The following is a 72,089-nucleotide window of genomic DNA, read 5'->3' as shown; positions in this document are numbered from 1 at the left end:
CCACTGATTATTTTACTAAGTGGATTGAAGCAATCCCTACCAGAAAGGCTGATCATAATGTGGTCATGAAGTTTTTGACAGAGCATATTGTTAAAATTGGCAACTAGGGCAGAACTTCATGTGAGTCATCTTATTCATGGCTGATAATATTTTTATTAGATTCCTCTCGTTGAGAGGTGTAGGATTGATATAAATATCATCCGATTTTGATAATTATTCATGGAGATATGAATTTATTTTGATTATGGAATTATTATCAAGCCGACCTACAACTCATGTAGGCTCAGAAGCCCAACAGTCGCATCTATTCACCCACCAACGTTGTGTATAAATATAAGAGGAATTTTCCTCATTTGGACTCGCTCATCTCATCACATCTCTCTCTGCGCAGAAATGAGTCTCTTCTCTACTGCGCTGAAATGGGTCTCTCTCTCACACATGTGAAACCGGAAGCTGTTGAATTTGAAACTGTAACTGCAGAAGTAAAGATTGACTTGCGTGGCCTAGAAGATCTCCTCATCTGAACTGCGCTGTAGGTTCATCTGAACCTCCTCTAAAAACCGCAACTTTTGGTGGTGGAATGAAGTCAATCCGACGAACGGTTTGCAAGATATCGACTGCCCTAGTTTGAAGCCGGAAACTGCTGAAATTGAAGCTGCAACTGCAGAAGTAAAGATTGACTTGCGTGGCCTAGAAGATCTCCTCATTTGAACTGCACTGTAGGTTCATCTAAACCTCATCTAGAAGCCGAAACTTTTGGTGGTGGAATGAAGTCAATCCGACGGTCGGTTTGTGAGATATGGTCTGCCCTAGTTTGATAATGAAGCCGCTAATGCTGATGCTGCTGATCTAGGGTTTGCTACTGCTGATATGAATCAGATTTATTGTACTATTTCTCTCTGCTGAATTATTGAAGATAAAAGAAGATTTGATCAAAGGGTTTCCCCACACATTGTGGGGTTTGTCCCTGGCTAGCCGCCACATCTTGTGCCTCTTGTCTTGGCTTGTTTTCTGTCAATCGTTTAATGTTCTATCTGCACTTTACTTTATGTACATGTGATTGCTAATCGGTGAAATATAATAAGAAAAAGAAGTAAACTGTTATAAGCATAGAACATACCATAACTTAAACATGGAATCAGAGCTGAGGTGAAGACAAAGCCCGAGCAAGAGCAAGAGCAATCATCGAAGAGAATATTGGCAAGGCTATCCTAAAAGAACTATGGGGTCCTCAACACTCTTTCCTGCTGAAGACAAGCTCCATGATAAAGCTGACTATCATGGATGGAAGATGTCTATCGATCTAACCCTTGAGAATCAAGGAGTGTTGGATCATGTGAGAGGCAATATTGTTGAGCCTCCATCAAATGTATCCTGCTGCTTGGAACAAATGAAAAAATGGAGAAGTCAAAACAATAGAAGATCATCCGGGACTCTGTCGATAAGCACTTGGTGGCTTACATCTCTGAACTAGACACCTCCAAGGAAATCTACGATAGTCTGGTGAGTTTATTTAAAGTTAATGATGCAAATCAAGTTTTGTTTCTAAGAAATAAGCTGAGGGAAATCAAGAAGGGTAAAGATGAAAGTATGCAAGCATACTTCTTAAGAATCACCGAGATCAAGAACGATCTCCTATCTATTGGGGAAACTATTACTGACAGAGAAATGGCATTCACAACTCTTGGAGGATTTCCATTTGAATGGTATGTGTTCAGGACTACTCTTTTGAACTATAATGTAATTCCTGGTTTTGAGGAATTAATGGTTAGATGCATTCAAGAAGAAACAAGGGAAGAAGTGCAAGAAATGCCCATGCCTAAAGGTCCTCCTGCTGCCTTTTCTTCTCATGCAAAGAAAAGAAATAATTCCGGGACTAAATCAAAAGGAAAGGCTAGACCTAAGGCTAGAAGAAAATGACGATGTTACATTTGCGATAAAGCAAGTCACTATGTATGAGATCATGAGCATCATGATGAATGAGATCATGGACATAAAGGGCAACATGAGATCATGGACATATAGGATAGCATGATGATGATGCACACTAGTTTGAGCAGCATTATGATGGATAAAATCATGGACATGGGCAGCATGATGATAATCATGATTAGAGAAGCATGGTACAGTATGCAGTGGTGCAACTCGAAATCCCTCTGATGGCAATCAAAGGAATGACAAATTCAACAGCAAAGGTAAGAGGAGATTTGGGAATCAAGGAAGAGGACAAGCATTCAAGAGGGATAGAAATTCTAGGATGTATTAAATGCACCTGACCTCAAAAGGAACCTAGTGTCCATCTTGGCAATGGAAGACAGAGGCTACAAGGTAACCTTCAGCAATGGCAAGGTATGTATATGGAAAAATAATGTTAAAGATGCCTTTACTCTTGGGTTTAGTGTTGATTCATTATATCAGGTCGATGGAAGTCCGTTAGGTGTCATGTCTTGTGACACAACTCTTTAGTCCGAACTTTGGCATCGGAGGTTTGCCCACCTTCATTACAAAGCTCTACCCGATGTAAGACAAATGGTAACAGGGATGCCCAAATTCCAAGTAGAGAAAGAAGGTGTATGTCTGGGATGTGCCAAAGGAAAGCTCAAAAGGGGACCATTCCCCTCAAGCCAAAGCAAGACCTCTGATATATTACAATTGGTTTACTCAGGCATACCTGAGGTTGGCATTAAGAGGGAGACTTCTACACCACATACTCCTGAGCAGGATGGTGTGGTGGGAAGGAAGAACCACACGATGATGGAAGCTGTCCGGGCCATGCTACATGATCAAAGACTTCCAAATTTTCTATGGGCTAAAACTACAATCACCACTGTATATGTACAAAATCGATGCCCTCATCAAGCATTGGGTTCCTAAACTCCTGAAGAAATGTTCACCACTGGTCAAAGGGAAGTCGTGATTAGTCATGATGTCACCTTTGACAAAGATATGGCTCTCAGCAAGGTGGACAATCTGCTAACTTTGAGTAGCTCTCAAGAAGCCGACACCAGGGAACCGAAAGAAAAGGATGATGAATCAATGCCTAATGTAGAAGAACCCATGGATCCGATTGATCCTCATCCACATGAGCCTTCCTCTTCTAGGAAGAGGCCTTCATGGATTAGGGGGATACTTGATGATGTTGAAGGACATATTGCACCCTGAGGAACCTAACAAGTATCAGGGATACCTGACCATCATGAGCACGATCATACAAAATGAACCTTCATCATTCTCAGATGTCATCAAGCATTAACTATGGAAGGATGCTATGACCATAGAATATGAGTCTATTATGGAGAATGATGTCTGGGAAGTAGTTCCCAAACCCTGGACAAGACAATTGTTACTTCAAAATGGCTTTACAAGATAAAGCATGCAGCAAATGGAAGTATGGAAAAGTATAAGGTTCATTTTTTTGCTCATGGTTTATCCCAGAAGGGAGGTATAGACTACGATATTTGCACCTATTTCCATATATAAGACCATCCGATTGATCATAGCCCTTGTGGCTTCACAAGGACGGAACCTACATCAGATGGATGTTAAGACCGCGTTCTTGCATGGTTCTATCAAAGAAGAGGTCTATGTGGAGCAACCTGAAGGATTTGAGATTTATGATTGAAAATCTCATGTATGCAGGTTGAAGAAGGCTCTCTATGGGCTGAAGCAAGCACCCCGAGCATGGTATGAGAGGATTGATAGCTACTTGATGAAGCTGGGATTCACTAGGAGTGAAGCTGATCCTAACCTTTAATTTAAGGTTGAAGATGACAAGCCTCTCATACTGGTGTTGTATGTGGATGACCTCTTTCTAACAGGTGCAAACCCTCTCATTCACAAATGTAAGAGGGAGATGGCTTCTGAATTTGAAATGAAGGACCAAGGACTTGAAGTGTGGCAGAAGCCAAGGGAAATTTTCCTATCTCAAGGAAAATATGTGGTAAATATATTGGAAAGATTAGGTATGATGGACTGCAAGCCTGTGACTACCTCGAGGATCTTAACTTTTAGAAGTTATATGGTAGTGATGTCGGACCAGACTTGGGAAATGCCTCTAAGTTTCAAAAACTCATTCGCATTGATGTTCTTGGTGAACCTCCATCCGAACATATGTTTTGTAGTTAGCATTGTGAGCTCATATTTGGTTGAGCCTCAATGGATTGATGCCAGGAATCTTCTGAGATGTCTTCAGGACACAATCTCTCATGGATTAAGATACACTGCCAGAGATGTGAGACTACTTGGATATACTGATGTTGATTGGGCAAGCAATGTGGTGGACCGTAAGAGCACTTCCGTGTACTGTTTCACCTTGGGATCTGCTTCGATATCCTGGATGAGCAGGAAGCAGAAGTCGATGGCTTTGAGCACCGCCGAAGCAAGATATATTGTTACTAGCATAACCTCGTGTGAGGCAGTCTGGTTGCGAAAGCTCTTTAGTGAGCTGTTTGGATTTAAAATGGATACCACTGTGATTCTCTGTAACAACCAGAGGTGGGATTCGATTATTGAGGAATCCCGTATTCATCAATTGCTCCAGCAGATAGACATCATCTGGGATATCATAAGTCGATGAGCAAGGAAACTCCATCACATTAAGATGATGTACAGGTTGATACACCTTGTCAAAGCCCCGAGGAAAGATCTAATCTGTGATTTTCCCAAACGACTTAGAGTCGGCAAGAAACCCTTGTACAAGGGTCCTGCATGTTGCATACATTGAGCTCTGGGAGCTCTGAGGGCTTGCGGTTCCTACTAGAGCAACATATGACCACAGGGTGACTCACCCTCCCCTGGTGGTACACACTGGAACAAGATGATTCGCTCTCTTGTGGGACAAGATGATTCGCTCTTGTCGAATAAGATGATTCGCTCTCCTGTGTAGCAGGATGATTAGTTCTCATATGAGGCCTAGATTGATGTGTTCTCCATGGTAACCTGGATTGATGTGTTCTCCACGGTGATTGTAGTAGGATTGATGTGTTCTCCTGTGAGGACAGGATTGATTAGTTCTCCTGTCGAGGCATCCTACCCATGCAGTCTAGGACTCATGGGAAGTACCTTTCATCTGATCAATGAGCAGGGAAATGAAGTTAGGGACCATAGTAGTACCGATGGACACATCGTTGTATCTACCGTACTCCCTACGCTAGGATGACCTCCATTGATCTGGGATCAATGATACTGGTCTAGGACTAGTGGTAGGAGTTGTACCATACTATGACACTGACTTTGGGTCGGTTGAGACTGGTCTGGGACCAATGGTACATACTCCGAGACTGACTTCGTGTCAGTGCAGTACTGGTCTGGGACCAGTGAGAGTGGTACATACTATGACGCTGACTTCGGGTCGGTTGAGACTAGTCTGGGACTAGTGGTACACTCTCTGAGACTGTGATACTGGTCTGGGACCAGTGGTAGGAGTTGTACCATACTATGACGTTGACTTCGGGTCGGTTGAGACTGGTCTGGGACCAGTGGTACATACTCCGAGACTGACTTCGTGTCAGTGCAGTACTAGTCTAGGACCAGTGAGAGTGGTACATACTATGACGCTGACTTCGGGTCGGTTGAGACTGGTCTGGGACCAATGGTACACTCTCTAAGACTGCGATACTAGTCTGGGACCAGTGGTAGGAGTGGTACTTACTATGAAGCTGACTTCGGGTCGGCTGAGACTGGCCTGGGACCAGTGGTACGCACTCTGAGACTGACTTTGAGTCAGTGGAGGATGATACTGGTCTAGGACCAGTGGAGTTGTACTCACTATGACGCTGACTTCGGGTTGGTTGAGACTGGTCTGGGACCAATGGTACATACTCTGAGACTGACTTTGAGTCAGTATGATACATCCTCGATCATTTCTTCTTCTTCATAATTCGGACAAAAGTAGAGCAGAATAGAACAATGCAAGAGCAGAGCAGAACATAGCAAAACAGTACAGATCAGTGCAGGGCAGAACAAGACAAAGCAGAACAGGCAGAATAGAGCAGAGCAGGGCAAGGATCAGGCTGTACAGGGCAGTGCATTTGATGGATGAATAGTAACGACCGATAGATAGATTGTAGATGAAGTTCTCCATGGTTGAGAGGGAGTGTTAAAATTGGCAACCAGGGAAAAACTTCATGTGGGTCATCTTATTCATGGCTGATAATATTTTTATTAGATTCCTCTCGTCGAGAGGTGTAGGATTGATATAAATATCATCCGATTCCGATAAGTATTCATGGAGATATGAATTTATTTTGATTATGGAATTATTATCAAGCTGACCTACAACTCATGTAGGCTCAGAAGCCCATCAGTCGCATCTATTCACCCACCAACGTTGTGTATAAATATAAGAGGACTTTTCCTCATTTGGACTCACTCATCTCATCACATCTCTCTCTCTCTCTACTGCGCAGAAATGAGTCTCTTCTCTACTGCGCTGAAATGGGTCTCTCTCTCACACATGTGAAGCCAGAAGCTGTTGAATTTGAAGTTGTAACTGCAGAAGTAAAGATTGACTTGCATGGCCTAGAATATCTCCTCATCTGAACTGCATTGTAGGTTCATCTAAACTGCACTGTAGGTTCATCTGAACCTCCTCTAAAAGCCGCAACGTTTGGTGGTGGAATGAAGTCAATCCGACGAACGGTTTGCAAGATATTGACTGCCCTAGTTTGAAGCCGGAAACTGCTGAAACTGAAGCTGCAACTGCAGAAGTAAAGATTGACTTGCGTGGCATAGAAGATCTCCTCATCTGAACTGTGCTGTAGGTTCATCTAAAACTCCTCTGGGAGCCGAAACTTTTGGTGGTGGAATGAAGTCAATCCGACGGTCGGTTTGTGAGATATGGTCTGCCCTAGTTTGATAATGAAGCCGCTAATGCTGATGCTGCTGATCTAGGGTTTGCTACTGCTGATATGAATCAGATTTATTGTACTATTTCTCTCTGCTGAATTATTGAAGATAAAAGAAGATTTGATCAAAGGGTTTCCCCACACATTGTGGGGTTTGTCCCTGGCTAGCCGCCACATCTTGTGTCTCTTGTCTTGGCTTGTTTTCTGTCGATCGTTTAATGTTCTATCTACACTTTACTTTATGTACATGTGATTGCTAATCGGTGGAATATAATAAGAAAAAGAAGTAAACTGTTATAAGCATAGAACATACCATAACTTAACACATATCTTTACCAGATTTGGTTGTCCACATAATCTAGTCATAGACAATGCAACAGCCTTCATGGCAAAAGAATTGGTGGATATGTGTGATTCAATGGGCATTAAATTAGTTCATTCCACCTCATATTATCCTGAAGGTAATGGTTTAGTAGAATCTTCAAACAAAAGCCTGATTAGGATAATTAAAAGCTATTGGAAGACAACAAAAAGAATTGGGATTCTAAGCTCAAATATGCACTATGGGCCTGTTAGCCTCCTATACCAATAGGTTTTCATTTCTCATGATTGACAGTGGAAGTGCCAAAAAATGTTCATCTTCCGTGGTACTAAGGTTCCATTTTTGTGAAAGAAACAGACAGTTAAAAAATGTAAAGAGGGTATGCCTTAAAAGAATAATCAAAAGGCAAGAAAATGAACTGGTCAAAGAAAAAATAAATGAAATGAACCCCAAATAAAGACCATGAAAGTGGCTAATCCAAAATGCCACTGCTACTTTGATGGGTGGTCCAACAGCTCAAGCTCGGCCATACCATGTTTTAAATTGCATGTTTTAGACTAGAAAGGAAGTACCTGCTCAAACAGTTCAAGCTTGACAGATGACTAGGTGGATAGAGAAAGGAAGGAACCCAACTGCTTAATCTGGGCCCTTGGAAGTCATAAGGGTAGACTTGGATAGGAGGACAACAAAAGGAAAAGAGAATTATCAGGGTTTGCAAGGCTAAGTGCACCCATCCAAAGGAAGAAAGGATGTTAGGCATATTAGGCAGGGTAGGCAGTTGAAGGTGTTAACACCCAGGTTGTTCCCTATGACTCCCAAGGGAATATGGCTGGGGTAACCACTAACCAATCTTTGGATCACAGTTTCTAGCCAAACTGTAATCAGAGAGGGCTCTCTCTTTATGATTTGTCTCTGTTATGATGGTGTCTTAGGCTAGCTATTATGCTCAGTTTTTGGTTTATATTTTGGTTGAAGGATTTCTTTCAGGTCTTTGATATAGTCTTTAGAGAGTAAAATATCATTGGGCAATGGAGTCTGGAGTTCTGAAATTAGGAATGAAGGATTGATGGTGCTCAAACTGCAGGGCCAATATTGTATTTCAAACAAACAAATTTAGCTTAAATGGTGATGTATGTCAACCAACAGAAAGCAATTAAGAATTTTCTATTAAGCTGGTGAGGTGAAAGTGAAACACGCTGCACAGGAGCAAACTTGAATTCCTGTGACAAAGGCCATTGTGAAAGATGTATTCTGAAAGTGCAGTAGTTAAGAATTACACTTATCAAGATTGCATCTGAAGAAAACATTCATTAACAACGCAGATTGAACTCAGGGTATTCATTGAATAAATCCTGAAAGCTATTCTTTTTCCTTGTTGCTAAATATTTAAAGTTAGATAACATATGGATTTTAACAAACAAAATACATAACAGAGAGGGTTACAGAGACTTATTGCATGGTGTAATACACAGGAATCCATCAGTTTCCAACAGACACCAGTACGTATTCAACACTTCAGAGATCCGAGAAATTCCATCACTTTCTTTATTAACTTCTGAAAGGATTACAGCATAAGAACTTCTTCAGGAGAAATCAACAACAACCTTTGCAATCTTATGCGAAGGGGACTTTATAGGAATGCTTATACAAAAGATCTCAGGCATTGAGTCATCTGAGAGAAATATCTTCATTACTTCGTTCAGAAAGTAGACAAGAAGTTATTACAACTTTAAATGCAGCATAAATGCTCTTTATGTCTGTCAGAGGATAATTTTGACCTTTGGAGGTCATTGAGTCGGTTGCAACGCTTAGCTTTAATGCTGATAAATGCGCCTTTATTTCTTGCTGCGCTGTATTTTCTCGGCCCTGCCAGCTGTAGTTTTCTATTTCTGCTTTGTTGGCCGATACATCTGCTGAGTTGGCTCAGCTTTAATCCACGATGCATGCTGATTTTTGCTAGACTGTGCTTTATATAACAATTTATATTTTAAGAACAAAATTTGGTGAATGCCTCACTGTTTACAAAATTTTCTGTATTGCATTTGTCCACCAGTCCTGTGTAGGGAGTTGATGCCTGAGAATTGCATCCATAGTCTCCTCTGCTTCTGTATATTTAAAAAAGTTTGGGGCCACATCGAACAAGTGCGTAATTTCATTCATTATAAAAAATAGATTTTCTATCTTACTGTAGAAAATATGTCCTGTAATAGGCCCTGTATCTTCTGAAGTGCTGGCCTTCTCATTGATCTGTGTTGAGGCAAAAACATTTACCCTTTTGGCATATTGTTCATGGGTGAATAATTTCCCTCCGCTGTTCAGTAAGCTAGGGAGTCCTCTGCTCTGCAATACCTGAAATCTTTCCATGAACCTGTTCACCTCAGTTTGCATATCCTGGGTTCTTCTTTCCAATGTCTGTACCAGATTTCTAAGAGTAAGAACCCTCTTGATCAGTTGAACAGTATCAGTCCGGTTTGTAATTCCCATGGTGGCTAACTGAGAACTTGTTTTATGATTAAGTACATTGATCATTCTAGTGGCTACTTCAGGCATATTGCTCAATGAAGCTCTTGATCTTTGGATCTCCTTTTGTGCCTTTGGGATGAGCTCTAGCTGCTCTCAATATATGGCCATTGATTGGTAATAGATTGGCCAATATTGGACCATATCATTGCTCGGATTTCAGACACAATTTTATCTAATTTGAGCTCATTTTCCAGCTCTTTGATCCTGTCCTTAAGGGCTTTGATTTCCCTGCCCTTTTCTGCCACTTCTCTCTTTGATTTATCATGTATGTCATTTACCTTGGCCAACTTATCCCTGGTCTCATTTAACTCTGTCATTTGAGCTTCCAGGATTTGGATTTCATTCTTCAGCTTTTGCATATCCAGGCTTTGGGCCTGCTCTGTAGTTGTCGGTGCAGCTGAAGTAGATGTTGCTGTCTGTTCTGTTTGTTGAGGAGGAGGAGCAGTGATAGGAGCAGTTTCCTCAAGATTGATGATCTGAGGAGGAGGCTGAGAGGTCTGACCCTCTTCTCTTTGTTTAAATGCTGCTTGCAGGGCCGCTTGTGCAGCCTCAGACTCTCCTAATTTCTCTTAGGCCTACAGAAGTTGTTTATAAATGCAGATCAACAAATATGTGGTGTCCTTTTCCTGCCTTTGTTGGGCTACCTCATCTGTCTGAGGGTGCATGGTGGCTGGGAGTTTGATTTTCTTCCTCATGGCAGCTATGTCAGCATCCCTCAACTTCAAGATTTCCTGTATCCCTGAGATATCTTTGGGATCATGCCCAATTTCAATGATTATGTCTTCCAGGGACCTTATTCTGTTGTCCTTTGCCTGGGATGATGCCTTCTCCAATTCCAGTTGAGAAGCTGTGGCATTAAGGCTGCTCTTTAGTTTGTAATTTTCTAATGTTTCATCTACCAAGGAGGCATACACCATCTCACCAGTCTGTTTATGCAGTTCAATTTTGTCCATTGGGTGTATGTCTTTGGCCATGACCTCCAGGTTGGTCCTGAGGTAATCTGAGGCAGATTGGGGATGCAGTGCTGAGGACATAAAATGACTCATGATCATTTTGCCTTCACCTACATCAAAGGTAGACATAAGTCTTTGCTGATTGGTAGGAGCCATGTTTAACATGTGATTGTACAGCTGTATCTTGATAGGATCATTCCTCCTTTTGATGTCTATAAATTGTTGTTTTATGCTTACTTGTCCTTCTTTTTGTTGGCTGGAGGAGCTGACCTCCCCTCCCATAGTCCTCTCTTGTTCCTGTTGGAAGGAACTTGCTGAAGCTTCTCTGCTGGGTGGGCCCATGCCCAATGCTTGTCTTATTGCTGCATCATCTTCAGAAAAGTCATTTAATCTTTGTCTCTTCTCTCCCTGGTTGATAGATGAAGTGAGAGGAGTTTCTCTATCCCTTTTTCTGCTTAAGTCCTCCTTCTGTGGAGTTTGGAGGACCGAGGCATCAGTGGTGACTTCTGGCCTAGGAGGCACTATGTTTTGAGCCTGTTGCTCAGTGGAAGTTGGGGTATCCACCACTCTTTCCTGCTGCAAGGGCTGCTGTCTGTCAGGTTGCCCTTCTTCATGCTGCCTTTCCTGCTGTTGTTGATGCTGTTGCTGCTCTTGCTGCTCTGCTTGCCGCTGTTCTTTATCTAGCTGCTGTGGCTCTATCTCCATTTCCTTTTCTTTTCCCTTCTCTGATATGTTTTCAACAGCTTTTGTAGTTTGCTGTTGAGCAGTTGAGGAGGATGCAGCTGCTCCAATTTGTGTGCTTGGAAGTGAGCTCACCTGTGAACAAATTTTAAGGTCAGCCATCTTCCTTAGATTCCTTACTGCCCTCAGATTTATCTCTTCTTGTGATACAGGCTCTTCTAGGGTCCCTCTCCTCCATTTGTCTTGATTAGCATATTTTTCAATGTGAGGGATACTATGATGATCATAGGCAGACAACTTATATTTGAGCCTCCTCATTGTTATAAAATGATTAGGGTCATAGGGTGTCCATGGGAAACTTGTTTGGAGGCCAAGGAACTCAAGCATTCTATCTGCTTCCCTCCATCCTTTCTCCCTCTCGTTATAGATGAGATGGCCAAGTTGGCTTTTCACTTTCAACTGTGCCTTTTTGCCTTTTCCTGAAAAGTGAAGCACATCAACTCTGCCAAATTGCCTAAAATACTCTAGGGCAAATAGCCTCATAGGCACATACTTAGGTAATCTGAATGGAGGCAAATCACACCCATATATCCTGATGACAGTGTGGTGTTGGTAGAAGTACCAATCCCCAATGCTGTAAGATTTAGACAGCTGAAGAATTCTCTGCATGTCATCAGTGAGTCTTGGAGGAGGCGAGCTCATTAGCATTGTCATAGCTGGATGGATGAACTGATCAATAAATTCACAGTAAGTGTATGGAGAATCAGGTGTAGAGTGGAAGACAGAGGACCAATAGACCACTGATCTAGGATTGCCCTGGGCATCCATTCTTTTGATTGAAAAATGAAATCTGTCATGTTGATGGTACAAAATCAAATGATAGATGTAGGAGGTATATCTGAATACCCTATCTCTCGCCAAATTTATCAATTTATCATGAATCTTGTCTGATATGTAGGTGGCATAGTCATAGCAGATTGGTGACTTGCCAGGAGCAAACATAAACATCATTGTCAGCACAGTTATGTCAATATGCTCAATTGAATTATATCCCAAGATGGGACTAATCATGTCTGCAAGGTCTCTGCCCAGCCCATTGAGATATACATGACCAATTCGAGGGTACATCACCATGTCCGAGTTAATGTATAATTGATTGAGTTTGATAATTTGAGCATCTGTCAGTTTGGCCCCTTGATTTATCAGGTTCACTAGGGACAAAGGGACCAGCTTTTTCTGAGGGTTGAAGCGAAGCATGTCTCTGATAGCTTGAGGGGTAACATAGAAAAGTACTGAACCAGATGGGTCGACAACAGCCCTCTGAGAAGCATCATAATGTTCAGCACACAGGTGGATTAGTTCAGGGAACTGGTTGACCTGAGGGAGCTTGAAAATAGGGAGGAAAGAGTCCCATATACCCAATATATCTGTCCCATTTTCATGCTTGGTTTTCAACTCATTCAACAGATGAATGTGGAATTTGCTGCCCATAATCATTTCCTCTGTAATTTGGTAATCCATATCTGCCAAGGCTTGCCATTTCAAGTTCCTTTGAGGGGCATTCAGAGGCTGAACATTTAGTACTACAGGAGGGACTGATGGGTCCATGGTTTTTCTAGGATTGTGGGTAGAGTTGCTATGCAGAGCAACACAATCAGGTTTTCTTCAATGACAGATGTGAATTGTAGAGGACAGAGAGTGAATGGGAAGGTTGCAGCAATTGAAATACTGCTTTGAACCAATAAATCAGTAGCAGGACCGAGCAGAGTGTCTTCTGTGGTGAATTTGGTTACTGAAGGTAGCTGGTTCATGACTGCGCGAACTATCTACAAATTTCAGTTCAATTTGTCCAATGTGGCCTTATAGGAGTGCAATGGATGCACTGGCTGGGTATAAGTGCTGGTTACAGTGTACTTTAATGGTGAAAGCCGAGTTTTCAGGTGTGTTCACAGATTACTCTCGGAATTACGGATAAAACAGACTTTTGGGATAATTATCGAGAATACCTGGTGAATTCGTCGGCAAGAATGGCGAATGCGCGAGTGCTGGAGGCTCTGGCGGTCTCGGAATCCCTTTAGCAAGCTGGTGCTGGTCTGGACGTGAGCCATATGTAGAAATAACAATAGAGCTTTTTACCAAAAGTAGAAAAAACGTGAAATTTTGGTAATACTGGCGCGCTTTTCTGCTGACGTCAGCATGACGTCATAGGTGGGGTCAGGGTCGGATGACGTCAGCATGACGTCATCAGGCCAGGTGGCGGGCTCTGATTGGTCCAGGGGGATGATGAAGTGGCATGACAGATCGGCCAATGGTTGAGCGCAAAGGTTGACGTGACGGCATTGGTGGCAGTGACGTGAGGTGACGGGGAGCTGACGTAATATAGGTGGGATGAGGGAAACCGGAAACCGTCAGCGGTTTCATATCGCACCGCTTACAGTACGGTGGAGGTATGTGTCAGGCGTACCTCCGATGAACGGTGGTGGAGACGCGTGGCTACCGTATGACGTACCCAAAATACGGCCATCGGAAGATAACTTTCGGATGGTAGATCCGCTCCGATGCAACGATGGCCGTCAGATCTGGGGGGTCTGATCGGACGGCTATCGGGGAACTGATGTGACTGGGGAATAAGGCGGGTAAACAGCAGACGTCAGAACAGCTCCGCTGCGAATAGAGCCGTTGGATCTTCAATCTTTTAATCGGACGGCTGTCGGGAGGACGAAATAGTCAACGGATATGGTGGGGGGCGGGGATTATTTAATGATTATTTTCGGCATATGTGCATGAGCGGAGAACATTGGAGTTATGGGTTTTCGTGAAATTTTTGTGACTATGCGCCCAATCTTTGAACTTTGGGTAAGGGGGGAACAAGTGGGTTTTGATGTATTTTTAGCAATTTTGAGCGGGTAAGGGTAAAAACAAGGTTTTATAGGTTTTATGTGTAAATGGGGGCCAAGAGTGAGAAAATGGATTTAAAAAAGGGGAAAGAGGGTTTGGCTTAGGCTTATCAAAATGACCAGATGTCATTTGATCCCTTTTTTAGAGAGCATATGGCTACAATGCCAAGGGGAGGGATATTTATACAAAATTTGGGGTTTATACACCATGGTGTTAATACTAGTAGGGGAAAGGTGATATAGGGGATTTATATAGTAAAGTTAGAGTTAATATGGATGGGGGGAGTGAATGGAGGGAGAAAACACTAAGTTTATTTGAAACTTACTTAGTTTAGGGAGTAGATCAAAATGAAAAGAGTTTTAGACAAGAAATGTGGTTTCTAAAAAAGTTTAAGAACCACCATGAAACCATAATTCTTCCATGAATCTCAAGTGATGAGGGAATGTTAGTAAATGACATGAAAAAGGGAAAAGGGAAGTTAGTCATGCTTTCTGCTGCAACTTGATGAAGAAGAACACCTTGTCAACTGATTGACTTTGCTTTGGTAAACATAGTTAACACATTTGCAATGGTAAAGATAACCTTTCTGCAACCCCAACTACTTACCCAGCTACTTGCCTAGCATTTTTTATTTCTTCTTGGAGGGTGCACTTGGACTTGCAGACCCTTACTTGCCTTTTCTTTTCTTTGGCTTTTCTTTTTTTTTTCTATCCACTTCTACCCTTATTTCTTCCAAGGTCCCAGATTAAGCTGTTGGGAGCCTTTTCTTCTCTACCTGAACTACTTGTCTGCCAAGATTAAACAATTTGGACAGACTTCTTTCTCTATTCTACAACTGCAAATTTAAACCATGGAATGATCCAGATTAGACTGTTGGACCATCCATCAAAATTTTAAGTCCATACCAAGCTATAAGCACAGATTGGATTCTCTTGGGAATATGTGATCTTTGAGTCATCAAAGCAGAGCATATTTGGTCCTTTCATAGTCAATCATGAAATATGAAACCTATTAGTATAGGTAGCTAACAGTGGCTCCACATGGGGATGGTGTTTCATTTGAAAGACCAAGAACAGCAGGTCAGATTGCCTTGCTCCTTGTTTACTCTTGTCCATCTTGTAGTTTGCTGCTTTGAAGTGCCCAAATTGTGTGCTTCTCTTCTTGGTAGACCTCTGATTCTATTTACCTTTTGCTGGTCAGTCAATAAACTTGGAAAACTGCATTTGTACAATCTAAACAGAAAATAATGTGTACATCTGCATATATACAAGGGAACCTCAGGTTGCACTCATGGGAAATAGTCAAAATAGTGCTTCAGCATCCTGCCATTGACAGGACCTTCATCCAAGTCAGCTTCAGTTAGACTTTTAAGGAAATAGGTATTATTACCTTGTACTGCTTGGACAGCAAATGGTCCTCTCCAAAGGGAGTCAAATTTTCCATGTTTTCCTTTGTCTTCTCTCCTTGCATCCCACTTGAGGACTTTGTCACCAACATTAAAATTTTCTGCTTTGGTTCTTCTGTCAAAGGCCTTCTTTAGTTTTTCTTGTAATACCTGAGCTCTGCTGAAAACTTGATCTCTGGTTTGCTGCAGACATATAATTTGATTTATCCTTCTTTGCATATCATTTGGTTCAGCTTGGCTTTCTTGAAGAAGCTTCAAAACAGGCACTCCTAGTGATGAGGGGAATTTGGCTTCTAGTCCATAAACCAACTCATATGGGCTGGTCCCAATTGATCTTTTGGTTGTTAGTCTATCTGCCCATAAGGCATTGACTAGTTTCTTATGCCAATTCTTTTTATTTTCTTCCAACACCTTCTTTATGATGTTCACCAGGCTTTTGTTTGATGATTCAGCAAGGCCATTTCCTTGGGGATAGTATGCAGTAGAATGGCCCAAAGTGATGTGAAATTTATGGCAAAAGTTCACCATTTTCTTGGATCTGAAAGCAGCAGCATTGTCTGTTACTATTTTGTCAGGACAGCCAAATCTGGCTAGTATGTTGTTCTCCAAGAACTGAATGATTATTGAATCATTTGCTTGTCTACATGGGGCAGCTTCAATCCACTTAGTGAAGTAGTCAGTGGCTGTTAGAATCCATCTATGTTGGCCTGAAGATGAGGGATGAATTTCCCCAATGAAATCCAAGCCCCATTGTTGAAAAGGTCTCTCCGTTGCAATGGGTCTTAAGGGGAGTGGCAGCAACTGTCTTTTGCCCTCAAACACTTGGCATTTGTGACATGAGGTTGTGAATTTCTTGATATCAGAGAACATGGTAGGCCAGTAATAACTAGCCCTCAGTATTTTGTCCACAATGGACTTCCAGTACAAATGTCCACCACAGTCTCCTGCATGAAACTCTCGCATGATATTGTTAGTTTCATTTTCCATTAAACAGTGCAGCAATATACCTTCATGGCTTTTCCAAAGCAAATTGCCATCCATTACACAAAATCTTGATGTTTTCATTTTTAAGAACCTACACTTAGTTTTGGACAGTCCTGGGGGAGCACACAGGTTTTGTAACACATAGCAGATATCAGAATACCAAGGGGATTTTTCAAAGGCTACATTGATCTTTGGAGTCGCCAGCTCTGCTTGACTGTCCAGCTGATTGATGTCTAGGGCTTGGAAATTTGCTTCTGTCATTAATTTGGCCAGACCTAGCCCTTTTATTAGCTTTGTAGGTTTTATTTCAATGTCAAATTCTAGTATGTTAGCAATCCATTTTCCTCTTCTGCCCTCTAAATTTTCTTGGGTGAGAATGTCTTTAACAATAGGACTTGGCACATATGCTATGACATGGGAATAAAGGATATAAATCCTAAAGTCCTTGATTGCTTTGACCAAAGCATAAGCTTGCTTTTCCATGATTTGATACTTTAAAGGTGCATCTCTAAGAGCTCTGCTAAAGAAAGCAATTGGCTTCTCATTACCTTGGTCATGTTTTTGTAATAAAACAGCAGCAATAGTATGCTGGGAGGCGAAAGAGAAAATAATAAACTCTCTGTCAAACTGAGGATTGGTCAAGACTGGGGTTTGGGTAAGGGCCAATTTTATACTTTCAAATGCTTGATTGGCTTCAACAGTCCATTTCACTTTTGAGTCCTTTTTCAGCATGTTATTTAATAATCTGATTAGTTCTGCCAAGTTTGGGATAAACCTTCTTAAGAAATTGATTTTTCCCAAGAATCCTTGCAATTCTTTGACATTTCTTGGGTGAGGCATTTGTAGGATAGCTTGTATCCTATCTGGGTCAATTCTTATGCCATCCTTTGAGATGATGTGTCCTAACAGTTTACCTTCTTCCAAACCAAATAGAGACTTTTTGGGATTCAAGGAAATTCCATATTTTCTGCACTTTAGGAAGATCTGTCTTAAATGTTTGAGATGTTCTTGGTCAGATTTTGAAAAAGGTGTGAGATCATCTAAGTAAATGACTAAGAAGTCATGAATTTCCTTAGCAAAAGCAATATCCATTGCTCTTTGAAACGTTGCCCCTGCATTTTTCAATCCAAAAGGCATCTTTACATATTTGAAAGTTCCCCATGGGGTAGTGAATGTTGTTTTGTCTTGATCATCAGGGTGCACCAGGATTTGATTGAAGCCTGAGAACCCATCCAGTAATGAGATCCTTGAGGCCCCTACCACTCTTTGAAGAATGTGATCCATCTTGGGTAAGGGGTAGTTGTCTTTTAAGGATACTTGGTTTAGATTCCTTAAGTCCACACACAGCCTAATCTCACCGGTCTTCTTTCTTGTAGGGACTAAATTGGAGATCCATTCAGAGAATCGGATTGGTGCTATGATGCCTGCTTTGAACATTTTTTGTACCTCTTGTTCCATTGCTGGGAGAAGCATAGGATTGATTCTCCTCAGTTTTTGTTTAAAGGGTTTTTGATCAGGCTTGAGAGGGATAGTATGCTGGATAACAGAGGTGTCATAGGACTTTAGGTCCTCATAACTCCATGCAAAGACATCCTGGAACTCTTTAAAAAGGTCAATGTATTTAGGCTTTTGATCAGGAGGCAAAGATGCAGACAATTTGATTATTTTGGGTTTATCAATTGTACCTATGTTGTATTCTTCAATGGCTGCATTTAAGGGCTGCATTTTTGGTTTTCTGGGAATATCATTTGAATCAAAGATGTCCTCTAGGGGAGTTAGGCCTGTTGGTAAAAAATTGTCTTTCAGTTCTATGATTTCAGTTTCAGCATTGGCCACTTCCTCATAATTGATTGATTGAATTTGCTGAATGCTGTCCTTGTTGAAAATAGTTGGATTTAACATTTGTTTTGTTGTTCTGGGTGATATTGGGTGAATAATCCTTTGAAACTGTATTTGTGATGGACTTGCTCTCTCAAGTATTTGTGATTGACTTGCTGTCTCAAGTATTTGTGATTGAATTGCTGTCTCAAGTATTTGTGATTGACTTGTTGTCTCAAGTATTTGTGATTGACTTGCTGTCTCCATGTCAATATTTAATCCTGCAAATTCTTGCTGCAGAGTTAAAAAATGATTTATTTGCTTGTCATCCTCAAATACTTGCCAATCATTAACATTGTTTGGAATGGAGGGTCTGTGTTTTACCTCAGCTGTAAAACAGTGATGGGGCTCAAAAGGCAGCTTGCAGGTACTTGCAAAGGTGGCTAAACTGTGAGCATGCAGATTGTGTGTTCTAGGAATCTTAGTGATTTGGAATTCGGAGAAAAAGTTTAGTACCTCAGCAACAGCAGCCCTATAAGTCCTTAGTCTTTTGTCATTAGTGACAAAGTTTCCTTTCACTTGTTGAATAACTAAATCTGAATCACCCATGATTGAAACCCTGGCAGCTTGTAAGAATTTTACTAACTTGAGGCCTAGTAAAAGAGCTTCATATTCTGCCATGTTGTTAGTACATCTGAAATTCAATCTATAAGCTCTGCCCTCTGCATGACCATTTTCTTCATTGTGTATCCAAATTCCAGCTCCTGCCCCTAACTTGTTGACTGAGCCATCAAATTCAAGGAACCATAGAATATCTTGTTGGGAAGGAGACTTAATGATCTGCTCATGAGCTGGCAATGTGAGTAGCAGTTGTGGTTTTCCATCTAGCTTGTCTTTTAGGAGAGTTTCATCATATGTTTGGGCATGCTTGAGATTTAGGACAGCAGTAGTATGTAGTGTTTGTTTGACTGTTGTTTCATGGGTGGTGAAACTTTCCCTTAAGTCTTTCTCTTGTATGAATATCTTGGTTTCATCCCCATCCTTTGAGTGCATTGTGGTGTCATTGAAGAGAATGTATGAGTCTATGTCTGAATGGACAGCATATATGGGAAAGTTTTGAGGCTTTTCTTCACTGCTGACCATGTATTTCATTAGTGTTTCTCTGTATAGTCTTTTTGGTTGCCCAAAGACAGAGATGGTGGCATATGACATATCTAATTGCAGGGACCCTTGGAGTTTAGCTCCCCATGATCTTGATAACAGCATCCCATACTTAGGTGGGATATCAGCAACTACCACATCCATTAGGATTGTCTTGTTTGGGTATTGAACCAGGGACACACATAAGTCTTTTATGAGACCTAGACATTTGACTTGGCTGGAGTCAAAAGAAAACAGGTCTTTGTATGGTCTTGTTATGTCCAAATTCAATCTTTCCATGACTGCTTTTGGCATGAGGTTGTGAGAAGCGCCTGAGTCAAACATTGCATTGTGTAGTATTTTGTCATGAATATGTAAGCTGACATAAAAAGGTAGTACCCCTGTGACTATTGTTTTTCCATCCACTTTTGGGCCAAACAATAATTCTGGAGTGTCATCCAACACATTGACATCATCTTTGCTGTTAGTGAGTTGAAGGGATTTCTTGATCTGTAGCTTATAGATGTCATGCTTGGCTAGTTCTAAGAGAGGAACAGCTATCTTTAATTTACTCATTTCAGTCTCCAGGTCAAAGGATTTTTCAGATTGGGTCTTGGGGTTATAAATAACTGTCCTTTCCTTGTTCATTAAATCTTCTTCTTGATTTTTGTCTTGACTTTGGGATTTATCCTTTTCACTCATCTTTTGAGGAGGAATAGTTGGATAAGGATGAGAAGGGGGAGTAACCATATGCTGTTGTTTTGAGGAGGGTGATTCAGTGATCTCCTCAACCATTACTTCTTCTGTAGGTAACTTTGTTTTGTCATCAGGTGCTGTGACTATAACTTTTTCAGGCTGCTGATTATCCTTCTTCTTTTCTGGCTGGTTAACATTCACAGTTCTGCTCCTCAGCTTGTATTGTTTATGGACTTCATAAACAACAGTGTCATAGCCTTGCTTAAAGTCAAAGGATTCACCTGATTTAGTTTGGAACAGTTTGATTTCATCATCCTCATGATCTTCTTGTGTTAAGAACACTTGACTCTCACCATCTAGACCCATCAAGTTAATCTCAGGATCCTCATTGGGTTCTGCTGATGTGGAGGTTTCCACATAATTTTCTTGGAAAGGGGGTCTTATGTCCTGATCAGCACTGGTTTTACCCATGCCTGGGTTTTGAGTTCTCCTAAAATTTGGATTCCTAGGAGGGTTGTTTTGAGGTGGTTCCCATGATGATTTTCTTTCAACTGATTCTACTCTATCACCCAATCTTTTCATGCCACTGAGTATTGCATCCAGCTTCTGATCAAAGGCAGTGGGTTCTTCTTTGAAGGCAGTTCTCTTTTCCAACCTTGCCCTGTTTCTTTTGGCAATCAGGTTGGCTTCCACTGTGACTGCAACCCTTTGGGCCTCTGCAAGAGATTGAGGATCTCTTTCTTTCAACTGATAGGCCATGTCAGGGTCAAAACCATCAGGGAATTTGTACAAAGCTAGGTCAGGAGGAGGTCTTAGATTTTGTGGAATTGCGTTATATACATTGTTAAATCTTGCACAATACTCCAAAACAGTCTCTTGGGGACCTCTTTTGATAGTGTCATATTCCCCTAGTATGTGCAGAGGATCTTTCTTCTTTTCCCATCTAGTAGTGAAGGATTGATACAATTCATCATGAGTTGTAATGGAGTTTGCATTCAGGGATCTAAACCAAGTTCTTACATCCCCAGTTAGGCTTTGAACAAACATCCTCATTCTGACACTGTCATCATCTATTTCATAGGTCTCAAAGTGGTCTTGCATTTTCTTGGCATGTTGAACAGCTGTCAGAGGGCCATTGGAGTCAAAATATGAGATTTTGGTTTGGTAGTCTTGGGGTAGAGCTGCAGCATTAGCTGGTATCTGCAGAGGCGCATACCTGTTAGCCATATTTACAGGATTTAGAGGATTAACAGGGGCAGCTGGGATAATAGGGACAGTGGGTATCACAGGGGTGAGAAGTAGGGGTGAACCTAGAGTGTTGGTCAAGGGGATATGAACAGTGGATGAGGATATGAGAGGAGGACTTTGAGATGTGGATGGTGAACTAGGGGAACTAGGGGTAGACCGGAAAAGGACCTTGCATGGAGTAGGGATGAGGCTGGGATGATCTGACTCTGAGGTCAAATCAGCAGGTTGCTCCTGCCTTTGCTGCCTCCTAATGTTTCTAGGGATGGTATTTGGATTATCAACAATGATGGGTGGATTAGGGTCAGGATTTGCCCTAGTGTGCCGTGGATTTTTCTTAGGAGCCAGCTTCTAACTGTTTTTTAGGATTTTGTAAGAGATTTTCTTTCTTTATATCTGAAAGGACTGGATGAAGATTTTGGAATGGCTATATATTCTCAGAGCTAAGATGAAGATTCCCAAAACAGCTCTTCCCTAAAACTGTCAATGTTATACAGAAACAGATTAAGGCCTCTTGACTTATTTTAGGCTTGATAGTAGCTTATGGAGGATATACAGTAATTAAAAAAACCTCAAGCACTCCCCAGTGGAGTCGCCAATTATGTTAACACCCAGGTTGTTCCATATGACTCCCAAGGGAATACGGCCGGGGTAACCACTAACCAATCTTTGGATCACAGTTTCTAGCCAAACTGTAATCAGAGAGGGCTCTCTCTTTATGATTTGTCTCTGTTATGATGGTGTCTTAGGCTAGCTATTATGCTCAGTTTTTGGTTTATATTTTGGTTGAAGGATTTCTTTCAGGTCTTTGATATAGTATTTAGAGAGTAAAATATCATTGGGCAATGGAGTCTGGAGTTCTAAAATTAGGAATGAAGGATTGATGGTGCTCAAACTGCAGGGCCAATATTGTATTTCAAACAAACAAATTTAGCTTAAATGGTGATGTATGTCAACCAACAGAAAGCAATTAAGAATTTTCTATTAAGCTGGTGAGGTGAAAGTGAAACACGCTGCACAATGCAAACTTGAATTCCTGTGACAAAGGCCACTGTGAAAGATGTATTCTGAAAGTGCAGCAGTTAAGAATTACACTTATCAAGATTGCATCTGAAGAAAACATTCATTAACAACGCAGATTGAACTCAGGGTATTCATTGAATAAATCCTGAAAGTTATTCTTTTTCCTTGTTGCTAAATATTTAAAGTTAGATAACATATGGATTTTAACAAACAAAATACATAACAGAGAGGGTTACAGAGACTTATTACATGGTGTAATACACAGGAATCCAGCAGTTTCCAACAGACACCAGTACTTATTCAACACTTCAGAGATCCGAGAAATTCCATCACTTTCTTTATTAACTTCTGAAAGGATTACAGCATAAGAACTTCTTCAGGAGAAATCAACAACAACCTTTGCAATCTTATGCGAAGGGGACTTTATAGGAATGCTTATACAAAATATCTTAGGCATTGAGTCATCTGAGAGAAATATCTTCATTACTTCGTTCAGAAAGTAGACAAGAAGTTATTACAAGTTTAAATGCAGCATAAATGCTCTTTATGTCTGTCAGAGGATAATTTTGACCTTTGGAGGTCATTGAGTCGGTTGCAACGCTTAGCTTTAATGCTGATAAATGCGCCTTTATTTCTTGTTGCGCTGTATTTTCTCGGCCCTGCCAGCTGTAGTTTTCTATTTTTGCTTTGTTGGCCGATACATCTGCTGAGTTGGCTCAGCTTTAATCCACGATGCATGCTGATTTTTGCTAGACTGTGATTTATATAACAATTTATATTTTAAGAACAAAATTTGGTGAATGCCTCACTGTTTACAAAATTTTCTGTATTGCATTTGTCCACCAGTCCTGTGTAGGGAGTTGATGCCTGAGAATTGCATCCATAGTCTCCTCTGCTTCTGTATATTTAAAAAAGTTTGGGGCCACATCGAACAAGTGCGTAATTTCATTCATTATAAAAAATAGATTTTCTATCTTACTGTAGAAAATCTGTCCTGTAATAGGCCCTGTATCTTCTGAAGTGCTGGCCTTCTCATTGATCTGTGTTGAGGCAAAAACATTTACCCTTTTGGCATATTGTTCATGGGTGAATAATTTCCCTCCGCTGTTCAGTAAGCTAGGGAGTCCTCTGCTCTGCAATACCTGAAATCTTTCCATGAACCTGTTCACCTCAGTTTGCATATCCTGGGTTCTTCTTTCCAATGTCTGTACCAGATTTCTAAGAGTAAGAACCCTCTTGATCAGTTGTGTTAACACCCAGGTTGTTCCCTATGACTCCCAAGGGAATACGGCCGGGGTAACCACTAACCAATCTTTGGATCACTGTTTCTAGCCAAACTGTGATCAGAGAGGGCTCTCTCTTTATGATTTGTAACTGTTTATGATAGGGTTTTAGGCTAGCTATTATGCACAGGTTTTGTTTATGCTTTGGTTGAAGAGTTTCTTTTAGGTCTTAGTGATGTAGTATTCAGAGAGTCAAGTATCATTGGGCAATGGAGTCTATGGCTGTAGGTGTCTAGAAACCTTGAGGTGAACTGGTGAAGTTTGCAGGGCCATTTGGATACTTCATAGAACAAATTTTGATTTATAACAAAAACAGGTGAAAAAACCAGTGAAAGCAATTAAGAATTTTCACTAAAGTATTCGAGTATTTCCACCAAACTAGGTATGAGAAACAGATAGATGCCTCAGGAGCAAAACTTGAATCCTGGGGATGTCTATCACTGTAAAAGATATAGTTTTAAAGTGCAGCAATTAAGAATTACACTTCATTCACTGTATCTGAAGAAAACATGGATAATAGCTCAGATTGAGTTCAGGGTAATCAGTGATTAAATCCTGTAACTATTCTTCTACTTTGCTATTAAGTGTAAAACATTTAAACAACAAAAGAGAACAAAAGACTCGAAAAACATGTAATACAAAGATTTAAGAAAACTTATTGTTTTATGAAACACTCTGGAATCCTGCAACATTCACCATTCATCACAACGCATCACATACACCAAGCTTTTGGAAATTCCATTCTCCCTTTGTATTATTTCTCTCAGAATCTTACAGCAAGTGAGACTTCTAAAAGGAAAATAACAACAACCCCTTCAGCTTCTGCGAGGGGTGAATATATACTTGCGATTGTTTACAAAATATCTGAGTTCTAAGTTATCTCAGACTTTAATATTCTCACCAACTTTTGAGATATTATTATCAGAAATTTATTACCGCATTGAATACAAGATAAAGGCGTCTTAATGTTCTGTCAGAAGATATTTTGGCCTTTGGGATCTGCTGAGTCGGTTGAGATACTTTGATTAAATGCTGGGGAACCTGACTTTATGGCTTGTACGCTGTATTCTGGGTTTGTCACCTGTGATTGTGACTGCTGCTGTGGTGAGTAAATAGCTCTGCCGAGTTGGCTCAGCATCTGTCTCTTTCTTGTAGATTTTATCTATCAAAATTCTGCCTGTGCATGACTGCCCATAAACTGGAGAAAAAACCAACCCTACGGGTTCGGGCCTGATAAGATTACCTGTGTCAGATTCCTCCACTCTTCCTGTGTGGGCAATTGGTGTCTTATGATTGCCCCCAAAGTTTCATCTGCCTCTGTATACTTAAAGAAATTTGGTGGGGTATCAAACAGGTGATCAATTTCATTCATAATAAAGAACAGGTTATCCACCCTATCATACAAATTCTGCCCTGTTGCTGGCCCTGTTTCAGCTGAGGTACTGGGTTGTTTTGCTATTTGTGCTGCAGCCTGCGCATCAACCCTTTTGATGTAATTTTCCAGAGTAAGTAGCCTTCCTACACTGCTTAATATGCTGGGGAGGCCTCTGTTTTGTAATGCCACAAATCTGTCCAGGAATTTGTTGATCTCGGTCTGCATATCCTGTGTTCTCCTCTCCAGCGTTCCGATTAGGCTTCTTAGTGTCAAGACTCTTTTAACTACTGAAATTGTTTCAGTCCTGTTAGTAATTCCCATGGTGGCTAGTTGAGAGCTGGTTTTGTTATTCAAAATATTGATCATTCTGCTGGCCGCATCTGGCATGTGGCCAAGGCTTGCTCTTGCTCTCTGTACCTCCCTGTTTGCCTTCGTGATGAGTGCTATTTGCTCATCCATAGTCTCAATATACTGCCACTGATTGGTGATGGATCGACCAATGTTGCCCCAGAGGACTGCTTTCATTTCTGCTGTTACTTTTTCTAGTGCAAGCTCTTTTTCTAGTTCAGCTATTCTCTTTTTTAGAGCTTTCACCTCTCTTTCCTTTGCTGCCTCATTCTGCTTGCTTTTGTCAAATTTTTCATTCACCTTGGTCAAAGATCTTTTGACTTCATCAAGCTCTTTCATTTGGGATTCAAGAACTTGGATCTCAGCTTGCAGCTTCTGCATATCCAGAGTAGGAGTTGGCTCTGTTGTTGGTGTAGTTGTTGCTGTAGATGGTGCTGTAGGCCCTGTCTGTTGAGGAGGAGGAGTAGTCGTTGGCTGGACTTCCTCAAGGTTGATTATCACAGGAGGAGGCTGGGAGGGTTGGCCCTCTTCTTTTTGTTTCATAGCTGTCTGTAATGCTGCCTTTGCAGCTTCTGATTGCCCTAGCTGGTCTTGAGTCCGAACCAGCTCCTTGTACAGGGATATCAGTAGATCTGTAGTATCCTTTTCCTGCCTTTGCTGGGCAACTTCATCGGTTTGAGGATGGATGGTAGCTGGAAGCTTGATTTTCTTTCTTAAGGCCGCCAAGTCTGCATCCCTTAGCTTCAAGAGTTCTTGGATACCCTTAACATCTTTAGGATCATGTCCTATTTCTATAATTACCTCTTCCAAGGACTTGATCCTGTTGTCCTTGGCTTGTGATGATGCTCTCTCCAATTCCAGCTGAGATGCTATGTTATCAAGGCTGCTCTTCAATTTGTAGTTCTCCAACGTTTCATCTGCCAAGGAGGCATACACCATTTCACCAGTTTGTTTATGTAATTCAATCTTATCCATAGGGTGTATGTCTTTGGCCAGAACCTCCATGTTGATTCTTAGGTAATCCGAGGTAGATTGAGGATGCAGCGTTGTGGGCATGAAGTGACTCATGATCATCTTGCCTTCACTTACATCAAAGGCAGACATGAGTCTTTGCTGATTGGTAGGAGCCAGGTTCAGCAAATGATTGTACAGCTGTACTTTAATAGGATCACTCCTCCTCTTAATGTCAATAAATTGCTGTTTGATGCTTGACTGTCCTTCTCTATGCTGGCTGGAGGAGCTGACCTCTCCTCCCACGGCTCTATCATGTTCATGCTGAAATGAACTGGCTGAAACTTCTCCACTGGGTGGGCCCATGCCCATTGCTTGCCTCACTGCTATGTCATCTTCTTGAGAGTCATTTAGTCTTTGTCTTTTCTCTCCCCGATTGATGGATGAAGTCAGGGGAGTCTCTCTATCCCTTTTCCTGGTTAAGTCCTCCTTTTGTGGGGTTTGGAGGACTGAGGTATCAACAGTAGTTTCTGCCCTAGGAGGCACTATTGTCTGAGCCTGTTGCTCAGTGGAGCTTGGAGCATTAATCACTTTTTCTTGCTGCAAGGGCTGCTGTTCACTAAATTGTTCCTCTTCCTGTTGCTGCCCGAGTTCCTGCTGCTCCATCTCTTCTTGCTGCTGTAGCAATGTATCCACTTGTTCTTCTGTCAATGGAGGTGGCTGTTCCACCTGCTTCCCTTTATCCTTGCTTGCTGTCTGTGGTGCTTTCTCGGCAGTTTGCTGCTGTGCTGTTGATGATGTAGCAGCTGCTCCAAGTTGCTTTTTGTAGGAGAGGGGCACCTGTCCACAAGTTTCCAAGTCAGCTTCCTTTTGCATATTTCTAGCCTCTCTCTCAAGTAACTCTTCATTAGTAATTTCCTCCTCTAGGGTACCCTCTTCCCAATTTGATGCATTGGCATACTGTTCAATCTCGGGTTGTCTCTTGTGTGCATAGCTACCCAATTTGTATCTAATCCTCCTGAGGGAGATAGAATGATTGGGGTCATAGGGTATCCATTCAAAGCTGGTTTGCAGTCTGAGGCCCTCCAGGATACTGTCTGCCTCCTTCCACCCTTCCTCTTTTCTGTTATATAGGAAAGGACCCAGCTGGCTCCTCACCTTTAGTTGTGACTTCTTGTTCTTGCTCTGAAAATGCAGGTAGTCTGAGTTCCCAAACTGTCTGAAATATTCCAAGGCAAAAATCCTCCTGGGGACATACCTTGGCAACCTAAAAGGGGTCAACTCGCAGCCATATATCCTGATGACTGTGTGGTTTTGGTAGAAGTACCAATTACCAATGCTGTAGGACTTATTCAAATGGAGAATTCTTCTCATGTCATCAGTTAGTCTAGGAGGAGGAGTACCATGCAATACTGTCATGACTGGATAAATGAATAAGTCAATAAACTCAGTGTATGTGTAAGGTGATACAGAGGTATGATGAAAAACAGAAGTCCAGAACACAACTGATCTTGGATTTCCCTGGGCATTGAGTTGCTTCAAAGGAAAAGAGAAGGTGGCTGGCTGATCGAACAAGAATAGATGGTATATATATGAAGTATACCTGAACAGTCTTTCCCTCTTCAAGTTCATAAACTGCTCATGGATTTTATCTGCAATGTAGGTTGCATAGTCATAATGTACAGCTGGGGGCTTACCAGGAGAGAATATAGACAGCATTGCCATTAGGCTATCATCCACATCCTCCATCCCCCTGAATCCTAGGACATAACTGATTAAATCCACTAACATCCTGCCCAAATCATTCAAGTAGTGATACCCAATAGGAGGGGTTCTGACTGATTCAGAGCCTGGTCTTACAAACAACTGATTGATTTTAATGATTTGGTCATTTGACAGCTTGGTCCCTTTGTTTATCAAATTCTGCATAAAGATGGGGGTCAATTGCTTGGCAGTTTGGAAGTGCAGCATTCCATTTATACTCTCTGGGGTAATCTGGAACAGGATTGAGCCTGTGGGGCTGATGACAGCTCTTTGGTTTGGGTCATAGCATTCCTGGCAGCTGTAGATCAGTTCTGGCATAGGATTTACTTGGGGAAGGTTGTAGATGGGCAAATTTGAGTCCCAAATTCCCAAGATGTCTGCCCCACTCAGGTGCTGGGCTTTTAACTCATTCATCATCTGGATATTATATTTGGTTCCCATAGGGAACCAGTCCAGCATTTGGTAATCCATGTCTCCCAGAGCTTTCCATGCTAATTCCTGGTGAGGAGCATTGAGGGGCTTGATATTTAGAGCAATAGGAGTCTCCATGATTCTTTGAAGTTCAACAATTGTAATAAAGTGGCTTGTAAAAGCACCAGCACAGAATAGAAGTGCTTTTTGTAAGAATAGTCTTGAAATTTAAGTATCAGAGGAGGAGTTTATACAGCAGCAATTGAAATACTGCTTATACTAGGAGTCAAGGCTACTGTGGGTGTCACTATGCCCTCTTTCAGCGGGTGTTTTGAGGTCAACAAGGAATTTGCCGGGAATACGCAGTGAACGCTGTTTTTGAGTGAAATTACAGGTATTATGGCTTGGCTGGTGTTTTTAGACTTCACAGTTACAATTGTGGACGTACAGAGGGAAATGGGCGGTGCAAATATAGTTTGTAAGGTGTCCTTAGCCTTCTGAGCAACTTAAATTTCAATAACAGTCGTATGGAGGGCAGAACAACGGTAAATACCTGTTAATTGACGAACAGAGGTTGCGCAGGCGTGCACGGTTGCTGCTGAGGAGGTCGCCCGGGTTAACTCAGCAGGTTGGCGGAAATTTGAACGTAAACGGTCATGCAGAGAGAACAGTGGCGACAGGAGTGAAAAGTGAGAAAAACACGGCTTTTTTGGGTTAATATGGACTTTTTACCATTTTGGCGCTTTTTAGTGATGACGTCAGCATGACGTCATTGGCGGGTCAAGGTGAGGTGACGTCAGCTGACGTCATCGGGTGACGTGGCGGTAGACTATTGGTCCAAGGGGGCGATGAGGTGGCAGCCATGTCAGCGGCCAGGTGGACGAATAGCAGGGGCGAGTACAAGCGAACGTGACGTGGCGATGCGTTGGCGGAAAACAGTTGGCGGTTAGGACCGTAGCGGTTACGGTTAGGGCTAGCCGCTACGGTCTCTCGGGGCGGTTTAGGTACGGTCTCAGAACTGTCAGACCCGGCTCCGAGAGTCCTTAACGTCTGACGCGTGGAGAGGCCCTGACGTGACGCAACGTCACCTTCTCGGGCGGTAAAGGACGGCTACAGGGGCAGCTCCGATATCGCTGTGGGTCGTCGGATCTCAGAGACTTGATCCGACGGTGGGCGGAGCGGCAACTTGCTTAGGTTATATGCGCGGCGGAAACTTTGGGTTTATGGGTTTTTCATTGGTTTTTTGAATGTTTTCCATTTAACAAATAATGCGCTAACCTTTGGAAATGCGCCAGAGGCGGGTTTTTGACTTTGGTAACTTTTGCAAAGGATTTAAAGGCATAAGAGGTTTTATAAGGGTTTATTCAATGCAAAGGGTAGTTTGAGGAGCGAGTTGGTTTGTAGCAAGGGGGAGTGGGGTGGGACAGGTTCACCAAGGTGACCAGAGGTCACTTTGGTTCCTTTTGAAGAACGTATGGCTATAATGCCAAGGGGAGGGAGTATTTATAAGATTTAGGGCTTTATACACCATAGTGTTAGTATTATTAGGGGAAGGGGTAAGATAAGGGAGCTATGTAGTAAAATTAGAGGTTAATATGAATGCAGGGAGCAAATGAAGGGGATTTTACTGAGTTTATCTGAAATTGATTTAGTTTTGAGAGTAGATCAACATGAAAAGATCTTAGACAAGGAATGTGGCTTCTAAAAGAACAAGAACCATCATAAAACCATGATCTCTCTTCATAAATCTCAGCTAAAGAAAGGGAGTGTTAGTAATGGAATAGAGGGGAAGAGGGAAGTTAGTTATGCTCCTTGCTGTAATTTGATGGATTTAACCACTTTGTCCATTGATAGATTTTTGCCTTGGCAAAACACCTCTTGACATATGTGTAATGGTGAAAATACCTTTTCTGCAACCACAACTGCTTACCCAGCTATTTTCCTAGCATTTTTTTTTGTTTCTCCATTGGAGGGTGCATTTAGGCTTGCAAACCCTCACTTGCCTTTTCTTTTCTTTGGCTTTTTCTTTATTCTTTTCTATCTACTTCTACCCTTATCTCTTCCAAGGTCCCAGATTAAGCTGTTGGGAACCTTTGCTTCTCTACCTAAACTACTTGTCTGCCAAGATTAAACAGTTTGGACAGACTTCTTTCTCTATTCTATAACTCAAAATTGAAACATGGCATGATCCAGCTTAAACTGTTGAATCATCCACCAAATTTAAATAAAGGTCTTCAATATTTGAAACAGATTAGACACCTCTTGTTCTCCAGGAAATATGGGATCTTTGTAATACCAAAGCAGAGCATATTTGGACTTTCCTTGGCCAATCATGAAATATGAAACCTATTAGTATAGGTATCCAACAAGTTGAACAGTATCAGTCCGGTTTGTAATTCCCATGGTGGCTAACTGAGAACTTGTTTTATGATTAAGTACATTGATCATTCTAGTGGCTACTTCAGGCATATTGCTCAATGAAGCTCTTGATCTTTGGATCTCCTTTTGTGCCTTTGGGATGAGCTCTAGCTGCTCATGGATTGTCTCAATATATGGCCATTGATTGGTAATAGATTGGCCAATATTGGACCATATCATTGCTCTGATTTCAGACACAATTTTATCTAATTTGAGCTCATTTTCCAGCTCTTTGATCTTGTCCTTAAGGGCTTTGATTTCCCTTCCCTTTTCTGCCACTTCTCTCTTTGATTTATCATGTCTGTCATTTACCTTGGCCAACTTATCCCTGGTCTCATTTAACTCTGTCATTTGAGCTTCCAGGATTTGGATTTCATTCTTCAGCTTTTGCATATCCAGGCTTTGGGCCTGCTCTGTAGTTGTCGGTGCAGCTGAAGTAGATGTTGCTGTCTGTTCTGTTTGTTGAGGAGGAGGAGCAGTGATAGGAGCAGTTTCCTCAAGATTGATGATCTGAGGAGGAGGCTGAGAGGTCTGACCCTCTTCTCTTTGTTTAAATGCTGCTTGCAGGGCCGCTTGTGCAGCCTCAGACTCTCCTAATTTCTCTTGGGCCTGCAGAAGTTGTTTATAAATGGAGATCAACAAATCTGTGGTGTCCTTTTCCTGCCTTTGTTGGGCTACCTCATCTGTCTGAGGGTGCATGGTGGCTGGGAGTTTGATTTTCTTCCTCATGGCAGCCATGTCAGCATCCCTCAACTTCAAGATTTCTTGTATCCCTGAGATATCTTTGGGATCATGCCCAATTTCAATGATTATGTCTTCCAGGGACCTTATTCTGTTGTCCTTTGCCTGGGATGATGCCTTCTCCAATTCCAGTTGAGAGGCTGTGGCATTAAGGCTGCTCTTTAGTTTGTAATTTTCTAATGTTTCATCTGCCAAGGAGGCATACACCATCTCACCAGTCTGTTTATGCAGTTCAATTTTGTCCATTGGGTGTATGTCTTTGGCCATGACCTCCAGGTTGGTCCTGAGGTAATCTGAGGCAGATTGGGGATGCAGTGCTGTGGGCATAAAATGACTCATGATCATTTTGCCTTCACCTACATCAAAGGCAGACATAAGTCTTTGCTGATTGGTAGGAGCCATGTTTAACAGGTGATTGTACAGCTGTATCTTGATAGGATCATTCCTCCTTTTGATGTCTATAAATTGTTGTTTGATGCTTACTTGTCCTTGTTTTTGTTGGCTGGAGGAGCTGACCTCCCCTCCCATAGTCCTCTCTTGTTCCTGTTGGAAGGAACTTGCTGAAGCTTCTCTGCTGGGTGGGCCCATGCCCAATGCTTGTCTTATTGCTGCATCATCTTCAGAAAAGTCATTTAATCTTTGTCTCTTCTCTCCCTGGTTGATAGATGAAGTGAGAGGAGTTTCTATATCCCTTTTTCTGCTTAAGTCCTCCTTCTGTGGAGTTTGGAGGACCGAGGCATCAGTGGTGACTTCTGGCCTAGGAGGCACTATGTTTTGAGCCTGTTGCTCAGTGGAAGTTGGGGTATCCACCACTCTTTCCTGCTGCAAGGGCTGCTATCTGTCAGGTTGCCCTTCTTCATGCTGCCTTTCCTGCTGTTGTTGATGTTGTTGCTGCTCTTGCTGCTCTGCTTTCCGCTGTTCTTTATCTAGCTGCTGTGGCTCTATCTCCATTTCCTTTTCTTTTCCCTTCTCTGATATGTTTTCAACAGCTTTTGTAGTTTGCTGTTCAGCAGTTGAGGAGGATGCAGCTGCTCCAATTTGTGTGCTTGGAAGTGAGCTCACCTGTGAACAAAGTTCAAGGTCAGCCATCTTCCTTAGATTCCTTACTGCCCTCAGATTTAGCTCTTCTTGTGATACAGGCTCTTCTAGGGTCCCTCTCCTCCATTTGTCTTGATTAGCATATTTTTCAATGTGAGGGATACTATGATGATCATAGGCAGACAACTTATATTTGAGCCTCCTCATTGTTATAAAATGATTAGGGTCATAGGGTGTCCATGGGAAACTTGTTTGGAGGCCAAGGAACTCAAGCATTCTATCTGCTTCCCTCCATCCTTGCTCCCTCTCGTTATAGATGAGATGGCCAAGTTGGCTTTTCACTTTCAACTGTGCCATTTTGCCTTTTCCTGAAAAGTGAAGCACATCAACTCTGCCAAATTGCCTAAAATACTCTAGGGAAAATAGCCTCATAGGCACATACTTAGGTAATCTGAATGGAGGCAAATCACACCCATATATCCTGATGACAGTGTGGTGTTGGTAGAAGTACCAATCTCCAATGCTGTAAGATTTAGACAGCTGAAGAATTCTCTGCATGTCATCAGTGAGTCTTGGAGGAGGCGAGCTCATTAGCATTGTCATAGCTGGATGGATGAACTGATCAATAAATTCACAGTAAGTGTATGGAGAATCAGGTGTAGAGTGGAAGACAGAGGACCAATAGACCACTGATCTAGGATTTCCCTGGGCATCCATTCTTTTGATTGAAAAATGAAATCTGTCATGTTGATGGTACAAAATCAAATGATAGATGTAGGAGGTATATCTGAATACCCTATCTCTCGCCAAATTTATCAATTGCTCATGAATCTTGTCTGATATGTAGGTGGCATAGTCATAGCAGATTGGTGACTTGCCAGGAGCAAACATAAACATCATTGTCAGCACAGCTATGTCAATATGCTCAATTGAATTATATCCCAAGATGGGACTAATCATGTCTGCAAGGTCTCTGCCCAGCCCATTGAGATATACATGACCAATTCGAGGGTACATCACCATGTCCGAGTTAATGTATAATTGATTGAGTTTGATAATTTGAGCATCTGTCAGTTTGGCCCCTTGATTTATCAGGTTCACTAGGGACAAAGGGACCAGATTTTTCTGAGGGTTGAAGCAAAGCATGTCTCTGATAGCTTGAGGGGTAACATAGAAAAGTACTGAACCAGATGGGTCGACAACAGCCCTCTGAGAAGCATCATAATGTTCAGCACACAGGTGGATTAGTTCAGGGAACTGGTTGACCTGAGGGAGCTTGAAAATAGGGAGGAAAGAGTCCCATATACCCAATATATCTGTCCCATTTTCATGCTTGGTTTTCAACTCATTCAACAGATGAATGTGGAATTTGCTGCCCATAATCATTTCTTCTGTAATTTGGTAATCCATATCTGCCAAGGCTTGCCATTTCAAGTTCCTTTGAGGGGCATTCAGAGGCTGAACATTTAGTACTACAGGAGGGACTGATGGGTCCATGGTTTTTCTAGGATTGTGGGTAGAGTTGCTATGCAGAGCAACACAATCAGGTTTTCTTCAATGAAAGATGTGAATTGTAGAGGACAGAGAGTGAATGGGAAGGTTGCAGCAATTGAAATACTGCTTTGAACCAATAAACCAGTAGCAGGACCGAGCAGAGTGTCTTCTGTGGTGAATTTGGTTACTGAAGGTAGCTGGTTCACGACTGCGCGAACTATCTACAAATTTCAGTTCAATTTGTCCAATGTGGCCTTATAGGAGTGCAATGGATGCACTGGCTGGGTATAAGTGCTGGTTACAGTGTACTTTAATGGTGAAAGCCGAGTTTTCAGGTGTGTTCACAGATTACTCTCGGAATTACGGATAAAACAGACTTCTGGGATAATTATCGAGAATACCTGGTGAATTCGTCGGCAAGAATGGCGAATGCGCGAGTGCTGGAGGCTCTGGCGGTCTCGGAATCCCTTTAGCAAGCTGGTGCTGGTCTGGACGTGAGCCACATGCAGAAATAACAGTAGAGCTTTTTACCAAAAGTAGAAAAAACGTGAAATTTTGGCCTAAATATGGAATTTTGGTAATACTGGCGCGCTTTTCTGCTGACGTCAGCATGACGTCATAGGTGGGGTCAGGGTTGGATGACGTCAGCATGACGTCATCAGGCCAGGTGGCAGGCTCTGATTGGTCCAGGGGGATGATGAAGTGGCATGACAGATCAGCCAATGGTTGAGCGCAAAGGTTGACGTGACGGCATCGGTGGCAGTGACGTGAGGTGACGGGGAGCTGACGTAATATAGGTGGGATGAGGGAAACTGGAAACCGTCAGCGGTTTCATATCGCACCGCTTACGGTACGGTGGAGGTATGTGTCAGGCGTACCTCCGATGAACGGTGGTGGAGACGCATGGCTACCGTATGACGTACCCAAAATACGGCCATCGGAAGATAACTTTCGGATGGTAGATCCGCTCCGATGCAACGATGGCCATCAGATCTGGGGGTCTGATCGGACGGCTATCGGGGAACTGATGTGACTGGGGAATAAGGCGGGTAAACAGCGGACGTCGGAACAACTCCGCTGCGAATAGAGCCGTTGGATCTTCAATCTTTTAATCGGACGGCTGTCGGGAGGACGAAATAGTCAACGGATATGGTGGGGGGCGGGGATTATTTAATGATTATTTTCGGCATATGTGCATGAGCGGAGAACATTGGAGTTATGGGTTTTCGTGAAATTTTTGTGACTATGCGCCCGATCTTTGAACTTTGGGTAAGGGGGGAACAAGTGGGTTTTGATGTATTTTTAGCAATTTTGAGCGGGTAAGGGTAAAAACAAGGTTTTATAGGTTTTATGTGTAAATGGGGGCCAAGAGTGAGAAAATGGATTTAAAAAAGGGGAAAGAGGGTTTGGCTTAGGCTTATCAAAATGACCAGATGTCATTTGATCCCTTTTTTAGAGAACATATGGCTACAATGCCAAGGGGAGGGATATTTATACAAAATTTGGGGTTTATACACCATGGTGTTAATACTAGTAGGGGAAAGGTGATATAGGGGATTTATATAGTAAAGTTAGAGTTAATATGGATGGGGGGAGTGAATGGAGGGAGAAAACACTAAGTTTATTTGAAACTTACTTAGTTTAGGGAGTAGATCAAAATGAAAAGAGTTTTAGACAAGAAATGTGGTTTCTAAAAAAGTTTAAGAACCACCTGAAACCATAATTCTTCCATGAATCTCAAGTGATGAGGGAATGTTAGTAAATGACATGAAAAAGGGAAAAGGGAAGTTAGTCATGCTTTCTGCTGCAACTTGATGAAGAAGAACACCTTGTCAACTGATTGACTTTGCTTTGGTAAACATAGTTAACACATTTGCAATGGTAAAGATAACCTTTCTGCAACCCCAACTACTTACCCAGCTACTTGCCTAGCATTTTTTATTTCTTCTTGGAGGGTGCACTTGGACTTGCAGACCCTTACTTGCCTTTTCTTTTCTTTGGCTTTTCTTTTGTTTTTCTATCCACTTCTACCCTTATTTCTTCCAAGGTCCCAGATTAAGCTGTTGGGAGCCTTTTCTTCTCTACCTGAACTACTTGTCTGCCAAGATTAAACAGTTTGGACAAACTTCTTTCTCTATTCTACAACTGCAAATTTAAACCATGGAATGATCCAGATTAGACTGTTGGACCATCCATCAAAATTTTAAGTCCATACCAAGCTATAAGCACAGATTGGATTCTCTTGGGAATATGTGATCTTTGAGTCATCAAAGCAAAGCATATTTGGTCCTTTCATAGTCAATCATGAAATATGAAACCTATTAGTATAGGTAGCTAACAGAAGGTTGCAGAAAACAAGATCCAAGCATATGACATGAGAAAAATCACATATGATCTCACCAGTAGGAGAAAGGCAAGAGCAATGGCCTATTTGGCAAACTACCAAACCATCACTAACTTCCCTCATCCCCTTCAGAAGTTTCTTACTAACATACCTTTGAGCACTGTAGGATCTGCCTAAACAGTCCTCCTTACATTTCTCATTTGTGAATTTCATGTCAAGTTGTGACTTCTCTCTCTGAAAAGAAGCCACATTTCCTGTGTAAAATCATTCTTCACTCCCATCTGCTTCTAAAGCTAAGTTTACTCATTAAACTTAGCTCTCTATTCCTCTCTCACATCCCCAATCCATATTAATTTCTAATTTTACTATATAAATCCCTAAGTGCTACCCCTCCCCCTACTATTATAGCATTCTATGCAAAAAACCCAGAAAAATATATAAATATCCCCCCCTTTAGCATTATAGCTAATTAGCATTTTCATGGGAGACATTAGTCCATCAGGGACTATAGTCAACCCTTACTTTGGAATTACTCTAACCCCTGGTTAGATTAATAGCCTACACTAAACCCTCACCTACCATTTTCCCGAAAAAACCTATGAAACCCCCCCCCCCCCCCCCCCCGCGCTCAAACCTAATGTTAAATGTTTGATTAAACCCCGACATATTAACCCTTATGCGCTTCGAAACCCATTAAACCCTCCTAACCCAAAGTTCTAAACCCACAGTTTTTAAATATTATTTAATTGTTTGGTGGGTCCCCACCCAAACTTGCACGCTGGGTCGGGGCGCCCGCCAGCCGCTGATCTTCCCCTGCCCCCAATCCAAAGGTGGGCGGTCAATCTCAGTCCTAGACCTGCCGTGGTTTAGCGTCCGGGGAGCGGGTGGTTTTGCTCCCGTACGCTGGACGCGTGGTGGCCATCGGGGTTGTTCGGAGCCCCTCTCCCCATTACCACCTTTCCCCTATAGCGGTGTGGGGAAACCGGAAACCGCCCTCCCGCAATCCGCCTCCCCTATCGCGTCACTCCCGCGTCATGATGACGTCAGGCCCAAGGCCCCCGCCACCACGCCACGTCGCCCTCCACGCCATCTTGCAGCCCCCACGTCCCTCCACCGTGTCCCGCCACGCTGGCCTCCAACTCAGCACCCACGTCATCATCCGTACCCGGGCCCCGCCAATGACGTCATCGGCGGAAAAGCGCCAAAACCCATATGTGCCGAATTTGTCGTTATAAATGCGCAATTGAACCGTTTTTTGTCATTTTCGTTGGAAAAGAGAGGGATCCGTTCTGTTCGTTTATTCTAAAAATTGCCTCCACACTACGAATTCAAAGCTTGGGACGCCGCTACTTACCAATTCAGCTACATTCTCCATCCATTGCTCAACCCGGCAGCTCTCGGCGCTAATTATCCAGGTATTTGCCGAAATTTACCTATTTGCCCGTGTTCTTGCCATTTCTCTGCAAAGTTCTCCACTAAATACCTGGTAAATCCTAAATTAAATACTGTCATTCAGTAAATGCTGGCCCAAAATAATCCACATTGTCCCCTTGTCCAAAATTCACTGTTGAACAATCATTTTCGGCCTTAATTTGCAATTTACCCTCCAACTGCCCGGCATTGTTCCCTTTTGCCAAGCATATAATTGAAGAACTGCATTTCACCAGCTTATAGTCCTACCCCCCCTCTGCAATTCATCCTCACTGTTCATAATCCTTGTGAATTTACCAGAGCAGAGCAGAGGCAAGTCTGCTTAATCTACTCACTCCTCTTTGAAGATATATCTGGCATCACCTGCATTCAGTCTGCCACCTAACTTCTAAAAAAGATTTACAAGCTATCACATTCACACTGTTACATTCAGAAACTGCACTCCAAAGACAACACCTAAAGGCTATACAATGGCTGCACCCACAGCTCTTAGTGTTGCCCCCATGAATCCACCTAACAAAGAGCTTGAGGCCATGCCTCTTGCTGACAGAGATTACCTCATCCAAGACCTTGTGGGTGACAGGAACCATTTACAGACCTTCCGGGAATTGAGGGACAACTATTTGAGCAACAATGACATATATGGGATATGGGAATCCAATCTGCCTCATTACTTTCTCCCATCTGTTAACATTTTTCCAGAAATCATCCGCTTATGTGCTGAGAATTATGATCCAAATCACAGAGCTGTCAAGTCTCCATCTGGGAGCATACTCTTCCACATCAATGTTGACTCCATCAACCAGATTTTCAACTTCAAACAAACTCAGCTGCTGTTTCCCTTCTCCATGAACTATCTACTGGATACAGGTGCCAAGCTTTCCACTGCTGACATTGAGAAGATCACCAAGACATTTATGAGAGCTGACCGCCAGCCCACAGGGCCACCTCCTTTCTTGCATGTCCATTTTACTGATGTAGGCCAACTTCTGGTTGACATGATTTCCTATGTGTTGGGCTATAAAACCAGTGAACACGTTGATGAGACAGTGCTGGTGTTATTAGCTGCTTACAGCCCAGGCCAACCTCCTGCTTACAAATATAACTTTGCTAAATTCATAGCCAACAAAATACATGACCAACTCTTCAAAGTGGACAGGGAGGGTATATTCAAATATTCATCATATATCTACCACTTGTTCATGTATTATCAATCCGAGGCCTTTCAATGCCCTATCAAGAAGCTGGATTCTAGGGGAGAAAGAAGGTTTGTCATCTTCTGGTCATCAGTTTTCCACCAAGTCCAAGATTCACCATATTCATATTGTGAATTTATTGATCAATTTGTCTACCCGGTCTCTTGCCTATTAATGAGATCCCCTCCTCCCAGAGTGTCATTTGAAATCCAGAAAACTCTGCAGCTGTCCAAGAATTATAAAATAGGTGATTGGTACCTATACCAAAATCATACATTCATCAGAATTTATGGCTGCGAGCTCTATCCATATAGGCTCCCGAGATATGTACCAATGAGACTGTTCGCCCTGGAGTACTATAGGCAGCTTATTAATTCTGACCTCACCCACTTTCATAGTGCCAAGAAGAAAGCCCACCTCATGTTCAAACACCACCTGGGACCCTTTATCATGAACAAAAAAAGAGGGATGGCAAGAGGCTGAGCAAATCCTCAAAGATAAATACAAGCTATCAAGAAGCTTCTGGTGGGTCCCTTATGACCCTGAAGGCTTCATCAGTGCTAGAAGAGTCAAGTACAGGTTGCTAGGCTATGAGCACTGTAAAATTCCACAAATTGAGCAGTATGCCAATCAGCAAGAATGGTTGCAAGACACATTAATTGAGGAACTAACTCAAGAAGAAATAATGCAAAGAAATGTCAAGGATTTGGAAAAAACTCTTGACTTAGATTCTGTGCAGCAGGTAATTTTCAAGCAGCCGCATCCAATTGGAGAAGGAACCTCAACTACTACAACTGCACCAGCCACCCAGGCGCCATCTACAGCAGCATCAGGCACAGATAAGGGCAAAGGAATAATGGGTGCTGAAGAAGAGATAGTAAAAGAAAAGCCTGCCTCCTCAATTGGGCAGCAACAAGAGCAAACCCCTCCACCACAAACAGAACCACCAACAGTGCCTGCATTGCAGACCCCTGCACATGAGGAAAGGGGCAAGAAACAGGATCGAGAAGAGTCCACACCTGTTAGTGGATCCTCCCAGCTACCTGAAGCCAAGAGGCAAAAGGTTGACTCCCCGGTCATAGAAGAAATAAGCGAGGAAGTCCTTGAGAGCCCAAGGAAAGAAGGAGGAGACAGTCAGCAAACAGCTACAAGCTCTTTTCAACAAGAGCAAGGATTACAGCTTGGCATGGAGGTGTCTTCCTCCACTCAGCAGAGCAAGAAGCCTTCAAGCACCAAGGCTTCCTTCAAATAGATAAAGGCACAAAATGAGCTGTTGAAAGTGGAGGTATACAAGCAATTCCTCAAAGCAACACCAACTAAGCAAGAGAGGTTAATGTCAGTATATGATATACAAGAGGAAAAGATAATCCTCAGCCACTTCAAACCCAAGAACCCGCAGCTTCACTTAGCTGCAAATTTTGTAAAAACAAAGCTGGAAGTCATGGAAAAGGACATTCACCCCATGGACCAGATAGAGCTGCACAAGCAAACGGGGGAAATGGTTTATGCCACCTTGGTAGACAGGGCCACAATGGCCCATGAATTGAAAGAATCGCTGAAGAACACCAACATTCAGCTAGATTTCGAGAGAATGTCCTCCACGACCAAGGACAACAAGATTAAAACACTGGAGGACATCATTGTGGACCTAGGACATGATCCTAAGGACCCAAAGGGTGTGAGGGCCCTCATGAAAAAGAAGGAAGATGATATTGCTGCATTGAGGAAAAGACTAAAACTGCTTCCCACTGAGCACCCTCAAACAGCAGAATTGCAAAAGGAAAAGGAGTCTGAAGATCAACTCGATCTAATAATGCAGCTGAATCAAAGAGTTATTGATCTGGAGAAGGAGCTAGAAGGGGCACTGCAAGACAAACAGGGAGAATCAACCTCCCAACCTCCTCAAAATACCTCAACCACTGCCACCACTACAGAGGCAGCAGTAACCCCTGCAACAACTACAGCAACAACAGAAGCAGCAGCAACAACAACAGCTCCTGAGTCCAGCTTAAACATGGATGAATTGACAAAGGTTATCAAAGATCTGGAACTTCAGGCAACTGAGATCAAGCAGGCCAAGGAAAAATTGGCAGAACTGGAGGCTAAATATGACAAATCAAAGATGACTGTAGCAGAGCAGACTAGAGAAATTAAGGCCCTCAAAGACAAAATAAAGGCCTTAGAGAAAGAGCTCAAACTTGAAAATACTCTGGCAGAAATAAAGAGGATTTTGTGGGCCCGGATTGACCACTCCCTTACTAGACAATGGAAGTCAATCAAGACAGTGCATGAACAAATGGAATTGATTGGCCAAGCACAAATTGAGAGCCAAAAAGCCAGAACAGTACTAGGGAACAGGCCTGAACAGGCCAACAGAATGATAAATTTTCTCAACAATCAGACCAAGGAGGAACTGGCAACCCTGAACATCATTAACAGGACAGATGCTGTCCTTACAGCTAAAAAAGTGCTCACCCTCAGAAATCTTGTACAAACTGTAGAAAGAAAATGTTATGAAATGCAAGCTGAGGTGGATGAATACAAGCTCAAAATGGGAGCACTGCAAGAAAAGGGATTGCCCAGCCTACTAACCAGCACAGGAAGACTGCTCCCTCGTGAGCAATATGCTACCAAGATGACAAATTTTATTGAAAATCAAATCACTGCATCCGCCAGTACCTCTGAGGAAACAGGGCCTCCAACAGGGCAGGGCCTCTATGACAAGCTTGAAAATATTTTTTTATTGAACATGAGATCAATCACTTATTTGAGGTTCCACCAAATTTTTACAGGTATACAGAGGCAGATGAAACCTTGGTAAAAATACGAAGACACCAACTGCCCAAAGAGGATTGGTGGCAGGCAATGCTGCAAATTTTGCCTCAGTAATCTCAGTTGGTCGGTCCTAGTCAGCTTCAACTCAGCCAAAGGCAAAAAGCAGAATCTGGGCAGCATACAAGGCAGCCAAAAAGGGTGACTCAGCATGAAGACAGCGACAGCAAGCCAAAACATAGGAAATGCGCAAATTTTGGGCAGCACGGCTTCAGCCGACTCCATCGGTCACAAAGTCAACATTCTCTGACCATTTTGAACAGCTAATACACTGAGCAGTTACTACAGCATTTATTTTCTCAGCTGCAATCCTCCAGGAGTTGGCACAATATTAATGAGCCATTAACTCACCAGCTAGATATTTTTTGATGTAAATTTTGTATATATACCTCCCCTTGCAACGTATTTGGGGTTGGTGATTTTCACTCTAAGGCAATATATTGTATGTTTTTCAGATGATCTAATACAAAAGGCTGGAAAAGCTCAATATTTCTCGAATGCTTGATGTCTCAATGATGCTTTGCGTGTTGTTGCAGAATTCTTGTGCTGTCTAATGGAACAATAAGTTTTCTCAATCTATGTATTATCTTCTTATGTTTGTTTGAATCGTATGCATGTTTCACCAATCTAATAATAGAGAAAAAGAATAGTACATGATATGTTTGATTACACCCTGTATTCAATCTCTGTTGTTGAAAATGTTTTTTTCAGAATTAATCATGAACATGAATTCTTAGTTGCTCATGTTTATATCAATTCTATAAATATGAATGTTATATAGGAATTCTTCAGTGCTCCTAAGTAATATTCCCATTGTTCTCCATATCAGCTTACTGAAAGATCCTTAGTTTCCTTTCATGCCCTGATTACATCACACCCAATTACAGATTTAAAGAATTGTTCCTTAGACACTTATCTGGCTCTGTAGCATCACTGTTGTATCAACGCAGACATATCAAGTAATTAAACATCATTGACTCCATGCCCAATGGCCTAGATCACCCTGTAAACATATATCTGTTCTGACTGAAATCATCATCCAGCAAAATTCAAAACAAAACCTTGAGCATCATAACTAGCCTAAAATATTATACAAACAAAGTTAAATCACAAAGAGAGAGCCCTCTCTGGTTACAGGTAGGCTAGAACCTGTGACCCAAAGATTGGTTAGTGGTTACCTCAGCCGTATTCCCTTGGGAGTCAAAGGGAACAACCTGAGTGCTAACAGGGCCGACAAAGTGACCGTTAAGAAATCCACAGGGAATTCTCCATTCAGGCTGGTATATGGCACTGAGGCCATGTTCCCAATTCAGTGGACTCTCCCTGTGGCAAAGTTCCTGCAACAAGAACAAAATGAGGAAGAAGACATGGAAAAAAGGATCACTGATTTGGCAGAGGTACATCAAATCAGAGAACAACTAGTTGAAAACGCTGCAGTACATCAGAAAAAGATCAAAGAAGCTTTTGACAAAAGGACAAAAACAGATAATTTTCAGGTTGGAGACTTGGTTATGAAGTGGGATGCACTAAAAGAAAGGAAAGGCAATCATGGGAAGTTTGATGTTTTCTGGACAGGGCCTTTTATCATTTCTCAAATCCAAGGGAACAATACCTTCATGCTGAAGAGCATGGGAGGAGAAGCAGTTTTTTATGGCCCAGTAAATGGGCGATTCTTAAAACCTTTTTTAGTTTAAGGCTTTAAAGCCTTGTCATTGTAAATATGTTTTTCCAGTTTTTATTTTTTCTCTCTCTCTTTTGCAAAATAGACTTCATGCCGAATGGAACACTAGGGCAAAGATTTAATTTTGTTTTCACAGGAAAGGCATTGATCTGTGATTCTTGAAACCTCACAGGGAGGCTTTCATCCCTAGAAGGAGCCAGTGTTAGCTCTGCGACAAAGGGATCAAAAAGGATCCAAGTATGCCCCAAAATTCTTCAAAATCCTCTTGGGGATCATTCAAAGTCAAAACCATCGCAAGAGGAGAGCCCTTGGAAGGGCGGAAATGCACTATCGGGAGACCTAAAACACTCTAAAACCACAAAAAAACCCACAGGCATAGGCTTAAACAATGGATGCACGACAACCGTTCAATCTCGCCAATAAATGGCCCAGATCTAATCAACAGATCGCAGATCGGGAAGGCCAGGGAGCAGGGCCTTTACATATAGCAATATGCGATTGCGATCAGATCGCATCGCAATATCGCATCGGCAGAGGTAAGCTAGCAGGGTAAACGTGGATCAAGTGTGACTGCGATTTGCGATCAGCGATGAAGGATTGCTATCGGAGGGCCCACTTTGCATCACAGGATCGCAAATCAGCGGATTGCATGTGGTGCTTCACCAAGGGCCAGAGGGCACATACGTATTTGGGACGCGATAACCGGACCCGGCGGTTATATAACACCCTATTACATGTAATTTCAAGTCTGCGCTAAAGCCGTTTTCAATGGTTTTCGGTGCATTTTCATTGTATAAACAAAATACGAAGGAATCTTGGGGCAGTGCGACATGCGACAGCGACGTGAAGGGTAGACCCGATAAAGGAATTGGTCATGTTTATGGACCTTTGAAGTCCAAAAAGGACAGCGATGGGCGGGATTCAGCAGCACTGTAGCGTTTTCGTTGTTTATGACCCGAACAGCCACAACAACAGAAAAACATTCACGACTATCATTTGAAAGGGACTGGTACAAGGATTTCATAGGCACGATAGCCACTCCATTACTGGTTCAGGCGGCAAGTCATCCTTAGAGGAGACTTGCAGTCATGTTACATACCAGAAGAAGGATTCAGCAGAAAGACGGCGGCCGGAAAATAGAGCCTGGAAAGGGAAGGAGAAGGGCCACTACACGCCTCAACCCAAATCAAATGAAATCATGGAGCATTAACAGTCCTGCTAGCGTAGTAGTCATCCTAACAAACATGATGGGGCATCTTTAAGCACGAGAGAGCTCCTAGGCATCACCGCAGGCTGCCCAAAATATCTGAATATGGTCATTCCTCTGCCAGAAGAGGAAAACCTCTGAGCCATGCCTGCCTATTGAGGGAATCAAACTGTTAAGGGACAGATCAGACAAGCCTAAGACTTCGAGCCTTCCAGAAAGCTCAGGAGCGTTGTAAAGGGCCTATAAAAGGTAGAAAACTACATGTAACAAGGTTCAACTTCTGGAGACTATTGAGACTTTGCTACTCAAACTTCTCATCTTCATTCTAGCAATATAAGCTTCTTTTACTATTATATGTTCAATTTCCATTTCTACTCTGTTCTATGCTATGCCTATTATGCATTTGTTCATGTGCTCTTGATATTTAGCATTAGAGGGGCTGTTAGCCCACCTCTGTGTTGAAGTCTGATATGTATCATTGAATGTGTTATGCAGGTTTCTGTTTATTTAGTGCCAGAGAGCTGTCATCCTGTCTGTGCCTTAGGAAATAGATTTGCAGACAGTTTTACTGGTTGCAGCTAGCCATCACATGGTCTTGTGCATCTGCTGGTGTGTTCAGTATTCTCCATATTCACCTAATCTACAAACTATTGAGCATTAGTGGTCTAAAGCCTTGTAAAGCTGAGGGTGTTCATGCATGTCTTGAGTAAAAACAGAGTTGAAATGGTTATTTGGTTTGATCGAAACCATCTTTCATTCCAATAGTTCATAGAACAATATTGAAGATTATATGTTACCAGGCATCTCCGAGCTGCAACCTAGGAGAGTTTCCTGGAGTGCTAACAAGCATCATTTTCTTGGTCAATTTGCATCTAAGATAATTCATCAATGTCTTGAAGGAACCTATTTATCTCATCATCATCTTCAAAAACTTTCCATTGGTGGACATTGTCAGGAAAGGAAGGTCTATATTTCACTTGGACTTCATAAACTAGTTTGGGAGGCATAGTAGGTATAAATAAACTAGCAGAAACAGCAAGGGAATCAGCAAGCTGATTTTGGGCTCTAGGAATGTGTGAAATATAGAAAAAATCAAAAAAATCTCTGACTCTCCATACCTCATCTCTGTACGCTTTCAGCCTTGGGTGCTTTGCCTGAAATGTTTTATTTATTCACTGAATTATCAGATCAGCATCTCAAAACACCTTCAGATTCTTGATTCCTCTGCCTTTTGCTGTATTAAGGCCTAACAGCAAAGCTTCGTATTCTGCTATGTTATTTGTCACTTGAAATACCAGCTTAAAAGACAGTTGAATGCTTTCTTGTTGTGGAGATACTAGCACCACCCCTGCTCCTGCAGTCTCCTTAGAACATGCGCCATCAAAGAACATCTCCCAAACCTCACCACCTTGCTCTTGCTCGGCCTGAACAATTGGTTTCCTGATCTGCATTTTGGGCTTCTGAGATTCTTCAATTTGGAGAATACATGCTCCAAAATCAGTGTCCACTGCATAAATGGGATGATTTGTAGGATTCTTCTCATCACTGATAATATAGGCCAACTGTGCTTCTCTGTATAATCTTCTGCTTTCCCCTCCAAACATCGGGACAGTAGCATAACATAAATCATTCTGTAATGTCCCACCTAGTCTCTTAATCCACCCTCTAGACAACAACATGCCAAACATGGGAGGGACATCTGCTACCACAATATCCATCATCATACTCTTCATGGGCATCTGAGTTAAGGTAATGGCCAGGTCTTTAATCAATCCAAGACATTTGACCTTCCTTGAATCAAAAGAAAATAAATCATGATAGGGTCTGGTGATATCAAGGCCCAACTCTTCCATGACAGCTTTAGGCATTAGATTGTGGCTGGCCCCTATGTCTAGCAGGAAATTATGGAGGATTTTGTCATGAATGGTCAATGAGACATAAAAATATGGAGAATTATTATCAGCAGGTTCAACCATAGGGCTGAGCACAATGTCAGGTTTGTCATCTTGCAAATTAACAGAGTCTGTGGAGGCTTGTTTGGTTTCTAGCTCAAGGGCTTCAAGGATAAGCTTCCAAAATACTTCACTCTTCACCAACTCAACCATAGGCACATATATTTTCAATTTCTAAACTTCTGACTCAAAGCTGAAAGAAGAAGGTGATTTATCAGAAATTTTTACCTCTTGCACTGGAGCTTTGAGGATGACTGGATCAGTTGCTAGTCTTCTCTGCCTGCTATTCTGTGGTTCTGTTTGGACAGTGGCTCTTTGTGCAAGATTTTCCTTGGCATTCTTTGCATTGGACCTCAGATTATATCTCTGTTTTTGTTCACCAGATTATAGAACAGCTCCTCTGTCCCACTTCTTACTGTTTTGTTCTTGCAGTAAAGACTCTTCATACTCAGCCAATGTCAAAAATGTAGCACTGCCTTTATCTTCCATGCAGTGAATTTCATCCTTGTCTTCTTCAAATTGTTCCTCCTCCATGACTACATTCTGAAAGGGAGCTTTAACTTTTTGTTCATCCTTTGTTTCTTTACCCCTTTGCATAATCTGTAACTACTCATTTGCTCTTCTGAATGGATTTTGATTTCTTGGAGCAAATGTGTTCTGCTGCCTTGTTTTCCCTGAATTTTTCTCAACCTTAAGCTTAGAAATTTCAGTAGCCAATGATTCTATCATCTTGGTCATTTTGTCTAATTTAGGCTCTGAAGATGATGCAGAAGAAGTAGAAGCCTGATTTCTCTGTCTTCTCCTGTCAGCTTGACCTTTTAACTTCTTTGCAGCCATAATATTGGATTCTACTTCTAGGGTTGCATCTTGCATGTTTGCCAACGTAGCACATCTCCTTTCTCTCAATAAAAGGCAGAAATCAGAGTCAAAAGCATTGGCATAAGTGAGTTTGGCAGAGGTGGGAGTTGACTTTGCCTCAGCTGGTTTCTTACTATACATTCTATTGAATCTTTTATTAAAGTCAGGTATTGATTCACCATTCTCCCTCTTCAGATTACCAAACTCTGTATGGTAATACAGCAAGTCCTTTTTATCTCCCCATTGCTTCAAAAATGAATCATCTAATGCTTCAATATCTATTATAGATCTCTGGGGTAACTCTCTAAACCACTTCCTAGCCTCTCCATCAAGGCTCTGGACAAAAACTCTCATCCACACATCATTTTCATTTATGTCTAAATTATCAGCATAACTGTAAAAAGCTTCTAGGTGTTCTTCTGCTGTTACTCCCTCTGTGCTGATGAATTTAGGCATATATTTTTGATATTCTCCCACAGGCATAGGATTTAAAGGGACAGGCAATACCAACGGTCCATATCTGGCAGCCACAATTCTTTCTATCCTCGTATGTGCTTGCTGTCCTGCAATGATTGAAATATTGGGAAGAATACTAGCAGATTGATTAATAGGGGGTAATGTGATGGATGGCAGAGATAAAGGGATGTTTTGGACTGAAATGGAAGCTTTATTTGGACTGAGATTCAAAGGGGAACTAACTATACAAGGGGCTGAACCAATCTCTGAAGATTTTTCCTTATTAATAGTGTTGTGTTCTAAATCTTCAAACTGTAAATCTTCAGCAATAACCTTATCTTTCAGAGATGAATTAGATTTCTTAGGCTTACCTAATCCTGATGCCCCTTTTTGTGAAGCTTTCTTCGATTTAACAGTCCTATCAGGTTTAGGCACTGGTTCAGCTGGAAACTTCTGAGGATTTCTTCGAGTTTGTCTCATAAACTAAGCCAGAACTTCAATGTGGAGTCGCCAAATGATGGTCTTCCACCAATGGAGTCGCCAGACAGATGATTACAACCATAAACTGTGTTCAAACCTTATCTGTCATCAACGCTTGAAGCTGTGTCGTTCTCCCAGGGAAGCTGAGCTTCGATTCTCCTCTCCCCGACAATGGCGCCAATTAATGTTATCACCCCAAGAAACTCACCTAGGTTGTATATCAGTGATGCTCGGGAACATTACAAACTCAACAAAAAGTTGGATAAATTGGTGGATGAATGAAACAAATGATGCATGTTCAAGCCAGATAACCATTCCTACTATGCTTAACCCCAGACATGGGTGAACACCCCCAGACTACAAGGCTTTTAACCACCAATTACTCATAGTTTTAGAGACAATGTGATGATGGAGAACACTGATCACACCAACAGATGCACAGGACCCTGTGATGGCTAGCTGTAACCAGTAAATAGGTCTGCAAATCTATCTTCTAATGCACAGACAAGATTACATCTCTTTGGCATTAAAACAACATAAACCTGCATGCAATTTCAATGAAACTAACTAGATTTTAACACAAAGGTGGGATGACAGCCCCTTTGATGCTAAACATCAGCATCACATGAACAAATGCATACAAGCATAGCCTGGAACATAGAAGAAGTGAAAAATGAGCAATTGACAGCAAAAGAAGCTTGTATTAGTTGGAAATGAAGACCAGAAGTTGCAGGCCTCATAATAGTTACAGTCTCCAGAAGTTGAAATTTTCACAAGAATTACATTCATCCAACCCTCATCACATCGTTTTTCTGGATATATATAGAGTCTGTTTACAAAATATCTCTGCTAGGCTATGCGTGGAGGTGTCTTAATGGATCACCAACCACATTTACAGCTAGAAATGGGTCTTCTGCTACAATCTGAATATTTTAATGAACAAATTTGACATTCTCTGATATTTTGGTGTCCTTTCGGAGCATATGGGATATAATGTGTACAATGCTCCATAACTGATTTATATTTTGATCTGCTTAAAGCCATCCTTCTTGTCCTTGACTGTGTTGTGTTTTAAGGCAAGTAGCTAAGAATTTAACGCGCAGAGTACAGGGAGCTGATGGCTTGCTTTTTCCTTTGGGTGCACAGAACAGGCCCCAAAAACACTGAAGAATACACTGAAAAACACTTTGAAAATGAACAGGAGCCGAGATGAAACACTGGATCTGATGGCGAGAAGGCGATGAAAGAAACAGGGGCAGACTAAACAGTGGAACAGATCTCAGCCATCGGATGATAAAAGCAACGGCGGAGATTGCGCAGGAGGAGCTATCGGGACATGACAAAGGAGATGAAATGAGGGCCGTCGAATCCTGCTCGGGGAGATCGGACAGTGATCGGGAGCTAAAAGAGCACGTGCATTAACTACCGGGAATCGTACAAGAAAGAGGAAAGCGGTTTTATCGCACTGCTTATGGTGCTAGGGTGGTAATCGTACTGCGGGCAGCGATGCAATAATATGAAGACGCGTGGCAGATGCGATGGCGGGGAAACCACTTTCCCCAAAAACTAACGAGCGTGTAGGTCTGCAGAGCGGAGTTAGCGAATATCGTTGGATCATACGGGGAGCGTGATCGGACAGCCGACAGGAAAGGCACAGTTAACGCACATGTTGGTTGATGTGAAGGGTGATGTGACATGTAAAGCTGCGGGGCCGGGCTCTATTAAAACTAAGGGTTATGAATTATATTATATGCGCGGTGTTATAACAAAAAACATAGGTTAATATGATTTATAAAGGGCTATCGGGGTTTTTAACGTTAAACACAAAAATGCCTGGGGACTAAAGGGAAAAAGGGTAAACGGGGTTGTGAAGTGATCAAGCAGGAAACAAAGGAAAAGGAAGCCATAAGGGTGCAATTGAAGTTTGAGTAAATATGAGTTTACACAGGGTTTAAGAAGAAAACAGGGATTAAGGGGTAATGAGGGAAAATAAGGAGAATGAAGGGGAAGAACAAATCCACTGCTACGAACCTCTTGAAAGTACAAGCAGCACTGCCAAACCTGCTTTTTGCCCATCAAATGCTACAAACTATAGCAGAGCTAACAATACCACACAATATGTTCGAGAGTATTGACCATCCTTGCAGTGGTGAAAAGTAATTCATCTTCTCACCCTATATTAGACAAGGGGGGAATTGATGGAATTGAGTTGAGATGGTCTACTACAAGTTCAATGATTTGTCAAGCGAGCCTGAGTCAGAGATCCACAAGTGAGGCTGATCCACAACCTGTACTAATTAGAGCTAGAGTTGTAGCGAGAGAGACTTTAGTTTTTGCTGAATGAGTTTTTTGTGAACGAGTACTTCCAGATTCGAAATTGTTCGAGGAGCTACATTGATGCTTCCAGAGTTGGAGTTTTTTATTAGTCTGAGAAATTCTAATAAGGTTCCAAACGTAGGTATCATTTGTGATTTTTTTTTTAAAACCACCATCCTTGGTTTGTGTTCATCCTTAAAAACCATTTCTAAGAGACATTCATCACTTGGCTGAGACGCATTTTTGCATTTTGAGCTCTCATTCTTAGACTTTGATACATCCCTTCGATTAAAAGGGAATGTTAGAAAACTAATCCTCCGAATTAGTTTGTGTTATGACCAATGGTTATTAGAGTCCAAAAAGACCCGAAAACTGAATCAACAGTTTCTTGTATGTATTTATATGTACACTATGTACATCATTCATAAGATCAATATTTAATATATAGTTGAGTTTGGTTTCCAATTTGTTACCTTAAATGAAATACCAACCGATCATTTTCTAGCTGCATATGGATAGAGCGAATTGCTCTAAAATTTATAACCATATGCATAGTAACAAATTGCTCTAAAATTGATAGCCAATAAAGAAGACGATGGACATATTTATATTCAATTATCAATAACAGAAATGTTTATTCCATTATGATTCTTCAAAGTACTAAAATTTAAAGAGAAGACATTCGTCATGATCATTTTGTTTGTCTTCTAACATTTTCATTGTAGAAAACTAAATAAATGAATGGAAAAAAGGTAAGTTCAAAATTTTAGAATTTCATGCGAGGATTGTGTTATGTCTAGCTATGCTAGCAAAGTAGTGTACTTGTTGGCTTGGATTTGAATGATCTCTTTTTTCTTTAGTAGCTCAAGCACTCATCAATAAGTGAGGATTTGATCTTACCCTAGCTTCTTTGATAGTTATAGTAATAGTATATTATGTAGATGATTCTACATAATCTACTATTACTATAACTATCAAGGAAGCTAGGGTCGGCGGAGGCCGCTGGTTGGTAAAGTCAGACTCGTAAAGACGGTCAGGTCTTGTGCTCAAACCTGAACGAGGGCATTGACTAGTCGCAGGTGTTACTCATTTCCTGGGCCAAGCCCGCTCACCTTTTAATACAGTGATATGGGGTTTAATGGTAAGTTTCGCTGGGTGAAGCCCACGAGATGGAGGTTCAAATCTCATTGAGTATATGGCCTGTTGTGTCTTGGCTAGAAGAGTAGGCGACCCCCAAGCGAACGTATCGGCTCTTGTTGAGACATAAGTTAATTGCTATTGTGTGCGGCTTGTAGGTTGTTGCACCTAGCCTAGGTTTATAGTGGCAGCCAATTGGATTTGATCCTGGGCCTATTCAGGATAACTCTCACCAGTTACCCATTATCCTAAATTAAAAATAAAAAAGTAGATTATGTAGTTGATTCAAAACCATGGTACATTCGCTGAACTTAACTTAGTAGACATAACTATATTATCAAACATAGATTGTAAAGTCTATCTTCTAATTTGTTGTTATCCTTATCAATTGCTTATCTAGTCTGATTTTTGGCTGCGGGTTAATCACATTCCTCTTCTTGTCCTATTGACAATCCCATTACATTTAACTTAACCTCTCAAACTTGATTCGTGAATTCAAATTTCCGATTGTTTGTGCTACTCTTATAGACCTAGTGCTTTTGGTTTTGTTGAGTTAAAACTCTCGAATCTATTTTGAGGGATGTCGGATGCCGTGTACATACAATGCCTTTGATTCTATCACATCACTTCGACTAGCTTCAGATTTGAATATTGTGCGAGTGTGTATTCCCTCCTAAACTTGTTTACCTATACAAATTTTAAATTTGTTGATTTTAACCATGATCGCAATTTACATTGTATTTGAGAAAACAATGCTCTTAATATTTCAGCTAGATTCATACCTGATGAATGATCAAATAGCTTCTCCACCATCAGAACTAGCTAGAGTTGGAAGTGTTCTAAGTATGTATTGTTGGAAATTGTAACTCACCCTGCAAATTGTATTTGTAGACCCGTGTGGTAACGCAGCAGGTCTTAGAGGAAGAGCCGCGAAGATTCAGCGTTCAGCGTCATGTTGTTGACGCTGCGGTAAAGTCGAGCAGTCGTTTCTTCCGTTTGGTGAGTCTTAAGCCGTAGAAAGAGTCGAAGCTTTGAAAGTTGAAAGGTTTCATATGTTTCTTTTTTATAAATGGTCATTGTCAATTAACCCGCTGTACTCTTATGGTGTTTTAGATCAAAGGTTGAAAGCTCAACCATAGATTTATTAATTGAGATTTTAAAGTCACGTGTGTTTTTGTGGAGTTCTTTATTAATAAATGGATGTTGTGGAATTTTATTAATTGAGATTTTAAAGTCACGTGTACTTTTGTGGACTTCTTTATTAGTCCTTTCCATTTGGCAATGGCCACGGACTATAGTAATCCAAATGCGCTAAGATAGCATTAATTTAAACTGCTATGTTATTAATTTACGGTGATTATTGGAGGGTGAGCAAAGTTTCCAAATGTGACGTTGTTTGCCATTGCCGGGTAACCAAAGTCTTCAAAAGCGCCATCTTATTTGGCCTCTTCCCAAGGCAGAAGAGGCTGGACCATAGGTTTATTTTGTTTTAAACCTGTTTATTATTAGTGGCGGTCAAAGAGTTCATGTATTAATGTTAACATTAGTTTGAGGGTTTGAGCATATTGGCGCATATTGGCAATAACTATATTATCACATTGCATGTACACCACCACTTGCATGTATGCCTGCCACCGTTTCATTTACATTTAAACAAGTGTATGGCATATAAACAAGTGTCATACATTCAAAAGTTGACAGTTGACAACACTATGTTTTCTGCTGAAGTCCTCCCTCTGCTCCTTTCCATTAATCTTGCGCCCGCATCCCTTATTTCCTGGATGAAAAATTTCTGAGGAGACGCCATCTATAGCGTCTACTATTTCCAGTCTGAACAGTCCAAAAACATCGGCTCTGGTTATGGGCCATTGCGCTGGTTTGTAAAGCCAAAGACTCTGATTAAGCCAAACAAAATAGCAGCAAGACGATCAGACTCTGATTAAGTCGAACAAAATAGCAGCAAAGCAACCAGACATCTTTGGAAAGTATTCTGAAACGTCTAGTATCTTCAAGGATTTTGGAAAGTATTCTGAAAGGTTCAGTCTTCTGATTTCTGTCAGGTATTTTGCATTAGCTTTGCAATTCAACTATATAAAAAACAATATCAGAATCAAGTTTCTTTCAAAATCTACATTACCATATCTATTTATACTCAGGTTGAAAAAATACCTAAACACAGATGAATGAGAGTTCGAGTACAAAATGCTTTGTGAAACAATTTACAAGAAAGCTCACTCAAATCAACATTATTTAACTTATCAAGAACTTTCATGCTTTGTCAAATAATTTACACTGAAAGCTGACTCAAAAACAAGATTATTTAACTTATTTTTCTTTCAGATCAATAACTTTATTGTTTTTAAAAGCATCTTAGTAGTGTTTACTAGTAAGAAATAACGCAATAAAAAGCATCTTAGTAGTATTTACTAGTAAGAAATAACATAGTCCGCACCCGCATAATTTTATTTCAGACAGGATGTAAAAGCATAAACTCTGTAATTTATCAGGGATAAATATAAGTCTAATATATTTCATTGTTTATATTAGGATATTATAATATATTGTATTCTTTTTAAGTTTTTGCTGATCTTCGATGAATTAAACTTGTTAATTTGAAACAGGTGAATTAAAAATTTCTGTTATATAATTTCTTTAAAAAAAATTTATTTAATTAATATCAAATTAAAAAATTACAAAATCCATATTTGAATGTGCTTTCGTTCGTTCATGTCCAGGGCAGTGTGCATTATTGTCTCTTTTCACTCATGTTCAAAGCTTACTTGTTTATAACACATTCTATATATATCTATATTATATCTCAATTCTTTTTTAACAAAACAACGCTCTTAGCCATGAATACGTTTAAATGTATCTGTTGCAGCTTGGTATGGGGTAAAAGGAACCATTTAAGGCAGGAGCAAGAGAAAGGGAAGCATACAAGTAAACAGCAAAGGCTAAAGCAACTTTAGTTGCAGGGTTGATCTATAAGCTATCGTTTCATCCATTTACCCCTATGCGAAGCAAGCAACAAAAGAAGACAGAAAAAATTTAAACAAGGACCAGATTTCTTCTCTATTTCGTTCATGCTACTTACTATTTTTCTAGACGATGCAAGGCCAAACTGGATGCCTGTCAAAGTCAACTGCGGGAACCGAGCAACTTCTTGCAAGCAAGAAACAAAGTAAACTTCCTCACTCTTGGCTCTTCTTAATCTGTAGGCAAAAAACAACCAACCAACGAAACCAGCAGAACAACAACAGAAAATGAAGATTGTGTGATTGCGTGAAGGCACAGGAGAGCTGGCCTCGTAGCTGGCAAACTTGCGCTGCAATTTCCAGGCATTCCCGTCAGAATTAACGATCCCCTTCCCCAACAGATCGTGCAGAATGGCCGTAAAGGGCTTCCCCTTTAGATAATTGTCGAATTGGGTCTTCAGTATATACTTAATATTCTCAGGATTCGCCGTCACAACCGTCCGAACCGCTCCCAGTCACTCGACCAGAATGGTCTGCGTGGGGGATTCTGCGAGCATTTCTGTGTACCATTGAAGCAAGCGGCCTAACCCACGACTAGATATGATCTCGGGCCGGAAACAAGCCTGGGATGAGACAGAATTCTACAGAAAACGCAAACCATGAGTACCAGCAGCAGCAACACCCCAAGCGGCAGAGTAACAGCAGCGCTACGTGGCAGTTAGCATACTATTTGGCCTCGCCTAAACATTGCAGTGTGTCGTTTGGGCAGAGAGGGAGGGTGACGGAAACCGTTGAGAGCTAATAAAATAACCAGAAAACAAGGAGTGAGCTAATAAAATAACACAAATTTACATCCAATAGAAATATTGATTAACTACGTAATATATTCATTCAAATATATATAAACTTTTTTTTATAATAGATATTATATTTAAAAATTATAATTATAATTATAATATGAGCGTTTGATGGGTGGAGAGTGGCTTCACGCATGGAGAGCTGCTTCTGAAATGTATAACATCTGAATAACATCTGTTGAGGGGCGTATAATTATATTGTACCAGCGCTTACGGGCTTATTGGATTGGATCAAATTCATTAGTTGCTTAATCTATGTCAGTAGGTCTCGATACCTTATTTTCAGGTAAAGCCCATTGACTTAGGAGGACTCTCAATGGAAAGGGGACCGTCGATGCACGTCCAGAGATTGAACCAGTGACAAACACAAATCTGAAGTTATAAATAGGAAAGAAAGTAATTCTGGTTCATAGTAAATAAGCAATCAAGCGGCTATATTAACCAAAAGGGACTTCCAGTTGTCGTCTACTCAAGTTATGTGAAGGCAATCATAGAAGCCAGTTCGATACCATTGGTAATTTCATCCGTCCCTTGTCCTCCATTCGAAGAACTTAGTTAAGGTACTACCGAGCCTGTTCGTTTAGTAAACATAAGTGCCTGACTCTTTCAAAATCCAGCTCGTCAGATGAACCCGCATCTTGACTCTTAGCTATGCGTCTTCTTTAGTGAATGAAAGAGGGACTCGTTTCACAGGTAGCAAGGATAGCAAGAATGGGTTCAATGAACGTTGCAGTTCACGATGCATAGCTTCCAACTAGCTCGGAAAGGCAAGAACCCTACTTGAGAGGTATAGGTTGCAAAGAGAGGTTGCTACTGAGCGCTGCCCTGGGATGGGGACAGGATTGGGAAAGGCCAGATCTGGAGTTTAGAGGTCTCCATTTCATTTGGTAGGCGAAGAACCAGAACCGACAAAACGATTCAACTGGAGGAAAACATTGGTTTGTTCCATCTATCTGTATAAACTGTTGCAGCATATAATGTTCTTTTACATGCTTCTTGCTCAATGCAGGGACTAGCTGCGGTGCAGCCTATCTTGTTAATACATGCAATCTCCTTTTAAAAGGATCTTTTTAGTATTGTATGAATGAAATTAAAGGGGTTTATTAAGAGGATTTGAAAATAAAAGTACTTTTAAAAGATTATCAAGGTCTATGAATGGGTGAAAGGGTGTTTTAAAGGTTGAGTAAAAATAATTTGTTTCAAAGATATTTTCGAGTTGGGAATGTTTATGTTTTTTTTATTTTGTTTGAAAAGTGAATTTAGGGTTTTACAAAGGTTTGTTTATTTGTAAATTTTTTGGTTTGGCAAGTATGATAATGTTTTGAGTGAATATTGTGCTTTTATGAAGGCACATATTAAATATCATATTTTTTTTGGGAGGGATAATATGGAGGGGAGCCTCATGCAATAAGGAAAACAACCATAAGATACAAGAAAGACCATTGTTATGGGTTGCAAAATGTGATTGAAGCAAATTGAGAAAAAGAATCAAAAAGAAAAGGCAAGGATCATTGCCGTATTTAGAGAAGTTCAAGGCGCATCTGAGGAACTGAAAAGTCTTGCAGAAGACAAAGGAGAGATCGAGGGTGATTGATGTAGCTTGGACTTGCTACCACCTCCTATGTTTAGTGGTAAATATTTTGATTCTTGGGTTATCAAAATGCTAACTTTTCTTCGAGTTAAAGAGTTAATTTAGTACTAGTCTAATAACTCATATGATGAAGTATATGATGCTTTAACATTGGATTTTATAAAACAAGCATTAGACGAGAAGTTTTTGTGCAAAGTCACAAAAGCTACATTTTTCAAGGAAGCATGGAAGATCCCGGAAGCATAATTTGGTGCAAAGGGGAGTGACATGCAACAACAAGATGTGTCAAAATTTGTTGAGTCAACTGCAGATCTGATAGTAGATGAGCAAGACTCTAGGAAGAAAACAAAGCTTGGAGAATCCCACTCAAAAGTGCGTGATGGTCATGAACAGTATAAAATTGAAACTCATTATGTAGACATGCATATGGATGAAAAATATGCAGCACAAATTGCAAAGAGAGAAACTAAAGCCTCTGTGTGTGAAAAAGAACAAGAGCATATAAATGCTCAAGGACTTTAGTATAACGTGAATGGTGTAAATCATGGTGAATCCCACTGTGATGAAAAACATGTGAATGATGTCTGCAAAGTGAGATGTGCATTTGTGAATCCAACCCCAACTGATGAATTTGGTGAAGTTGAATTTGTTAATGAGCACATGCATGCAAGGATAACCCACCATATAGTGAATGAAAATTATTTTGATGTTAACTTTGAAGAAGATAATTTAACTAGTGATGAGTGGTTGCACATGATGCAATGGAAATAATGCATTGATATGTTGTTATTTGGTGAGAGAAGCCCACTTGTGTTTCCAAGCCAAGTGGAAGGCAACATGTTTGCAACAACAAAGTTTTGTAAAGGAGTGGAAGATAAGGGAGAGAAGGAAGAGGAAGAGAATGAAAATCTTAATGCAGAGCATAAAGAAGATTCTTCTAACATTGATTTTGAGTGTGCAGAGTACAGGAAAAAAGAAGTAGTACCTGATGATGAAAGTGAAGAGAAAGAAATGGATGTTTCTGAAGACAAAGATGAAAACATTGAAACAATTTTTTAGAAATGGATTCAAGAAGAGATCATATTATGCTATCAAGAAATATGGCATAAAGAAAGTCGAGAATATCAAGCACAAGAAGCAAAGCGAAAAACATAGTTTGAATATGAAGAGTTATGGCAACAGTCCATAGTTGAACAAATATTTGAAGGGGATGTTGTAGAAGAGAGGATCAAATTATTTATAAGAACAAATAAAATAAAAGTCAATGAAAAACTTACAGGAACAACAACTAAAGAAACATGGAGCCTACAACAAAAACATGCAAGAGAGAATGAAGCAATTTAGAGGATATAGAATTTGGAAGAAACAAAAAAGAAAATCCAAAATTGTAAAAGTTTTGAGTCATTGTAAACCTAGCTAAGACTTAGACCGGGAGACATGTTTAAGTGATGATTGAGTAAATTATATTGTAAGCCTAGTAAGCATAGTTGAGCCATGTCGAGTCATGTTATGTTGAGTCATACAGTTATAATTAAGGGGGATTGTTGGAAATAGTAATCACTCCCGCATGAAGATCTAACAAGATCCAAATCGAATGATGCACGAAAAGATAAGTTGAGTTAAGTGTAGTTCAGATTAGACTGTGAACTAACTGAGTAAGGTGTGTGTGAGTTGAGTTGAACCTTCTTTTGGTAAAAGTTAAATATAGTATGTGTTTGCATGTTGAGATTATTTTGAGTGAGTCGCTTGATAGAAAGCATAAATACGGCTCACCAGGCTCATTGTAATGAAGCCAAGTGAAGTCAAATAAAGTGTGTGTGAAGGCCAAGATTTGCAACTATATGGATAGTTTTATGTGAAAGTCAAGTTTTTGTGATCAATACAAGAGAAACAATTCATATTGTTTTGTGTGTGTGTAAATTTGTGCCTTTCCATCCAATATATCACCTCACTTATAGCTATTACATTCAAATACCCAGTGAAATATGATATAGCCTTTAGGGAATCTCCATGGGATCAGCTTGTCTGGGCTCTTCATCGGCGAGATCATGGAAATACCTGTTTTCATGATATTCACATTGACAGATCGGGAAAGTGTGACATCAACAATGACAACAGTGGTAAAGCGACATCTAGACCAATATGTGTGCTAATGGAAAGCATGCTTTACCTAAACCATTGGGTTTGAGATGCACCTCCCCTTCCCTTCACATAGAAGCAACACATGTTCTCTTAGGTATTCTCCTTTATTATCTCTATCTAAGTTCTGACGCGTAAATTTTTTGGCCGAGAAAGGAATAGCCGCATAGAAGAATGAAGTCGAGTAGGTCATCTATGACCTAGCCTCCGCCCCTGCTACCTTCCTTATGGGTGCCACTCCCTTTGATACTGGAGTGATAATGGCTTTAATCTGTAATTGTAGCTATCAAGGACAACAAGCAACTGTGAAAGCTACAATCAAGTTGTGGCAGCCTTGTCCGGGAGTTGCGAGATGGGACCGTTGAAATCCAAAAAAGGGGTGTACTGGTATAGATCCATCTTAAGTACAGATCTAACATGAGCTGAGAGGGATTAAATTTCTTCGATTGCAAACTTCTTTAGAGTATAAAATACAATGTGTAATTTTTTTATTGTTTAAATTGTATTTTTGAATGCTATATAGAGTATATAGAGGAGCAAACTATTATTAAGACCACTTCAAATAAAAACATATATATATATATACACACACATGTATACACACACATATATTGCATGTTAAAATATTTCACATAATATGTATATCTAAACATAAACACTTTATGAGCAGAAATTAAAATGACTTTTCTACTATTAATATATTTTTAACTATACGTCAAATTAATTAGTATTAAAATATTTGATTGATAACCCACATTGAATATTTTATTACGTACAACAGTGAAATATTTTATTTTAACAATTTTGAAGTTGATATTGACATGATTTAGTTAATATAGATCTTAGAATAATTTATTATTTTTATTTTTATTATCACTGACATTATTTTTCTATTAAAGTATATTTTATTTTTATTTTAAAAAAAACCCACATACCTACCCATCTCCTCATATTAATTATAAAATCAATCTCTGCTATCAATAATGTATCCAAAATAACCACCACTATAAGTGTATTAATGCTCGCACAAGAGATCAACACCTCCTTCCTCAAATCGCTGTTAGTGGAAGAGATGACGGGATAAACATCACACCACCCACAACAGAAAACACAAAATCTCCTCCATGAGTACACCACCCACAATAGAAAATCTCCTCTCCTCCATGAGTATAGAGTGCAATAGAGGAAGTTCGTTGGAATGGCACGCATGCAATGGCAATGACACAGTCCCTGGGTACCTACTTTAATTATTTCTTTAATGTCGTATTATTATTATTATTATTTTTATTTATTTTTTCCCCATAAGGAAAAAGTCGTAATTTCTATTAAAAGAGAGAAATTACATTTTTTAGATGTTGGTCGCATATTCGTTTGTGGCCATAGGCCATTCAAGTTATCAAAAAAGATCCTGTATGATCTGGATCTCCACGCAGGGAGTCATGTAGATCTGCTAAAAAAACAAAAATTTAGAATCAAAATTGCTCTACGCAGAGAGCCCTGTTATAGACAGTTACTGTATATAGACTGTACAATCATGAAAACATGTATCAAAAAGGAACATGTCAGCTGTGACTAATTATGTACGGGTCTGGGACCTGTTTCTATTAAGATCCATATAAGGCCTGTGATAGTATTGATGGAAGGTTCCATCAATCTCCTCCTGTATCAGCCATTGATCTAGATGGTTGTGCGCTGCTTCTTTGGAAAGTTGGTCAGCTTCAGTGTTCTGTTCCCTGTAAATATGGCGACAGAAAAAAGATTCAAAAGATGTGATCAGTCTTTTGGCTTCGTCAAGAATATGTCTCAGAGAGAAAGCAAAACAATTAGATGCAGAATTCAGCCAATTGCAAACAATCTGCGAATCTCCAAATAGTTGAAGGTGTCTGCAATGATTTTGGATAGCAAAATGTATGATGTGTTTTGCGGTGCTTAATTCTGAAAAGTTATTGGTACCATTTTGTAGCTTAATCTGAATCTTATAGCAATGGGATTCATTTATATACAATATTGCTCCTCCACCGCATCCCTCATCCTGAGCAGAGCCATCAAAAAAGGCCCAGGGCTTTGATTTATCAATGGTAATAGGAACAAAAGAACGTGTTGGCGCAGTGCGGTCTATCTCAGGTAGCATATTATAATCGGCAATGGTGTGACTCAGAATTGTCGGCCAATGTGGAGCCTTGTTGTTAAATATGATCTGATTCCGAGCTATCCAGATAGCCTAGCATGCGAGGAGGGGAATGTTATTGGGTTTTCCTAAGTGTTATTTTAGCCAATTGTTCCAGGCATCCAGAATGTTAGTCCCTTGCCAAGCTTTGAGGGATGGGATATAAGATGATATACTGTGCCAGAAATATCTAGTGACAGAGCAGTGAATGAATAGATGATCAGTGCTCTCCTCCTCGCAACAACAAAGATGACATCTGAAGGGTCCGTTGAAAGATCATTTCAGGAGGTTTTTTCCAGTTGGAATTTTATCAAAAATGATGTTCCACATCAATAAACGACAACGAGGGGCGGCCTGGAGTTTCCATATCGATTTCCAGTGTGGTAGGATGTCAGGAGGCTTATGTGGTTCCATTAACTTCAGGTATCCCATTTTAGGAGAGTAAAGACCGTGTTTGGCAATGGCCCATATGAGCTCGTCCGGTCCTTCAGTCAATTTGATATTTGCCTGTGTGAGAGCATCTGTAAAATTACTCCATTCTAACTACCATTGTTTAGGGATACCCAGGGCCGCCGCGGGGGTCCAAGCTTGTTGAAGGAAAGTAGAGTTTGCACTGTCACCAATATGATTAATGTGAGTAATGTTCCTGTTATGAAGATGTCTGATAAGGCCTTCCGAAAGTCTGTGCATGTTGCCACAACCTACCCATGGGTCCATGCCAATTCTTACATCTTTTCCACTCTTAATGCGCCAGGTAATGCCGTCCCGCAAGAGGGGGAGGGATAGTAAAGCAACCTTCCAAATATTAGAGATATTGTGTCCCACATTATGTTGCTATCGGAACCAGTCCATTAGGTGTGAGGGCCAGATGTATTTTTCTTGGGCTACTCTCGACCAAAGGCTGTCTATGGTCAGTAGTTGCCAGCCAGGCTTTGCAGCTAATGCTTTTGCAAATAGATCTAGCCTTTTAATGCCCCAGCCTCCCCAGCTTTTTGGTCTGGCAATGGTATCCCATTTCACCCATGCAAATACTTTCCCTCGCTGATGACCATTCCATAGAAATCTGGTACAGATGCTCTGTAGTCTGTTTAAGACACCTCGGGGTATCCAGGCCAGTGTCATCCAATAGACTGGCGTAGCTTCAATGACTGCTTTGATAAGGATCAGACGACCTGCTCTAGAGAGATATTTGTGGTACCAAATTTGGAGTCTTTTCTCCACCTTTGCGAGAAGCCATGTCCAGTCCGCTATTTTGTAGCCAAGAGGTTTTAACCTGTACCCCAGGTATTTGATGCCATCAGCGAGCGAGGATGATGTGAAGGGGAAGCGCTGGGTGGCATATGCAAGTTCATGACGAGTAACACCAACAGACGTGATAGTAGATTTGTTGTCATTTACCATCATCCCTGTAGCCTGTTGAAACAGGAGGAAATTGTTGTGTAGAGTAGTGACATCGCCAATGCCTCCATTTAGAAAAATGAGAATATCATCCACAAACAATAAATGGGTGAGGTGAAAATTGCCAGAGATGTTAATGCCTGTAATCTGATGCCTATCTCTGGAGGCTATGATTAGCCTGCTCAGCCCTTCGATGACAAGAAGGAATAGAAGGGGGGAAAGGGGGCAGCCCTGTCTGAGCCCTCTTTCCGAAGTAAAAAAGGATGTGGCCTCCCCGTTTAGAAGAACACTATAAGAAACATCTGAAATACAACTCATGACCCATTTGATGTAGGTAAAGGGGAAGCCTAGGTGAGTCAAGAGCATTCTGATGTATAACCAATTTACTCTATCAAAAGCTTTGGAAAGGTCAACCTTGAGGATCATACCTTTTTGTTTTTTAATGTGGAGGGTATGGAGGAGTTCCTGAGCAGTGGCTATGGCTTCATGAATCTGCCGATGGTCAAGGAAGGCAAATTGTTCAGAAGAAATGTGGCGAGATAAAAGAGGCTTCAGGCGGTTTGCAATGATTTTGGCAATGATCTTGTAGAGACAATTGCAAAGTGATATGGGTCTGAACTCATCGAAAGATGTAGGGTGGTCGGTTTTAGGAATGAGGGCGATGAAAGTAGATTTGATAGCCGTGGAGATCCTACCCGATTGCCTGCTCTGTTCGACGATCTTCAGGAGATCGTCTGCCAATATGTCAAAAAAGGCTATGAAGAATTCGATGGTCCAACCATCAGGTCCGGGGCTTTTATCCTTCTTAAACCATTTGATGGTCGATTCTAGCTCATCCATGGTCACCTCCTTGGTAAGATCCTCATGGTCCTCAGGGGAGACAAATCTGGGGAATTTTTCTGCCACCCTCATTATTTCAAGAATGTTGGCCACCCGGGGAGCCTTGTATATGCTTCTGAAATGGTCGGTAGCGAGCTTGGCAAGGTGCCTCTGAGATGTAACGATATGATTCTGGGCATCCACTAATTCCCAAATAGTGTTAATAGCCTTCCTCCCGTTGGCAAAATTGTGATAAAATTTAGTGTTGTTATCCCCTTCTGTGAGCCATATAGCTCTGCTCCGTAGTCGCCAGCTTTCCTCTCTGTCCTTCAGGATCTGTGATCACTTTGCAATGTGGGACATGTATAGATCTTTCCTTTCCTATGTAGGAAAGATGCCACCATCCTCGTTTTCATGAGATGCAATGATACTTTCAGCCTCCCTCAAAATATGATCATCCCGGAGTCTCTTCTGATGGGCCCAAATCTTTGAGCACCTTTTGAGCTCCGTTATTTTCCTGATGAAACATTCAGTGAAGTTTTCATCCTCTCTGATAGGGTTCCTCTGCCAATACTTGGTTACCATCTGAATGTAGGAGGGGTCCTTGAGCCAGGAGGAGTTAAATTTAAAGGGGCTTTTAATTTTGTTGTAGATATCAGAAATCTCCAAAAAGATTGGGCGATGGTCTGATATACCTCCAGAGCCCACCCATTGTCTTATACGGGCAATCCTGTTGTGGAGGGATTCTTTGATAAGAAATCTGTCAAGTCTCCTAGCTAGACTCTGCTCGCCACTTCGATTGTTAGACCAAGTGTGTTGTAATTTTGCCATGGGTGTGTCTATCCAATGGTGCTCATTCAATAGAGTGGATATAGTTTCCGAGAAGGGGTCAGTCCGGGCTGCATGTCCCCATGATTCACAGAAACCCATGGTAAAATGTAAATCTCCTCCAAGTATGATATTATCCTGTTGAAATAATATTGAATTCAGTAAAGAATCCCAGTAGGCAGCCCTATCTGAGCAAGGACCGTATACATTGTTGAGCCGAAGATCTGATTCCATAGGAAGAACATAGGCGTCTATACCAATATACCCTCTGCCACCCCAAGTATTCTTGATGCTCAGCGCTCTATTATTGATCCCAATCGCCGGGCCGCCTGATCGCCCGGAGGCATCCAGAGCGTGAAAGGTCCAGTAGGGCAGCCAGGCCTGAAGGGTGGGAATAAGGGTGTCTGCAGGACAGAGGGTTTCTTGCAGAAAAATAATATCCGATTGAGAGAGGGAAAGAAGTCTCCTGAGGGCTAGTTTTTTGGGTAAACTAGCGAACCCTCTGCAGTTAAAGGATAGTATCTTCATGTCGGATGAGAAGCAGGGCCATTCAACGCTCTAAGGGCCCTAAAAATGGTCTGCTGTCGTCCAATAGCGACTTCAGCATCAGCAGTGTGCCTGGCTTTCGAAATGCGAGATGGTCTCCCACGAGAGAGTTTATGAGAGGTAGGCGCAGTATCAAGGTCCAGACCGATGGCATCTGGGCCGCTACCTCTATTCCGGGAACGGAGGGAGTATCTGGGAGGTGCAGGGGGAGAGGGGATCGTAATTGGTTCCATCAGCTGCGAGGGTATGGATGGCTGGCACAGCGAAGCGCTGGGAGAGGGAGCCGGGATGGAGCAGATGAGAGAGGAGGGAGGTGCAGGTGCAGGGGAGGGAGACTGAAAAGGAGCAGATGTGAGGAGGGGATGAGATGCAACCCGATGCATATGAACAGAGACAACCGGATCATGCATAGATGTAAAATCAATAGATGAGGAAGCGACAGACATACCCGGTGTATCGTCGCCCGCCGGATCAGAGTCTTCTGGAGCGGGGGCAGGCGATGTGCGGGTGGGAGCCTCCGTCGAGGTGCCAGGAGGGTTTGAAGGAGCGCCAGCCACCTGCTCTGGTGATTCTGAGGGCTGCACAGACGGGGGCTGTGCAGGAGGAGTGGAAGATTGATCCGGTACCACGTCTTGAGCACGATCTAGCCCTTTTCGAAGAAGAGGGCAGTCCCGGTAAAGATGCCCAACTTTGTGACATCTACGGCATCTGTACGGGATCCCTTCATAGTCGATACTTTGTTTCCTGGAAGAGTCCCTCCACTGAATAGTGATATATTCCTGTAAGCCTCCCCTGGTGTCCAGGTTAATGAGAAGCCGCGCGTATGCCATCATGCCGGTGTGCAGATACGACTTGTCGTAGTCCATATAGACGCCAATGGCGTTGCCAATTCTTCGAAAAATGTCTTCAGACCAGAACTGCAGGGGGAGGCCGGGTAGCCTGATCCATACAGGTCTGATCCCAATCTGCTCAGTAGCCGGGTCGAACATAGGGGTCCATCGTTTAAGGAGGACCGGGGCGTGATCGAAATGCCAAAATGAGGAAAGGACCCAGTTTGTGTGGTCGGCACGAGCGAACCTCAATGCAAACCATCCCCTCACAAAAGTTTGCACGAAGGGGATGTCTACCAGGTGATGGCCCCAGACTTCAGTAGCCCAGGCTTTCAGGCGTGCAGCCGAGTAATTCCTGCCTCTGATACGACCCACCAGGACTCTGTCCGCAAAATCCATGATTTCACCCCACTGGATGTCCTCCTCAAGTCTGAGGAAAATATCCTCCTCCCTGGATTTGAAACAACGGTACTTCTTTTTGGGACCAGATCTCGGCAGGGGATGCGGGAAAGGATTCGATGCCGGGTCGGGGTCGTTACCCAGAGTGGGGTGAGTGCTTGCAGCGGGGGGACGGGAGCTAATGCCGGAGGAGGTAGATGGACCGGAGAGGGGAGGGATATCAGTGAAGCTTCCGGAGAAAGTACCAGCGGCAGGGAGGGAGGATAAGGGGAGAGCGGAAGGCGGGTCGGCAGATGAGGGCCAGGGCAACGAGGCAGGATGAGGAGGGGAACTAGGGTTAGGGTTGATACAGCCTGCCACAAACCCTAGAGTGGCCGGAGAGTGAGGAGGCGTAGACAAAGCCGGCCAGGAGGGGGGAATATCCGGGAGAATCACGGGAAAATGACGCGGAGACAACCCGGCAGAGTAGGCAACCAAATTTTCCGGGAGATCAGAGTGGAGCATACCTTGTGATGTGGATAGGGGCGTACGCCAGATGGAGACACCTTCCAGCGGGTCTTCAGTGTAGTCGACAGCTTCCTGGTCCTCCATGATGCCAGCTACAAAAACCCTCGGGACGGCGGACACCTCGAAACGCAGGTAATCTCGGAGGGGAACGGGTCGCGACAGTGAAACAACCGTAAGGTAATAGTAAGTAAACGGTGGAGATGGAGCTGCACGGAGTCGAGTGAAACCGCAGGGCGTCGGATCCGGCCTGTAGACGGCGCCGGATGCGGATGACCGGGAGAGGGGAGGAAAAAACAGTTGCGGGCTGCGGCAGCTATTGTCTGAAACCCTAGACCTTAACCGAATCCATCTCGCGAGATAACCTCAAAGAACGCCATCTTCCTGCTCGATCAAATTAATTTTTTGTTACCATAATTATTATTATTATTATTATTATTATAACTGTTTTAATGAAGGTAATTTTATAAATTTTTTATATAATCACGAAATTTATCATAATTTAATTGTCAAATCAATAATGAAAATTATTATTATTATTATTATTATTATCATCATCATCATCAGTTTTATTTAAACTGTTTTAATGAAGGTAATTTTATAAATTTTTTAAATAATCAGGAAATTTATCGTAATTTAATTGTCAAATCAATAATGAAAATAATCATTATTTAGAAAAACAATTATTACTAATTATTATTGACAAATAAAAATTATATATATATATATATATATAGATATATGTGAATTTTACATTTTTAATATTTTTTTTTGGTTCATTTAAAGCTTAACAAAAAAAATTAATTTATATTCTAAAAAATAAATTACACATAATTTTCAAACAAAACTATTTACTTCGTTTAAAATCTTTAATTTTACTTTATAATTAGTTTCTTTAAAAAACGACTTCTTGAAGATCTATATATTTGAGATCTTTAGTTTCTGTTTTCTACTTGGCTTTTTAATCTATAAGGAAGTTTAGATTTTACAAAGGATGATTACTCAGATCTGCTTCTATCTTAAGTGCAACTGAAATAGAATAATTTGAATCCACATTGCAACTCTGCCTAGCCTCCTGCTAAAGTCATTTTCTTTTTCTTGGGTTAAAGCTTGATGATGACTTACGCTGAGCAACAGTCATTTTTTTTTCTTGGGTTAAAGCTTGATGATGAGGTACGCTGCGCAACACTGATATGCAGTGTCGGTCGATTCCATTTACCCATCTATGCTGAGGTCGTCTGAAGCGTCATTAGAGATTTAAACCGGACTGGATATATTTCTCAATTAAAGCTGATTTTACGGCATTTGAATATGTTTTTCCGCCCAAAAAAAAAGCTAAATCGCTATTAATTCATTATGAGAAAAAACATTATGAGAAAAAACAGTACATCATAAAGCTATTATGGCAATCACATAGTTATGAGGAACTTTGACTAACCAAAACTTAATAGTGGAAGGCATAATCATAGTCCAAGATTACAAAACCCCATCAAAATGTTCAGAATCAAGTGAAGGCAATATATGAGTCATCAGCGGATAAACAGGACCAGAAAATTTGGAGTACCAAACAGGGTAGAAAAATCATAGAATAAAGGGCATGATACATACCAGATTGGAGGAGAGGAGTGAGAGAGTTATGTACCTGGCATGATGAATTCCTGAATATGGTGAATTTTGTCTCCCACTGTTATACTCATCATCCAGACTTCATATTGAGAAGCAAGGCCTTTTTTTGATTTTGCCATCAACTTTGTTTTCTCCTCTATCAATATGGTCGATAGAATAATCCCTTCTATAATTCCTTATAGATTCTATCATGTTTAACCATCCCAAAAGGTTAAAATTTTTTATGGCGTGTATAGACCGAACAGATCAATTATAACCTTTGAATCCCCGAAAATTTGCAGATCTTGAATATTGAGAAAATCACAAAAAGTGAGAAGACTAGCCAGCGCCATAACCTCAACTTTGTTATTTGTACCACCCATTCCAAAAAATTTCAATATGTTACTATTGCGCTCTGTTTTTAATACATTTTTCTGATCTCTAGCGGATACCAGGGAATTAGTCGAGTCTCGTTTTCACACATTTTAGTGATAGTGGGCGCAGAATCGGGGAATTTGTTTATAACTTTTTAAAAACTTATCATAACTTAAATTATTAAATCATCAGGGGATCGTGAGGGCTGAGGAGTTGTTTTCTGAACTGTTATTTGAGAATGTAAGCTAATTTATCATTTTTATCAAAACGTCACGGGACAGTGAAGTTATTTTCACAAACAATTATTTGAGAATGTAAGTTGATTTATTCTTTTTATTGTTAGAAAATCATATCTTTTGGAATGATTTAAACTCTTAAGTAATTCATGAGGGCAGACTTTGGCTTAGGTGATTTATAAGGGTAGATTTTCAAGAGGAACTTGGCCATTAACGGGTTTTGTTATAATTATAATTATATTTTATATTTATGATTAAATTTTATTTTTGAAATTTTTATTATAAATAAAGTGTTTTATTATTTTGAGAGGTGTATTTTATCATACATAAAAAGTTGATATATATTTTTTAAATAAAAAATAAAATATATTTAAAAAAATATAATTTTAGTTATAATGAAAATATAAATATATTCTATGTATTCAAGTTTCTGTGTTTCATAATGAATTAAGCAAAGTTTTTTGGTAGAAAATTAAGTAAAGCCTTTCAGTAGAAATCATATAGGAGAAATTTTTGACCAACACTTTTCTAATCAACAAGGCGTTTTTCAAGCAAAAAGACCAAAAGGCTAAATAGAGAACAATGTAGAGACATAATTTCAAGTAATAGCTATATTTGAACAATAATATTTAAATTATGATATTAATTTATTAATATATTAAAAAAATATTATTCAGTAACAACTATATTAAACAACTAGTTTTTGAAAAATAACATTTAAATTAATTTCTTAAAACCAAATATTACTATTTAGAAAAATAATATTTAAATAATTATATTAATTTATTAAAAATATTGATATGTAACTGTTATATTGAATGGCTAGTTTTTGAAAAATAATATTTAAATTAATTTATTAAAACCAAATATTACTAGTTTTTAAAAAATGATATTTAAATTGTGATATTAGTTTATTAGTTTATTAAAAACAAGTATTAATAAGTAACCGTACTGAGAAATAATATTTAAATCCTATGCTCAAAAAGCTTGGAGAGAAGCCTCTCGAGCTCACTGCAATTTTGACATCGTAAAAGGCTAGGAAGGTCAGTATTGCAACAAAGATTTTGAAACTGAGATTTAATGTGGTTGTTCGGGGGAACTCTAAGAGGAAATGATTTTCATCCTCGATGTCCATATTCTCATAGAGATGGCAAAACCTTTCCATCCATGGTGTTTTAGCAACTGCCCAACCACCCGTTTCACTATGGAGCTCACGAGAGTTCGTTCTAATCTTGGCTATATTAATTTTCTTCTTTAAGCTAGTTAAAACAGAGAGATACTTTTGATATTCTAGGGTGGGATTGATGACCTCCTTATAATATCTTAATTTTCTTTTAGCTGCTAAATATTTCTAACACCACATTTTTTCTTTGAACTTAGAAGTAACAATATTTTTAATGTTATTAATGTTTTGCAATACAACATTCTCATCGATCTCCTAATGGTTTAACTAGGCCCTGGTGTCTTTATACCAACCTCGTTTGAGCCTTAGGTGGTTTTGGCTGGAATTTAAAGCTAGCTTAGGAAGTCTATGGTCTCCTATGTTATTGATTTTGTGCTTGTACAACAGAAGTCTAGTCATAGCTATAGCTAGGCTCTCGATAGGGGAAAGACCCATTTGTATAAGGAGAATACGTTATAAAACGCTTCCGGATTTGCTCAATCTTTCTCCAGGATTCTCTTGAGATGTTACAACCCCAAACCTCACATCCATATAAGATAACCGGAGTGACTAAAGTTTCAAAGAGGAACTTCTTTCTATCCCACATTACGAGGTTTTCCATTTTACAATTATTTTCAAGACCAAAATAAGCTTTCCATCCCCCATTAATCATTTTCTCAATGTTATAGTTCCAGTTGAGCTTGTGATGAATATCAAATCCTAGGTACTTGTAGGAAAACACTTCCGCCAAGTTACTATTGTCATACATAAAATTAGCGTAAGTGTCCTTCTTGGATTTGATAATCATAACTTTTGTTTTGTCAGTGTTAACAATCATACCCATGGTAGAGCAGAAATCCTTGAGAAGTCTAAGTTGCTTATCAAGATCAGATGGGAACCTTGCGAGAAGAACAATATCATTAGCGTAAAGAAGAAGGATGATGACTATCTCAGCTAAGATCGTGCCAGCACATCCTGCTTCCTCTAAACAACCTTCTAGCTTGTTGATGTAAATGCCAAATAGGGTAGGGGAGAGGAGGCAACCTTGTTTAACTCCGATATTACACTTAATATCTTTCGACCACCCCTCATTGCTCTTTAACTTGACAATTACATTCTCGTATAACCTTATAGCGGCAGCTCTCAACTCAAAAGGAACCTTTAGCTCTTCTAATATGTTCCAAAGGTTGTTTCTAGGAACCGTATCGAAAGCCTTTCTAAAGTCCACAAAGCAACAAAAGAGATCAGATTTATCATTGTGGCATTCCTCCACAATGATTCTAAGCGTAACGAGGTGGTCTGTTGTTGAGTGTTGATTTCTAAAACCCACTTGGCCTTTAGCCTGCTTACCTTCACTTTCAAGCCATATGCTCAACTTCCTTTCCAAAATAATACCATATTACTTGGCTAGG

The 72,089-nt window shown here is 41.0% G+C and overlaps 1 protein-coding gene across 1 annotated transcript; it reads right to left on the bottom strand.

The window, feature by feature from the left end:
- Positions 1 to 32,658: 32,658 nt before the first annotated feature.
- Positions 32,659 to 65,548, bottom strand: LOC149193925 (uncharacterized). The gene is made up of 3 exons (XM_089407481.1): positions 64,775 to 65,548; positions 63,802 to 64,528; positions 32,659 to 32,852 (listed from the first exon to the last, which is right to left on the bottom strand). The coding sequence occupies exons 1-3, from the start codon at positions 65,546 to 65,548 to the stop codon at positions 32,659 to 32,661; spliced, it is 1,695 nt and encodes a 564-aa protein (XP_089263607.1).
- Between the last annotated feature and the right edge of the window lie 6,541 nt (positions 65,549 to 72,089).

The sequence above is a fragment of the Pinus tabuliformis genome, chromosome 2_2, assembly GCF_031772625.1.
Source record: "Pinus tabuliformis cultivar Carrire ecotype Pingquan chromosome 2_2, CPIR1, whole genome shotgun sequence".
NCBI classification, from domain to species: domain Eukaryota; kingdom Viridiplantae; phylum Streptophyta; class Pinopsida; order Pinales; family Pinaceae; genus Pinus; species Pinus tabuliformis.
The sequence above is the reverse complement of the archived record's forward strand: the minus strand, read 5'-3'. Positions and strand labels throughout refer to the sequence as shown.

Excerpts from the sequence above, each read along its gene's own strand:
- LOC149193925 (XM_089407481.1), bottom strand. The coding sequence starts at position 65,548 with ATGAAGATACTATCCTTTAACTGCAGAGGGTTCGCTAGTTTACCCAAA. Across the intron at positions 64,529-64,774 it reads ACCCCTCCTACATTCAGATG|ATCCTGAAGGACAGAGAGGA; the intron begins GTAACCAAGTAT and ends AAGTGATCACAG. Across the intron at positions 32,853-63,801 it reads CCACATTAAAAAACAAAAAG|CTGCATCCTCCTCAACTGCT; the intron begins GTATGATCCTCA and ends AAATTGGAGCAG.